General features: G+C 38.7%; 1 protein-coding gene across 1 annotated transcript; it reads left to right on the top strand.

Annotated features, from left to right (window-relative positions):
- The first annotated feature begins 33,649 nt into the window (after positions 1-33,649).
- LOC119532776 (protein CDV3 homolog) lies at positions 33,650-67,725 on the top strand. The gene is given in 3 exon segments (XM_037835088.1): positions 33,650-33,788; positions 67,243-67,340; positions 67,342-67,725. Coding segments are annotated over 3 exon segments (621 nt in total).
- The last annotated feature ends 4,364 nt before the right edge of the window (positions 67,726-72,089 follow it).

The raw sequence follows: 72,089 nt of genomic DNA, 5'->3' as shown, positions 1-72,089 counted from the left end.
CACTTCTCAGGCTCTGTTCAGTTTTCTTCATTATTTTTTCTTTCTGCTCCTCACACTGGGAAATTTCAATAGTTCTTTCCTCACATTTGCTGATGCTTTCTTCTGCCTGTTCAAATTCACTGTTGAATCCAACTACTTTGTTTTTCATTTCAATTACTATACTTAGCAGCTCCCATATTTTTGTTTGGTTCCCTTTTTATAATTTCAAATCTCTTTATTTTGCTCCAACAATATTTTCCTAGTTTCTTTTAGTTCTTTGTGTATGGATTCCTTTAGCTCATTGAACATTTGATTTAAAGTCTTTGACTAACAGTTTCAATGTATGTACTTTCTCAGCAATGGTTTCTGGCCAATTCTTTTTTTCTTATGAATGGGCCATACTTTTTGTTTCTTTTTTGTGTTCTGTAATTTTTTTTTGTTGAACACTGAATATTCTAAGTTTTATGTTGTTGTAACTGTGGAAATCTAGTTCTTCCACTCCCCTGGGATTGTTAGTTTTTGTTGTTGCTATTGTTGTTGTTGAGGGCTGGAGCTTTCACTTTGTGACTTTTCCAAACTAGTTTTGCTCTCAAATTGTTATGGAAAAAGAAAAGAGGAAAAAAAATAGGTAATGCCTCTTAAAATTCTTCTGCCTCTTTTGCTGAGGGAGGTTGGGATAATGGCCACCCTCAGACCTGGCTGTCCAGTGATCTGAAGTAGCTGATCAAAAGCAGTTATCAGTGATCATACCACACACTCCTGAATTTTGGAGGACTAGGTTGACATAGTCCACCCCAGCACCAGCAAGCTGCACTAGCAGTCTGGGCTTTATTACCCACTGATGCTTGCCATGTGCTTGGAGATGGGGGATGGTAAGTGCTCCATGGAGGGTGAAATTCACTGACAGTTACTGCAATTTATCATCCTCTTAATCCAGCTCTTCCCTGGATGCTGCACCGTGTTCCACTAGAGTCCAGAGTTTGAAATAGTTGGTTCAGACAATTCCTGCAGTTCAATAGTTGTTTTGGTGAAAGAACTAATTTCTGGAGCTTCTAGCATGGCTATTTTTCCATAATCCTCTCCCTACATATTGTTTTTATGTTCTGATTTTTATTTTGAAATAATTTCAAATTTACAGAAATTTTGTAAGTACACTACAAAGAACTCTCCCAAACCCTTCAGCCAAGGACTCTATTCAAAGTTTCATCACTTTCCCAATAATGTTCTTTATACAAAAAGATCCAATCCAGAAATACACATTGCTGTTGTCATGTCTCTTTAGTCTCCTGCATACTGGAATGGTTCCTCCCTGACCTTTATGACTTTGACACATTTAAAGATTACAGGCTTGTTGTTTTGTAGACTGTCCCTCAATTTGGTTTTGTCTGATGTTTTATCGTGATTAGATTCAGTTTATGTATCTTTGGTAAGAACGTCACAGAAGGAATGCTGTGCTCTCTTACTGCATCCTATAAAGTGGCACATGATTTTGATATGGGCCCATGATTTGAGTAGAGTGGTGCCTGCAGGATTTCCAATGTAGAGTTCATTACTTTTCCTTTGTAATTAGTGAGTTTTTGGGGGGGAGATCCCCTGAGACCACACAAATCTCCCATTCTTCAACCAACTCTCATTCACTACTTTTGGCATCCCTTGATGCTTCTTACCTAAATTTATTATTACTTTGATAGTTACCAAATGGTGATTTTTCTAAATCCATTGTTTTTTCTACATTTGTTAGTTCACATTCTATGGCAGGAAGAACTTTTTCTTCTCCCATTCATTCATTCATTCACTTATTTATATTAGTGCGGATTCATGGATTCCTATTTTATTCAAAGGGATATAATCCATTAGCATCACTAATTATTCTGATGATCAAGGTGTCCCAAATTTGGCTATGGGGACCCACTACAAGCTAGATTACAAATGCTTTTGACATGTCTTCATTGTTCTTTGAGCACTGTCTTACTTTCTGGAACAATAAGATGTTTCAGATTCATCTTGTGCCTTCGCTGCTCCAACCCTGAAATCAGCTGTATTTCCAAGGAGCCCTTGTTCCCTTTAATGGAAAACGGTATGCAGAATCAAAGATCCAAGTAGTGGTATGCTTGTTACTACTGGAGTGTTGACATAGCCAGGAAATATACGTGTGTGTGTGTGTGTGTGTGTGTGTGTGTGTACACACATATTTACATCTATCTATATTTGCTTTTTTATGTTTATGTATATTGCAAACCCATGAGTTCATACCCATATTTCCAATTCAAAACCAACACTACAGGTTTATGCTAACCTTCCCTCTTTCCATATTTGGAACTCTGACAGCCAGAATCCTGGTTCCCTTAATCCATTGCTCAATCCGCTTCAATGTAAACAATCACTCAACCCTTGCCAGGGCACTGTTAGTCTGAATTTTTAAAGATATATCATGATTATCTTTCCAAGTTACTAAACAGTTATCCACAAGACCACTTTTAGAGGCTGAATATTTTTCTGTCTAATGTTTTTATGGACACGTGGGTTGCTTTCAAGTAATCAGCATTCTTTTGTCTGCACCTTTACACAATCCATTATTATTTACTATTTCAAGAAGAGAAATTACTGGGCAATAGGCATACATATTTTTAAGGCTCTCATTTATAGTGCTATAGTTTAAAGGCAGGTAAAACTGTATCAATTTGGATTCCACTTAATATGGCATTTATAATCTTTCACAATCTGGACTGAAACTGAACTTTATATTGGCTAAAAAAGTGACAATTGTAAAAAGGGAGATATATAGAAGAATATTTTAACTACTCAAGAGAGATTATGGTTTTCAAATTCTTTCCAAACACATTCATCTATTCAGTGCCTCCTGAACATCAACCTTGTTCAAGAAAGTTTGCTGAGCACTATAGGTGATGAAAGCTTGCATTAGATGCCAATTATTCCCTTACAGAGTAGCATGGAAGCCATTAAATAAGCAGATTACAAATCCTTAATTTATTCATCAAAGGAATGCCCTCTAGACCTCTGTTTGGCAGAACTTTATTAAGGATTAATTCACATTATTAAAAAAAAATTAAGGGCATTTGAAATAAAGAATATAGTTGAATCTTTCCACTAATTCAGATCAGCCTCTCCCTTACATCCTGTAATACATTTTCCTTATCAGAACACCATTTCATACAATTTTATTGTTAAAAAAGACTTTTGCCTACAGAATAATTGTGAATCCAGGCTTAAAATTTTGATTTTCCACATCCAGGCCAGTCTAGTCCCTTGGCATTTTTAGGACATATGGATTCAGTATAAATACATACTCTGGTTTAGATACAGAAATTAGTCTACTTACAAGTGGACTAAGCTTAAAAGTGTAGACAGCAGCCTAATTTAGGGCTTCTTTGTGAAGGGAGGTACTGAATGATGTATTTACTGGTTTTTTTGTATTGGGTTCCCACCACCCAGTAAACAACAAGGCAGGCTCTAAAGACACCAAGTTATGTGAACATGATCCTTTAAAAAAAAAAAATGATTTTATTAGAACAGTTGTAGGTTTACAGAAAAATAATGCAAAGAGTACAGAATTCCCATATAACTCTCCCCCAACACACACATAGTTTTCTCTATTATTTACATTTTGTAATAGTGTAGTACCTTTGTTACAATTGCTGAAACATTATTATTATAATTATAATTATATTAGATGTAGGTTTTTTGAAGATGTCCACTATTAGGATGAAGAAGTTCCCTTCTATTCCTAGTTTTCTAAGAGCTTTTTTGGCTTTCTTTCTTTCTTTTTTTTTTTTTTTGGTAATGCAGGCATGCCAGTGATGAATTCATCCAGCTTTTGTATGCATGGAAGTCTTTACTTTGCATTACCTTTTTGTTTCTTAATTTAAATTCAGTTTTACTGAGGTATACTCACATACTATACAGTCATCCACAGCATACCATCAACTGTTCACAGTGCCATCATATAGTTGTGCGTTCATCACCCCAATCAATTTTTGAACATTTTTCCTTACTCCAAAAAGAATAAAAATAAGAATGAAAATAAAAGTAAAAAAGAAAACCCAAATCATTCCATCCCCTCAATCCCACCCTATTTTTCATTTAGTATTTGTTTCCATTTTTCTACTCATCTGTCCATACACTGGATAAAGGGAGTGTGAGCCACAAGGTTTTCACAATCACACTGTCACACCATATAAGCTATATAGTTATACGATTGTCTTTAAGAATCAAGGACACTGGAATGCAGTTTAACAGTTTCAGGTATTTCCTTCTAGCTATTCCAATACACCAAAACCTAAAAAGGGATATCTATATAGTGCATAAGAAAGCCCTCCAGAGTGACCTCTCGACTCCATTTGAAATCTCTCAGCCACTGAAATTTAATTTTGTTTCATTTCTCTTCCTCTTTCATGTCAAGAAGATTTTCTCAATCCCACAATATCAGGTCTAGGCTCATCCCTGGGAGTCATGTCACACATTGCTAGGGAACTGATCCTCCTTTTAAGAAAGTGAAAAACAAGAAGGTGAACAAGGTAATAAAACAAAGTCTTACTCTTTCATTAAATTAAGAAAATGAGAATTTAAAATTATTGTTTTCAGCCCCTAAGCAATCTGTAAATCATAAAGTCCCAGGAATGTAGATTAGGGTTCTCCAGGCTGGTAAAAGAAGCAACAGACCAGAGACATAAGATAAGTGCCATGGCCTAGAGCAGATCCAAAAAGGTCTGAAGCCATTGGCCATAACGTAAGCATGAAGTATATTGGCTATAATGTAAGCATGAAGTCACTTTGAGGGGAATCTTCTTCCAGTACTTCTTATCTCCTCCACATTCAAACATTTTAAGAGTTTGTAATGAAGAGTGGCTCTGATGGACTTTTGTAGACCCACTGATTCAGACCCATGAGTGCCACTGATTCTTGGCTGGGGTAGGACGAACCTGGGCTGTGAATTCAATCCTTTCCAAAGGTCTTTGCATCTCTCCAATGAATAGTAGTGCTCTGTTTTCCTTGGGCCTCATTTATCATTCCCCAGAAAAATCTCTCACAAACAGATGCATTGTCTTTGAGGGGCCATATCATAGTCTCTGTTCTTCATAGGTTTTACTACTAAAGCCACCCTCTAATCACACTTCTGAAAACTTTTACAGGATTCTCTGTATTCCTTTGAATGTTTGGAGGCAGTTTTCCACACTTTAAGGTCATAGTGAGACCGTGGCACACTTGCTTTAATCTGAGTGCCTGAGACACTGGTTTAAGACTATGAGCTTCACCTGGGCTTAATGGGAAAAAGGTGCAGTGGCTGATGGCTGATGGCGGACACAGGCTTGGAAGACATGGCTGCCCTTGTGTCACATATTTTCCATCCATGATTTAGTGGCCCTTACTGCTGCCTCTGATCCTTTTCTTGGACTAATGATAGGGCCTAAGTAATTAAATGGAACAGCCAGTGGTTCCTTAATTCTATTTCTGACTCCTCTATGGCATTCTGACCATAGCAGGGTGGTGGCTCCGGTGTATTTACTTCTCTGGGAAGCTGTGTCAACCAAACTCAGTCTTTAAGGTTCAGTATCAGTGGATCCCTGAGATGGCACGGGTGTGTCTTTTCTGCAAATGGATCTCATGCAGCATGGGATGGGGAGTGGGGAAAAGAGGATAAGGATATCTACTTTCATATGATCTGCACAAGATGTTAACAGAGGAAAAATGTTCCATCACCGTCAATGGAATGGATATTCTATCAAAATGGCTCTCTCATTCTCCAGTATTGAGATTAACTTTACCTGCTGAACATGGTAAAATTTATTTTGGTGGCCTATGACCACCATCTATCAGCATCCAACCCCTGTCTATATAAAACAATAAGCATGATCTTAAGGCACTCTTAGGGGCTGTCCGAGAGATGTATATTTGCTGACATACAACCTGACTGACGCCAAACACCATTACCCCTCTGACTGATTGGAGGATGGCAGTGACTGAACACTTTTATTTCCCTCCAGCAGCTGAGCTTCCTGACCACGCGAGCCGAGCTGACACGGCATTTCAAGTCCTGTTACCAGCTCAATGGTTCTCTTGTAAAAAAAAAAAAAAAAAAAAAAAAAAAAAAGGCACCTCTTCATTTAGCCTCTCCGTCTTGATCATTGCTGATGGGCTATCAATAATTTCAAGTTGGTTGAGCAGTTGGCTGAAGGTTAAATAAATTCTGCCTGTTTGCATGATTGTATCCGAGTGGAAGGATTCCAATTTGAAGCAGTTTTCTTGCAAGTGCTACTTGGAAATGTTTCTAGAGGCAAAAAAAAGTTAAGAAATTCAGTTTTGGAGGTCCATATGTACTTAAAATGGTAACACAGAAGCCACAAGAACATGACACTAAAAAAAAAAATGGATTTTTCTGTATTTCAGGTTTTCTTCAGGGTAATTTAGAATCCAAAGAAACCATGGAATTGATTATTAGCAGGGAAGTTCTCAAAACACAGAAGTGCTATTTTGGAAACTGGCATTTTTTTTTTTTTAATGAACAAAATTATGTTTTTAGGAAATTCTGCCAATAGCTTCCTTACAAGCTACACTTACAAGAGATAACTGTCGGAAGGTATATCATGAGCTGTTGTCATATTGAATAGGGTTTTTTTTTTTTTTCAGTTGCTAAATAGTAAAATTTTTAAGTACTTTTGTCACTTTCAGAAGGTGACTCTCTTTTTTAGGGTTAATTTTGGGTTTTGGTCTTTGTCTTCCTTATTACAAAAATAATGCACATTCTTTACGGATGATGGACAAAAAGAAGATAAAAATCATCCATCAGAGTTAACTGTTCTTGACATTTTGTAGTATCTCTTTCTAGCTTTTCCCATTCATATATTTATAATTTTTCTTTTACCAAGATGTGATTTTACTGACTGTAAAATTTTGTAGCTGTTTTATATACACAATAAAAAAAAAAGCACCTTGATTTCAAATGCTGTTAAGGATATCTTTCTAGCACGTGGAAATTCTTTAAACTGCTTATTTGGTGTGAGTTGGTGCTGTCAGAACCTCACCATAGTTTCCCCATAAAATTCCCAACTTTGGGGTCTTTTCCATGATGCCACATTCTTTGGTCTTTAATCTTCTAATCTCTGAGTCTGACAATAAAAGTGCCTCTGGGTTGCCTGGATTATAGCTAATTGATTTTATACAAGTTTACAAATTCCCAAAGATTTCTTGTTACTCTTTTTTTTTGGCATTGTTTTACAAAGAATAAAGCCCTTAACTTACTTTTCAACAGTTTAGAAAGCCCTTTGACATATGCCTCATGTGAGTCTTACAGCCTTTCTGGTCCCCAGGGCTGATAGCATCCCTGTTTTACAGTTAAATGGGCTTTTCACTGCTCACTTTGCTTTTCACATGAGGCATGGCCTCCCCATTTCTGTATAAATGTAAGCTACACGATTTCCAATTCTCTGGATATTCTGGCCTAGCTAGGAGAATGCAACAACAGTGATAAAACTTGGTCCTTATATACTTGACCCAGCCCCTGTTGAGGCACTGGTCCTTCCTTACGTCTGTGGTTGTTGCCATCACAAAAGATGAAGGCTAAGCTGTCCAGACATTGTGAGGCCTACACAGGGCATTATCTTGGTTCCTAAGGCTTTTCTCTGGCTTATAATTAATTTACCAAGTTCTGCTATGTAAGGGGGGCAGATAATAAAGTGGAAATGAATTTCAATGATTTAGAGTGTTGCTACTCAAAGTGATACCTTGGCCTCACTTGGGAGTTTGTAAGAAATGCAAAATCTCAGGAACCACCCAGACCCACTGAATCAGAATCTGCGTTTTAACAAGAGCTCCTGGTTATTCATATGCACATTAAAGCTTGAGAGGCAAGGTCTGGAAGAACCACAGGAACAGGTAGACTTAAAATGTGAAGCTCATTTATAACTGAGCATTTAACTGATGTTATCTGACACAAAGACATTGAAACTATTTTTATTTATTTTAAAATAATACTCTCAGTGATAGTTTCTAAACTGCAAAAAGTAGTTGCTGTCTATTCCTCTAAATTGGTCATTGATGTTGATCTCTCTTGAGATGGTTTAGGCTGCACCTTGAATGGGGTTAGAAAGATGGATCAGATGACTTCTCAAGCTCTCTTCAGGCTTAATAATATTCAAGGAAAAGAAGTAATACTAACTAAAACCTTCTAGACAACTTACTCTGTGCCAGGCAGGGTTCTAAGTGAGTTAACTCAGTCCTCAAAACAATTATTTGAAATAGATACTATAACTGATCCCATTTTACAAATGAGAAAACTCAGGCAGAAGATTTAAGCAATTGGCAAGGTTTAAGCAAGGTTTTACAGAGGGTAAGTAGCAGCGTGGATATTCGAACCCAACAAGCTGGCTTCAAAGTGCATTCTCTATCACTCTGCATTCTGCTATTTAAAAACACAACATGTAACTTGAAATCACAAAATTCAGAAAAAGTTGTATCTCCCTGTATGCACAAAATTTGAAATAATACAAATGCTCCCAAATTAAAATTTTTTAAAAATGCTTTAAGACTCCTAATTTTGAAGCAGCCTGGTTCAAGTGATTCGTAAACTGTGTTTCTGCTACTGCCATGTGATGGAGCCACTTCAACTGAGAAACAAATACCAACTGTTCTTTGTCTGCTCTATGGGAAGATCATTGTCTTGAATTATGCTAGGCTTTTGGTAATAACCCTCAATACAGTGTAACCCCCACAAATCTGACTTACTGTAGGCCTTACTATCTGGGTTCATTTCAGATGAAAATTTTCAGGCCATATGTTATCCTCATTGTCACTTTGAGTGTCAGATAATCTCAGTTTACATTTCTAAAAGGCATTGGTGCTGGGAAGAAAGGGCAGGAAATATGATAATTCAGTAGTAACTCAGTACTTTTTACTTCTACCATCACATCCCAACCAGACCTTGTCCAGATAAAAATCCTGGCTCATCTGGTGCCCCATTTAGTGGAATGATACAGAGAGTTTCATATTGAACAGTGGATGGTCCAGAGGGACTCAGGTTGTTTGTTTTGTTAATATTCTACCTCACTCTAAAATATTTTAAATGCATTTTTCTAAAATCTGGGTGGAAATTACTAAGACAAAAAACCCATACACCCTTAGTGAATGTTTTCCTGCTTGGAAAGTTTGTGACTATGAAGCCAACAGTCCTACTTGCTAGAGCATGAGATTAGCCAAAGAGTTTTAAATAAAGTGGAGTTTCATCAAAAATATGAAACCCAGACAGTCTTTCTATTGCTAAGGTGATCAAAAGAACATTTGAGTCATAATTTACTGAAATAACAATCATTTTACTGTAAGTTCAAGGCAAAGTGAATTCCCCATAAGAAAACAAGTTATCTTGTATCATTTAAAGCTGTCAGTTTATTCACAGGACATTCATTAATATATGTGCCAATATATTAGAAATATAGACCTAATAAAACTGGAGGTTATAGTAAGTCATTAATTAAGACTGGCGGCTTGGCAAACTATCTGAATCAATTTTACAGACTCACTTCAAAAGTGTTCTATAATAGTTGGAAGGGTTTCTTTCCAAGGGTAGCTTACAAAATTAAAAAAATTCATTGACCAAAAACTATATATAAATATAAAAATAAGTATATTTAAACTCCTTAACTAAAATCTACAGGATCTGCCTTATCAACACCATTTTACACACTGTAAATGGAAAGTGACTGCCCACTAAAGAAAAGTAGGTGCTGCTTGTTCTCCCTGACCTCTAGCATGTACTTCAAGACAGAGAGATTATGGGATGATGCTAAAAAGGCAACTCAGAAGCTGACAGAATAGAAAGCAGTGGGGTTAGGTCATTGTCAGCATTTACTGAGGGCTTACAATGGGCTGCATACCAGTGCCCAGGAGAGGAAACTTAGCCGAATGGTTTTAAGCACAAACACTGGAGTTAGACTGCCTGGGGTTTTATTCTGGCCCTACCACTTATCTGTGGTGTGACCTCAAACAAGTTACTTAACCTCTCTGTACCTCAGTTTCCTCATCTATAAAATGGGGGAGAATATTAGAATCTACCTCAGAGGATTGTTGTGAGGATTAAATGACTCAATGTGTATAAAGCACTTAGATGAGTATTGGTCACAATTTGTTTATAAAAAACAAAAATAAGTTATGCCACAGTCTTCTCCAATTCCCTTAAAGCCTGCGATGAAGTCCACCTTCTAGCGCTGCATGTGTAAAGTTATCTTTTAAAACTACAGAAGCACACTTGTCAACCTTACTGCCTACAGGACTGAGCGGTTTGGCCAAGAACAAAGAGCTTTTTCAACCCCTCTTTTTTCACTCTCCTACTTCCAAAGCCCCTACATTCCGGACAAACAAAACTATTTGCGCTTCCCCAAATCCTGCTAGTTCCATGCCCCCAAAATCTGCTGATGCTGATCCTTCTACTTGAAATATCCTTTCCTCTTTGTCTAGCTGGTCAACTCCATCAAGACCCAGTTCAAATATTGCCTCCTCTGAAAGGTCTTCCCTGATCATTGCTCTTTGCCTCTCCCTCTTCTCCCCAGCATCACCCCCCAAAGAAGAATTAATCACTGTCACATCCATCTACTCCTTGGAACTGTTACAGATCATTTCATTAGATGTGGCCCTAGATTTTACCCTTCTAGAGGTCAAGTGTTTTCCCAAGCACCTGGTGAATAAATATTTGTTGAATGAAATTCCTTAATATATAGTATTGATTTTCAGTGCAGCTACATGTTCCATTTTAACTCTTCCCACTCGGTGTTTTGGTTTCCCGGAAAGACCTTCTAAATCAGTCTCTTCCTTCCTTTCTTTCTTTCTTTCCTTCTTTCGTTCTTTCTTCAGTTTTATTGAGATATATTCACATACCCTAGAATTATCCACAGTACACAATCAGTTGTTCACAGTACCATCATATAGTTGTGTATTCATAATCAAAATCAATTTCTGAACATTTTCATTACTCCAAAAAATAATAATTTAAAAAAATTAGAAAAAGTAAAAACAAATATAAAAATACAAGTAAAAAGAACACCCGGAACATCCCATCCCTCCCATCACCCCTATTATTCATTTAATTTTTGTCCCCATTTTTCTATTCATCTGTCCATACACTGGATAAAAGGAGTGTGAGCCACAAGGTTTTCACAATTGCACAGTTACACTGTATAAGCTACAGTTATATAATCGTCTTTGAAAATCAAGGCTACTAGGTTGCAGTTTAATGGTTTCAGATATTTCCTTCTAGCTATTCCAATACACTAAAAACTAAAAAGGGTTATCTATATAGCGTATAAGAATGCCCTCCAGAGTGACCTCTTGACTCCATTTGAAATCTCGCAGCCACTGAAGCTTTATTTTGTTTCATTTCTCTTCCCCCTTTTGGTCAAGAAGGCTTTCTCAATCCCACGATGCCAAGTCCAGGCTCATCCCCAGGTAGCTAAGTCTCTTTCTATCTGGGAACACGTGAAATTGGCCTGAGCACACACAGCTATAGCCTTCCTGATAACTAGGAGGGGGTGGACCTTGAACTTGGGCTGATTTCCAGTCTTATGCCTCCCGGACGGCGCACCTGTGTGCAGTGCACAGATCATACAACTGTATTCATTGGGCCTGCAATCACTTATCATTTGAAGGGGGCTGTCTGCCTATTATGGAGGTTATTTCCCTGGAAACAAAAGAGAGTAAGCATAAATTACTGTAATTTGGATTTGAGTACTATATTTAAGAAATTCATTTAAATACAGAATATGAGATTTGCCCCAGGCACCTCTATTAGCCATTGCCTATGATTCATTCTCTTTGTCCTGGGGAAAGAGAATGATCTTAGGCAAGTACTGCCAAAGTTCTTTCTTCACCACAGCTCTGTGTTGAGGTTAGTTATTTAACAAACACCCGGATCAGAGCACGCTTCTCTTTCAAATTGCTAACTGGCAACCTTTGTATTAGATTGCAGAGTGATATGTATTTTGGTATCAACATCAGCAGTTTCTCATGTTTTAAATGTTTTTCTGTGAAGAAATTTCCAATCATAATCTAACGGCTATGAGTAGAATACAGGTTCTTAAGAGAGATTTCTTTTCATTTCCTTATTTTTACTTCTCTGGCTTTCATGAAACATATTAGCACAACACATTGGGAACATGGGAATGTAAAGCACCACTCAGGGTGGACGGGTTTGTATTTTCCCCCCCATCTCTGTAACATTTTGAATCTAATCAACAAAGACCCTAAGTAGCAAAATAAGGAAATTATTAGAAGAAAAGTTTCTTAGACATGGAGACAGACAATACCTTAAGTAGTCAATGCATTCTGAACTCAGAAGTTTTAAGTACTGGTTCTTTGAAAGGCAAGCAAATAAGGGACTGATACACCTTGATCACTTGTAAAATGCCCCTCTCACCTGTCTATTATGAGCAATGGGAGGTAGGACAACAGACCAAATAATGAGCATCAGGGAAAGAAGAGAAATCTAAGGCTCCTGGATGATTGCTAACATGAAAACATGATGATACCCCTTAAGTGTTTTCAGTAGAGGGCTCACGTGAGTCAACCCATGTGGCCTATTCCCAGCAAATGGGTCAGTATGCTGTCCTACACATAAATGCCTCCAGTCCTCAATGACTTTGTCATAGGATACATTCAACATGAACTTTATTAGATACATTAAATTTGCTTTAAATTAAAGGTAGAGTGTGTGCTTTTGAAGTGTTCTATAATCATCACCATTCTTGAAGCAGTGAAAAGGAAATGAAAAGCCTCCAAAAGGTCATTTTTGCTTCTCTTCACCCGCCTTCATACCCTGCCTTACATTTTCTGCTTTTAGCTATAAAATGGTTTTGTTGTGGGTAATTTTTGGTGTTAAGATTTAATCTGTTTTTAAGCCTTATTTTATTTAATACACTTAATGAATTTTCCAGTTGTGCTATAAAATGAAAGAAGACAGGAAGCAACCATTTATTGTTTTTTTTTTTTTTTTTTTCCACATATCTTTCTAAGGGAGGTGTTATTTTTTCCATTTAACATATGAGGACACTAAGTCTCAGAGTGATTATTCAGCTCTATGCAGTGGAGCAAGGATTCAAAGCTTCATCTGTCTGCTCCCAGAGCTCAGGTTCCTTCCACCACACCAGGGGTTGGTAAACTACAACCTGCAGGCAAAATCTGGCTCTCTTTCTATTTTTGTAAAGTTTTATTGGCACACAGACATGCACATTTGCTTACACATCTTCTATGGCTGTTTTTGTGCTATAACAGCAGAGTTGAGTAGTTGCCACAGAGATGTATGGCCCACCAAGCCTAAATTATTCACTTTCAGCACCATTACTGAAAAATGTTTGTTGATCCTGATAGACCTCTGTTTTAAGGAGCTGTCATTTGTCCCTTTTCTGAAGAATATATGGGAACAAGAAATTAGTAAAGCTTTCCTTTCTTAAATTTGCTTCCCCTCTCTCCCCAGTTTCAATGTTAATAAAAATGTGACAATACTAGAAGGTAACAAAGAAGAAAATAATAATCACTTATAATTCTGCAATCCAGAGATAACTATGGCAAACATCTTTTTAAATGCAATTTTATTGAGATATATTCAAACACCATACAGTCCATCCAAAGTATACAATCAATGGCTCATAATATCATCACATAGTTGTACATTTATCACCGCAATCGATTTTAGAACATTTTCATTACTCTAGGAGGCAAAAAAGAAAGAAAGAAAAAGAAAAAAAGGTAACACTCAAAACATCCTGTACCCCTTACCTCCCTAGCATTGGTGCAGTACATTTGTTACTGTTTATAAAAGAATACTAAGATATTACTCTTAACTATAGTCCATAGTTGCAGTAACTCCCCTCCACCATATACCACTCTATTATTAACTCTTTATAATAATTTCATACATTAGTTCTAGTCCATGGAGGAAATTTTTTATATTTGTACTGTTAATCACAGTCATTGTCTACCATGAGATTTACTGAGTTATATATTTCCATGTTTTGGCCTCTGGCTTTCCTTCTGTTGACATAAATAACTCTAAACTTCCCCTGTCAACCACACTCACACACAGTTCAGCACTGTTGATTATACTCACAATAATGTGCCACCACTACCTCTATCCATTTCCACTCATTTAAATTCAACCAAGTAAAAAATTCTGCATAACTTAAGCAACTGCTCCCCATTCTCAAGCCTCATTCTATCTCCTGGTAGCCTATATTCTAGATTCTATGTCCATGGGTTTATGTGGTATAATTAGTTCATATTAGTGAGATCATACAATACACATAATGTCCTCAAGGTTCATCCATGTTGTCATGTGCTTCAGGACTTCATTTGTTTTGTTTATCTATCAATTGGTTGATGGACCCTTGGATTATTTCCATCTTTTGGTAATTGTGAATAATACTGCTATGAAGGTTGGTGTGAAAATGTCTTTTAGCATCCCTGCTTTCAGTTCTTCTAGATATATACTGTGTAGAGGGATGGCCAGATCGTAGGGCAACTCTATACTTAGTTTTCTGAGGAACTGCCAAAACGTCTTCCACAGCAGCTGTACCCTTGTACAGTCTCACCAGCAGTGAATAAGTGTTCCTATTTCTCCACATCCTCTACAATACTTGTAGTTTCCTGTTTATTTAATAATGGCCATTCTAGCAGGTGTAAGATGATATCTCATTGTGGTTTTGATTTGCATTTCCTTAATAGCTAGTGAAGATGAGCATCTTCTCATGTGCTTTTTAGTCGTTTGTATATCCTCACTGAAAAATTTTTCATGTCTTTTGCCTATTTTTAAATTGGGTTATTTGTCTTTTTATTGTTGAGTTGTAGAATTTCTTTGAAAAAATATTCTGGATATTAAACCCTTATCAGATATGTGGTTTCCAAATATGTTCTCAATTTAGTAGGTTGTCTTTTCACTTTTTTGATAAAGTTCTTTGATGCACAGAAGTATTCAGTTTTGAGGAAGTCCTGTTTATCTATTTTTTCTTTCATTGCTTGTGCTTTGGGTGTAAGGTGTAGGAAACTACTGCCTATCACTAGATATTAAAGATGTTTCCCTACATTTTTTTCTAGAAGTTTTATGGTACTGGTTTTATATAAAGATCTTTGACCCATTTTGAGTTAATTTTTGTATAGGGAATGAGATAGGGGTCCTCTTTTGTTCTTTTGGATATGGATATCCAGTTTTCCCAGCACCATTTATTGAAAAGACTGTTCTGTCCCAGTTGAGTGGATTTGGGAGCCTTGTCAAAAATCAGTTGACCATAGATCTTGAGGGTCTATTTCTGAACTCTTGATTTGTTTTCATTGATCAATATGTCTATCTTTACACAAGTACCATTCTGTTTTGACCACTATGGCTTTATAACATGCTTTAAAGTCAGGGAGCATGAGTCCTCCCACTTCATTCTTCTTTTTCAAGATGTTTTTGGCTATTTGAGTCCTCTTCCCCTTCCAAATAAATTTGATAATTAAGTTTTCCATTTCAGCAAAGTAGGCTGTTGGAATTTTGATTGGTATTGCATTGAATCTGTAGATCAATGTAGGCAGAATTGACATCTTAATGACATTTAGCCTTCCTATCCATGAACACAGAATGTCTTTCCATTTATTTAGGTCTTCTTTGATTTTTTTTTTTTTAGCAATGTTTTGTAGTTTTCTGTGTACAGGTCCTTTATATCCTTGGTTAAGGTTATTCCTAAATATTTGATTCGTTTAGTTGCTATTGTACAGCAAACATTTTGATGCATATCTTTCAAGACTTTTCTGTATATATGTAGGTAGGTGCATGTGATTTTTTTTCAAAAATGAAATAATATTATATAAGTTGCTTTGTTATCTGTCTTTTCATTTAATATATTTTGAAGATTTTCTCATGCCAACAAATGAACTCTTATATCATGATTTTAGTGGTTGCATAGTATTTAATTTTATGATTCTACCATAATTTATTTAGCTGGTACATTTTTACTTATTTGAAGAGAGGAGGAGAAATTCAACAAATTGCCTACTGTTAAAATAAGTTATGGCTAGAAGAACACTGTATCCAAAGTTATAAAGATTTCAAATTACAGTAAAATTATAAAGAGGTTTATTTATTACAACTTAATCTAGTGTTGGGCTCATTTGAATGTAGCTAAATCTTGAGAAACATACAGTATTTCACCCTACACTCTAGAATCTGTGAAGGCTATTTGAATACTTTCCAGTGATACAAGTTAAATTGAGCATTTTATGTTTGGGACCAGCACTATTGATATATTGCTGGTTCCACACCTGGATGTTCTAATTCCTTTGTTATGTGAAAAGGGAGGTGGGCATGCTGTTTGATAACATAGCATAATTAGATTGTTACACCAAATAGTAGCCACATCTATGTTAGCGTTTTGGCCTGGAATAAAACAGTACAAATTGTGAAATAGGGGACTGCTAATGGCTTTCAAATGTAAAAATCTTCATTTTATAAATGAGGAATGGAGCTACAGAGTTGACTTCTAGAATAGTGCCCTTTGCATTAAATGTCTTGTATAGTTTTAGAAGTAGCCAGTCCTCCTTTTAAAATGAACTTTAACTGGGAGCACCAATATATAGCACGGATAAAAAGAGAGCTGCTGTAGCTGAAGCAAGGTGGAGAGCTGCAGGTACCAGCTTAGTTTTCCTTTTGTCTGTAGATATGGTCCCCGGGGTTCGAGCATTCACGCTATGTGTTGTCGCTTGGCTGGATCTCAGCCCCTAAATTGGATTCATTTCCTGTGTCTCCTTTGTACTCCCCTTTTCTTCCCCTTGCTATTTTTTGTGCAATTTTATTGAGATATACTAACATACCGTAAAATCATCCAAAGTGTACAATCAGTTGTTCACAGAATCATCACATAATTGTGCATTCATCACCACAATTTTTTGAACATTTTCATTACTCCAAAAAATAAGAATAAAAATAAAAATAAAAGTTAAAAAGAACACCCAAAACATCTCAGACTCCCTTACCCTCTATTATTCATTTACTTTTTGAACCTTTTCTCTCCTCATCTTTCCGTACTCCAGATAAAGGGAGTGTGGGCCACAAAGTTTTCACAATCAAACGGTCACACCGTATAAGCGATATAGTTATGCAATCATCTTCATGAATCAAGGATAGTGGGTTGCAGTTCAACAGTTTCAGGTATTTCCTTCTAGCTATTCCAATATACTAAAAACTAAATAGTGATATCTATATAATGCGTAAGAATAACCTCCAGAGTGACCTCTCGACTCCATTTGAAATCTCTTACTCACTGAAGCTTTATTTTGTTTCATTTCTCTTCCCCCTTTTGGTCAAGAAGACTTTCTCAATCCCATGTTGTTGGGTCCAGGCTCATCCAGGGAGTCATGTCCAACGTTGCCAGGGAGATTTACACCCAGGGACTCATGTCCCATGTAGGGAGGGGACAGTAAGTTTAGCTGCTGTGTTGGCTTGGAGAGAAAGGCCACATCTGAGCAATGAAAGAAGTTCTCTGGGGGTGACTCTTAGGCATAATTAGAAGTAGGATTAACATCTGCTTAGCAATAACAAGCTTCATAAGGGTGAACTCCGAGATCCAGCACTCTGCCTACTTAACTGGTAGCACCCCCCACCCCGCCCCCTGCCCTTGCTATTTTAAGAAGAGTTTTCTCTTTGGAAGGCTTCTGAGTGGGAATCATTTTCTCCCTTGTCTATTGGCCATCTCTAGCCAGGAGGAAAGGAATGTCATTTGGGGCTAAATGCTTAAAAGCATTTGTTTCATGCAGCCCTAGTCTTAGAAGTTGGAAAAAGACACTTTCCAATGATATTGTTCCAATTTCAAAGTAGAGCACTGGTAATAAATATTATGTTATTAATGGTCAAACATATTCAATGAAACATTCATTTTTGCTATTCAGTGGCACTTTGCCATAGGAGTGATCACAGAGCCAGAAGATCACAAAAAATTTACGGTAATTTTAAGGACATTTTTATTCCAACATTTTATGAAAGGTGAACCAGTCTATTACCTAATCCAGTGGCATAAATAAGAATTATTAGAACCCATCTAGATTATTACTTTATTGATATTTTTCACCTGCACATTCTATAAATATGCAATGTTGAACTTGGAATGACAATACCTTGAAGCACAAAAAGAAAATTGAAAACCAGATCTTCTAAGAGAAAAGCAAGATCATTATGTAAGCAGTAGCCAGGTCTCATCCAGAATGTGTCACATAAATATCACACCATCAAACAAGAAATGTAAATTATTGTACATACACTGTAATTGAAAATTCTATTATACATTAGTGAAGTCACCCATTTATCTAATCACAATCAGTTCCCATAAAATCTCATTTAGGAGAGTTGAGTGCAATTCAGGGGAGGTGGCTATGAGAATTTCGATCATGGAATCTACGTTTGGACTGAGACCTCAGCAAGGTCTGCAGTTGTCTGTACTGACCAGCCCTGACCCCCACCGAGGAGAAGAGGAGAGACCAGCCACACGCAGAGCACTTGTTTCTGATCCACGATTCAAAGGCTATGGAAGATCTAAGTGTGTCCTGGGCTTTCTCACCTCTGTGTAACCAGAATGTGGTCACTTATGTTCATTCATTTGTTCATTTATTATTTTATTCAACAAATATTTATTTAGCTCCTTATATGTTTAGGCTTATTGATGAGCTGAGCAGATAGAGGGTTGAAACAGCCCCTCTATTCAAGGAGCTTCCAGTCTAATGGCATCACAAAAGTAATCAAACAATCACACCAACCAATGTACATGCCATTGCAAACTTTGTAAAGGGCAAAAAAAAAAAAAAAAAAAAAAAAGAAGCAGGGAGAAAGAGAGTGCTGTAAGAAAATATAATGAATCTAGTCTGTGAGGGGCGTCATCCAGGAGTGGGTACAGATAGGAAAGAATAACTATCAGGCAGAAGAGACAAGGAGGGGAGAAGGACTTAGGAGCATAAGGAATACTGGGACCAGGTTGGTGTAGCTGGAGCCCAGGGAACAAGGGAGATGGGGTGCCAGATGCGGCTGGGAGCTAGTAAGGTGGGGAGGAGCTGTAGCCTGCAAAGGATTCGGAACTGTGTCGTAAATGCACCTAGAAGGCACTGGAAAATACACAATCTGATTTGCATTTGAAAATATCCCTCAAACTGCAGAAGAAGAGAAGATGGAAGTGGGGGCAGGATGGTGAGCAGAGAGGCTAGTCTGGAAGCTGTTTCAATGCCGGTGAGAAATAATGGTAGCTCAGGCAAGGATCAACAGTGAAGGAAATGGAGAGAAGTGAATGGATTTGAAAGGTGTTTAAGAATTAAAATCAACAAGCGCTAGGGATGGATGCGGTGGGGGATGGGGGCAAGCGAGAGGAAGATAATCAGGAATGCCTTCTAGGTTTGTGGCTTGAACATCTGGATTAATGGCTTTGCCCACCCCCAAGACGGTGTACATGAAGGAGGCCCAGCAGGCTTACTGGGTCCATGCTCTGTCTTTGCTACATTTGCTGCTGTAAACAAATGATGAGTTGTGGACCATAGCTCTTTGCCGTAATGATGACAAATGAAGGGGTTGAAGTTACTCCTCAGCAGTCTCCAAAAGAGAGTACCATGAATTCTCTTTCTGAATTTATCAATATAAATTGTGTTAATGGATATTAATATTAGGTCATGGCAAATGTGATTTCAGTTGTATTTGAATCTATCACCAACTGCCAGGAGAACTTCACTATCATCCTCTTAGATTTCCAATGGATAAAACATAAAGTTGTTTTCTTTTCCCCCCATACAATGCATTGATTATGCATTCTGATAAAAGAGAGCATATTTTTGAACCATTATGTATAGTAATCATAATACATTTTAATTTATGAACATCCATGCCTGGAAGCCTCCCAGCATTTTAACGGAAAACAACTAAGACAGTGTATCTTATAATCAGGCAAGGCTATATGCCCAAATAAATAAATCCCAGAGTTGGTACAAAAATAAACTTTTATACCCAGGACTCAACATTAAAGAAATGCTATAAATGAAAATGGAAAAAGTTAAAAATAAATAAAACCTCAAAATTATTTCTCTTTCCTTGATGTACATTGCTAGGTACCAGGATAGGTCCTTGACCTTGACTATTTCACATACATTCTTGTCCCATATTGAAAGCTGCCTATCATCTTGTGAAAGCCTCACCAGAGAAGCATCAGTATCCCAATTTGCAGCAAGGATGGAGGCCTGAGAACTAGGCTCCACTAGCCCTGATTCACCTGAGCTACCTGAGAACTCAGGTTTTGCATACATTTCCTTTTTTGCTGGTGTGGTTGGTGGCCCCGGTGTCCGGCTTTTGGTGCAGCCAAGGCACGGGGCGTGTATCCCAGAGATTTCAAGGTTAAATTCCTGGTGAAGTCGCAGTGGGGACACATCGGCGCTGTCTGGTGGTCAGGGCAGCAGCAGCAGCAGTGGCAGGTCCTTACCTGGCCGGCTCTGCGGTGCGATTTAGACCTGGCTCCTGGAGCCAATCTCTGTGCTGGTCCTCCCGCCCTTTCATTAATTCTCTAAGTTCTTTTCCCACACTTCTCTGATGAACAGCTGTAATATCTCTACTTAGAGTCAACAATTGGTAACATTCTACTATAATTGCTTCATTCTTATCTACGTGTGTGTAGGTGCCTGGTTTTTTGTTTTTTTTTTTCATACCGCTTGAAAGTTATTGACTTCCTGACCTTTTACTCCTAAGAATAAATATAATCTCACAAAAGCACAATACTAGTATGACACATAAGAAAATTAACAAAAATTTCAAAATATTATCTAGAACCCAGACCATATTTCAATTCCCCCAACTGCCACAGAATATCTTTCATAACTATTTTCTTTCCCAGAACAAGACCCAAGATAGACTCAATATTACAATTGGCTGCTATATCTCTTTAGTCTCTGTTAGTCTAGAATACTCCTAACTTTTAAAAATGTATTCATAACATTGACTTTTTGAAGGGTAAATAGTCATCTCATATACTCCTAATTAATCCGATAGTCTCCTGTTGGTGTTCAATTTACTCCCCTCTCCCTTTGTATTCCCTGTAAACCTGAAGTTAGAGCTAGAGACCCAATTAGACTCAAGTTTACATTGTATTCATGCAATTGTGTTTCATAGGTGTTGATACTAAGTTGGATGGCTTAGTTAGGATAATCAGCACTAGATCTCTCCATTGTAAATTATGTTTTTCCCTTTTGCAAGTAATGTTTTGGTAAGTAATCTGTGGGATAATACTTTATGTACATATCCTGTTCTCCAGAAATTTTCTACCTTATGCTTTTAGTATCCACTGGTGATTTTTGCTTGGCAATATCTTTTTTTTAATGCAATTTTATTGAGATATATTCACATACCATAAAATCATCCAAAGTGTACAATCAGTTCACAGTATCATCATATAGTTGTGCATTTGTCACCACAATTTTTGAACATTTTCATTACTCCAAGAAATAAAAATAAGAATAAAAATAAAAGTAAAAAAGAATACCCAAAACATCTCATATTCCTTTTCCCCCCCATTATTCATTTACTTTTTGTCCCCCTTTTTTCTACTCATCTGTCCATACACTGGATAAAGGGACTGTGAGTCACAAGGTTTCCACAATCACACACTCACCCATATAAACTATATATTATATGATTGTCTTCAAGAATCAAGAATACTGGATTGCAGTTCAACAGTTTAAGGTATTTCCTTCTAGCTGTTCCAATACACTAAAAACTAAAAAGGGATGTCTATATAATGCATAAGTATAACCTCCAGAATGATTTCTTGACTCCATTTGAAATCTCTCAGCCACCGAAACTTTATTTTGTTTCATTTCTCTTTCCCCTTTTGGACCAAGAGGCTTTCTCAATCCCACAACACAATGCCAGGGCCAAGCTCATCCCCAAGAGTCATGTCCCATGTTGCCAGGGAGATTTCCACCCCTGGGAGTCATGTCCCACATGGGGGGGGTGGGCAATATCTTTTTAACAAACTCTTTTTCTGCTTCATCAGCCAAAATTAGTCTCTGCTGCTTGCAACTAAGAACTCTGGCTTACTCAGCCACTTCTTATTCATAAAAAAACTGCACGGAATTGGAAAACCAGAGAGCCAGTTTCAACTCCTTAGCTGTCTGTGTTGCTTTGAGCTAAGTATTTGATCCTGAATGTGGATTTGAAAAAATGTCCTGAATTTAGCAACCCTTTTATTTCTCCTTACTGTGTTTATGTCCCTCTTTTCCTCTGCCACATTCTCATATTCATGAGGTAGGGTGCAATGGGAATGGGGGAGAGGGACTAAGATGGGAATAAAGGCTGAGTTCACTATACCCCACATGAGGATGCTCTGGACAAAGACTAATAAATCTGATTTCTCCATTTCTCCAGTGCCAGCTGCTTCAGTGATTCAAAGAGCAGTGCAACATGGGCCTTTTGTGGGGAACTCTCAGCTTGGTGCACTAATAATTTATTTAGCTTTTTTTTGACACTTCTATTGGGAGTTCTCACTTCCATCTCAACTTGTCTAAATTGGAAGTCATGCTTGTCTTTCCACATCTACCCTCTGTCTCAGTACATGGTGCTTTTATTCCCCCTCAGTCATCCAAGCTGGATACCTGGTTGTCATCCTTGAAGACTCCTTTTCTGTAATCCTCACCCACATCCAATCAGTCATAAGGCATGTAGCTTCTACTTAATTAATATCTCTTGAATCTGTTCCCTTTTCATCCCCATTGCCTTTGTTTGGGCCTCTGCAATCTCTTACTTTGATCTCGTCTCCCTGTTCTCCAGGCTAGCTGCTCTTCTATCCTTTTTGCATGTATTAGGTAGCTAATGTGATCTTCTTAAAGTGAAAATCTGACTGTATCCCCTCCCCATGCAAAATATTTTAATGGCTCCCAGGAATTCAGAGTCATGCACAAGATGAGTCCACAGAGCCCTTTGTGATTTGCCCTTCTCACCTAGAGTGTTTCAGCTCCTGACCCTCCCTCATAGACCCATCAGCCCAGCCATACAAAACTGCTTAAGCTTCCATGAAGAGGTCAAACTATTTTGTCTTTGTTCCTTATATAGGCAGTTCCCTTTGCTTGATATATTTCCCCCCTTTTCTGACACTTATAACTCTACCTCCCAAATTCATCCTCAATAACTGCTGTTTATCCTTCAAAACCCAATAGTGCAAGGCTCAGATGCAATTCTTGCATTCCATCAAAAGATGATAGGGAAAAATTTTGAATTCAAAGCATCCTGCATAATACTTACTACAAATTATATGGTGGAAAACTATTTGTAGGATTAACATATGATAGAAGTTTGATATTTTAAATGATGTAAAGCACAAAGTGCTGTGGGGCCAAAAGAAGGGAGCCATTCAAATTTCTTGGGAAGCTCAGGGAAGAGTTTTTGAAGAAGGTAGCATCTAACTTGAGTACGAAGGATCGGTAGGACTTTTTCAGAGGCAGGTGGTAAGGAAGGGCATTTCAAGTTCAGATACAGAGTGAGCCAAAGTACTGAGACAGAAAGCTAGAGAGTGAATCTAGAGAAACATGTTTGGTAAGTTTGGTATAGAAGATAGAATCATAAAAGTTGGGTAGGATCAGATTGTTTGTGGCCTTGAATGGTAGAATGAAGCCATAAGGAGCCATTCAAAGTTTAAGCAGGAAGTGACCTCGTCACATTTTAAAGATAATTCTGATGGCAATGGGAAGAGAGTACATTTAGGGATTGTGAGACCAGTAAGAAAATTATTACAACAATGTGAGCACAAGGCAATGAGAGTCTTAACTAGGTTGATGAGAGAGAAAAGATGGTAGGAGTATATTGGAAGGAATTAAGTTATGTCAGGATATTTGTTTTTCCCATTGCTTTGCTTTGTTTTATTTGGAAATTTTTTTTTTATTTGATAAATAAAGTAAATTAAAAAAAATAAAAGATGGTAGGAAGATCCAAGAGGTATTCCAGGGATAAATCAATAGGATTTGCCAATGGATATGAATGAATATCAGGGGTCAAAAAAGTTGGGGTTAGAAAGACCAGAGTTTGAGTAACTCAGAGCTTGGCAATGTCAATTGTACAAAAGTACTTATATTTTCTTGAATAAATCATCTTATCCAGAATTTCCAGCCCTTGATCTGGTTAAATCTTCCTTGTCCTTCAAAACTCACTTCAGATGTCTCTCCTCCCAGAAAATTTCCCCTGACCTCTCATCTGGGTTAGATGCCTCTCCTTGGTATATCTGTTCCACCCTGTGATTACCTATATCAGACCATTTGCATTTTCCTCTTTGTTTTTCTTTATATGTATCTCTTTATTTAGCCCTTTCCTCTCTTGTCTGCTGTGAGCTCCGTGAGGGAAATGAGGCACTGCCACATAGTGGACACTCTTATAATGTTCATTGAATGGCTCATGAAAAAATACCAGCTGATATATAAATATGATTACCCACATATTTATACCTCTCTTGGCCCCATTTACAAATATTAATGAAATATGTATATCTGTCCTCACAAGACCATGCTTTCCTATGGTGGTAAGGCATGCGTTTTAATGCCTGTGTAACAGATGAAGAAACCGGGACACCAAGCAGTCATCAGTTTCTCGAGTTTCTAGTTAGTCAATCGCAGAGGTAGAAGTAAGTTTCCAATGTATCATTTTTCCTCACCATAACTAAGGTCTGTAAAAAAACATTATTCAGAACTGGCTTGAAGAAGCATACACCAGGCACAGCCCATTTAGACCGTGGAACCTTCTCTCAGACCACTGCCAACGTGAAATTTCTTACACTGCACTACCTGCTCACTCTATATTGGGCCAATAAATAGCCGAGTGTCCAGGCTCCACCAGCCTGGGAGGCATCCCTGCAGGTTCTGGGCCTGACTGCCAATTCCCGTAGATGCCCTCCGTTTTTAGTGTAATTGATGTGTCATGGACTGCATCCTGTGATTTGTTATGGCCTCGTTGCTGATTAACGGGAGTGGGGGTGGGGCTGACAGAGCCCAGTGTTTTCCTGCTGTTCTCTCTGGCAGGAATGTTTGTTCAGCAAACAAGAGGAAAGGGGGTAGGGATGAAATCAAAAGACTCTGCCTCCCCTGGCTCTCTCCTTTCCCTACTGGGCATCACTGAATCATCCAGGGCTAGATAACTTCATTGGGACTTGATTATGGGGGTCCAGTCACAGGTGGGTTCATGTAGGAACCTAGGGAAAGTGCAGAGAGCCCTTTCAGTTTTGTAAACAACTGGGGGCTATGGGAATTTCTTAGAAGTTGCTGGTAGGGAAAGCCTGACTTGCTCCTTGACAAAACAAAACAAAATAAAATATAATGCAGCCTGTTGACAAAATGAATTGACAGTGATCAAAGTCAGAATAGTGGTTATCACTAGGGGTATGTATTGACTGGGAAGGGCAGGAAGAAATCTGGGATGATGGAAATGTTTTATATCTTGATCTGGGTAGTATATACATATACTGTAATCTTATTAAATTTCTTATTCTTAAAATGTAGCACACTGTAAAGGAAAGAATGCCACGTTCAGGGTCACCTTCTTCTCATCATTCACATTTTAGCTCATTTCATTTACTTAGAGGGGCCTTAATTGGCCACTGTAGCTAAAGTAGCTCATACTCTTCTCCATCTACTCTATCCAATTACCTGATTTATTTTCTTCATTGCACTTATCATCATCTGAAAATAACTTATTTATTAATGTACTTATTGGCAGCCTCACTCCACTAGAATATAAGTTCTGTGATAGCAGTGATTTTTTTTTAAATTTTTTAATTCAATTTTATTGAGATATATTCACATACCACACAATCATCCAAAGTGTACAGTCAGTTGTTCACAGTACCTTCATATAGTTGTGCATTCATCATCCCAATCTATTTTTTGAACATTTTCCTTGTACCAGAGAAAGTGAGAATAAGAATAAAAAATAAAGGTAAAAAAGAGCACCCAAATCACCCCCACTCCCACCCTATTTTTCATTTAGTTTTTGTCCCCATTTTTCTACTCATCCATCCATACACTGGATAAAGGGAGTGTGATCCACAAGGCTTTCACAATCACACTGTCACCTCCTGTAAGCTACGTTGGTATGTGAATATATCTCAATAAAATGAAGATAAAAAAAAAATGGGGGAAGGAAACAAACAAACAAACAAACAAAAAAAAGCTACGTTGGATAGCAGCGATTTTAATTGTCTTATTTCCTGCAGAATCTCCTGCAGGAAATATATGTTGATTGTCTAACTGACTGGGCTGGAGATATTTAAGCTGGTATTAGGACTGTGTTATAGACGACTTACCAAAATAAGGTCAGGAGACCAAACGATGCTCATGGTAAACCAGGAGTTAAGAGTTCCACCAGGCCAAGGTCCAACATACGCATCAGAGAACAAAGTAGTGGTTAAAATCAGGCATAAGTGGCCTAAGGCCAGCTAGGAGCAACTCAGATGTGCTGGTCCATGATGCACACTCCAGCCAGTGACTGGCCCTTCAGGCACTTAGGGTTAGGGGTTGCTGTGGGCTCCAGAACGTTCAGAACCTGCTTCCTGAGGTTAGAATAGATGTGTGGTTCTCAGCTGGGGGCAGTTTCTCCCCCAGGGAGATGTTTGACAATGTCTGGAGATGTTTTGGTTGTCACAGCTGGGGAAGAGGGGAGCTACTGGCATCTAGTGAGTAAGGCCCGAAATGCTGCTAAGCATTCTACAGTGCACAGGAGCAGCTCCACACCAAGAATCACCCTGCCCAAAATGCCAATAGTGTTGAGGCTGAGAAACCCCGGAATAGAAGCTAGGGCAGACCCTTCTGAGGTCTGAGAAACTGGGATTCCTGCTTTGAAAATACACAAAATTTACTGTGTTCTTACACTGTAGGAGGCAAAGGCCATGGATTTCCAGAGAAAGAGAATTTCTATTCATAAACCATTTTTAAATTCATTTTTATTGAGGTATAGTCACATACCGTACAGTCATCCAAAGTGTACAATCAATTGTTCATAGTACCATCATATAGTTGTACATTCATCACCCTAATCTATTTTTTGAAGATTTTCCTTGTACCAGAAAAAGTGAAAATAAGAATAAAAAATAAAAGCAAAAAAGAGCACCCAAATCATCCCCCCACTCCCACTCCATTTTTCATTTAGTTTTTGGTCCCCATTTTTCTACTCATCCATCCATACACTTGATAAAGGGAGTGCAATCCACAAGGCTTTCACAATCACACTGTCACCCCTTGTAAGCTGCATTGCTGTATAATCATCTTCAACAGTAAGGCTACTGGGTTTTAGTTTGATAGTTTCAGGTATTTATTTCTAGCTATTTCACTACACTAAAACTTAAAAGAGTTGTCTATTTAGTAAATAAGAGTGCCTACCAGAGTGACCTCTCAACTCCATTTGGAATCTCTTAGCCATTGAAACTTTGTTTCGTTTCATTTCACATTCTCCTTTTGGTCAAGAAGATGTCCTCAATCCCAAGTGTTGGGTCCAGATTCATCACTGGGAGTCATATCCCACATTGCTAGGGAGATTTACACCCCTGGGAGTAGGATCTCACGTAGAGGAGAGGACAGTGAGTTCACCTGCTGAGTTGGCTTAGCCAGAGAGAGAAGGCCACATCTGAGCAACAAAGAGGTACTCAGGGGGAGACTTTTAGGCACAACTATAAGGAGGTTTAGCCTCTCCTTTGTAGTGATGAGCCTCATAAGGGCTCGTCCCATGATACAGGACTCAGCAAATCAAACCGCCATTCCTCAATGTTTGTGAGACCATCAGCAACAATCCAGGTGAGGAAGTCCAAACCTCTGCATTTTCCCCCAGCTCCTCAGGGGGCCCTGCTTATATATTTTTATTCTCTGCCCCAAATACTTTGGGATGTGTTCCTATTCCATATTAACCTATGCAAACCTACCAGGTCTCACTTCCTATTAAAACTTACATGTAATTATGGTATTGGAACAAACTGTATGGGTTAAATTGTTTAGGAAATATAGTTCTTGCACCAACTAACCATCTCTTCCCTTGGTCTCACATGGTATTTGAGTTTTTAAAATGCAGTCAGGGAAGATGGAGACATAGAGGAATAGAACCAGTCAGTCCCCTGGAACAACCAATAAACAACCAGGAACAATTAGTAAATAATCTGGAATAACTGCAGGGGGCAAATGTGATCATCCACTCACCATACACCAACTGGAATTGGGAGGAATGCCCAAGATCACAGCAGAAAATCTGTAAGTAAAAACTGTGGATCCAAGCCAGGAGACCCCTCCCCCCATGGCCCAAATTGCAAAGCCTCACAGTGCTAGAGAGCAGCACTTTCCTAGCAAGCAAATATAGCTCAGATGAGCTCCAACTGGGGTTTTAACTAACAAACGTGGACTGCTCACTAAGAGGTATGAATCTCCAATAAGCAGACAGAGGCTTTTGGTGACAACTGACCTTGGAGAGCTGGAGGACCTCTCTGGAAAGGAGGGGGAGCCCGGGTGCTGTCTCTGGCCTACAGGTGAAAGTGAGGGGGTCCTTAGACTGACACTGAAGGGGGGCTTTCTGTCCCTTTTTCATCTCAGTGGAGAAAGCCTCAGCCATTTTCAGTTCCCAGTGCTCTGACCCAGACAAGGGAGGAGACAGCAGAGTCAGAGAGACTATTCAAATGCAAATGACCTCTCCCTAGGGGGTATATCTTCTCTAAGAGGAAAGAGGCAGTGCCAAGCTCTACCACCCACCTTCCATTCAGAACCAGACCCCAGAACCTGGGGGAAAATAGCCACATGCCACACCCCCTTACACCAGTCTGGAGCTACAGGCTGATAGGCACCACCTGCTGGGTGGAAAAGCACAGTGATTTGAGGCCTCACAGGGTGTATCAATCTAAGACACCTTCAGGGAGATGTGATACTACTGCCTCCTTCTATACCCAAGCCTGTTCTGGTCTGGGAAAACCTGATTGGGGTAGCCAAAGAAACCAGATGCCTAGACAACAGAAAATGACAACCTAACTAAAAAACAAAATTATGGCCCAAAGGAACAAACTTACACTTCAGCTGAGATACAGGCATTTAAACAACTAATACTAAATCAATTCTAAAAGTTTGGGAATATAAGGCAAAAGAGATGAAGCGTATAATGAAAACACTGGGCATACATAAGGTAGAAATTGAAAGTTTGATAAAACAACTGGCAGAATCTATGGAAATGAAAGGCACAACACAAGAGATGAAAGACGCAATGGAGACATACAACAGCAGATCTCAAGAGGCAGAAGAAAACACTCAGGAACTAGAGAATAAGGCACCTGAAAGCCTATACACAAAAGAACAAATAGAGAAAAGAATGGAAAAATATGAGCAATGTCTGTGGGGAACTTAAAGACAAAATGAAATGCAGGAATGTACATGTCATGGGTGTCCCAGAAGAAGAAAAGAGAAAAGGGGAAGAAGCAATAATAGAGGAAATAATCAATGAAAATTTCCCATCTCTTATGAAAGAGATAAAATTACAGATCCAAGAAGCACAGCGTACCCCAAACAGAATAGATCGGAATAGGCCTACACCAAGACATTTAATAATCAGATTATCAAATGTCAAAGACAGAGGGAATCCTGAAAGCAGCAAGAGAAAAGCGATTCATCACATACAAAGGAAGCCTGATAAGACTATGTGTGGATTTCTCAATAGAAACCATGGATGCAAGAAGGAAGTGGGGTGATATATTTAAGATACTGAAAGAGAAAAACCACCAACCAAGAATTGTATGTCCAGCAAAACTGTCCTTTAAACATGAGGGAGAGCTTAAAATATTCTGACAAACAGACAATGACAGAGTTTGTGAACAAGATACCTGCTATATAGGAAACACTAAAGGGAGCATGTTCTAGTTTGCTAATGCTGCTGGAATGCAAAACACTAGAGGTGGATTGGCTTTTACAAAAGGGGGTTTATTTGGTTACACCATTACAGTCTTAAAGCCATGAAGTGTCCAAGGTAACACATCAGCAATCGGGTACCTTCACTGGAGGATGGCCAGTGGTGTCCGGAAAACCTCTGTTAGCTGGGAAGGCACATGGCTGGCATCTGCTCTGGAGTTCTGGTTTCAAAATGGCTTTCTGCCAGGACATTCCTCTCTAGGCTTCAGTTCCTCAAAAATGTCACTCTTAGTTGCACTTGGGGTATTTGTCCTCTCCTAGCTTCTCTGGAGCAAGAGTCTGCTTTCAATGGCCTTCTCCAAAATGTCCCTCATCTGCAGCTCCTGTGCTTTCTTCAAAGTGTCCCTCTTGGCTGTAGCAGCTTGCTCCTTCTGTCTGAATTTATATAGTGCCCCAGTAATTTAATTCAGACCCACTCTGAAAGGGTGGGCCAACGCCTCCATGGAAGTTATCCAATCAGAGTCATCACCCACAGTTGGGTGGGACACATCTCCATGGAAACACTCAGAGAATTACAATCTAATTAACACTGATAGGTCTGCCCACACAAGATTACATCAAAGAATATGGCTTTTTCTGGGGGACGTAATACATTCAAACCAGCACAGAGGACTAGAGACAGAAAGGAAAAGACAGGAGTGAGAGGTTTGGAACACAATTTTGGGAGACAGTAGCACAGTAATGTAAGTACACTGAACAAAGATGACTGTGAGTATGGTTGAAAGAGGAAGGTTAGGAGCATGTGGGACACCAGAAGGAAAGAGGAAAGTTAATGACTGGGACTATATAACTCAGTGAAACCTAGGGTCTCAACGATTGTGATAAAAGGTACAAATATATTTTTACATGAGGGAGAACAAATGAATGTCAACATTGTAAGGTGTTAAAAATGGGGTGGGATTGGGGGGAAATACAATCAATGCAAACTAGAGACTATAGTTAACAGAAACACTGTATTATGCTTCCTTTAATATAACATGGGCAATATACCAAAGCTAAATGCATATGGGGGACAGGGGGGCATAGGGGAAGGGTATGGAGCTCTTGGCATTGGTGATGGTGTCTGACTCTTTATTCTACTTTAGTTTAATGCTATCTTTCCTTTTGTTGCTTCCTAGCTGTCATGTTTTGTTTTGTTTTGTTTTGTTTCTCTCTTTTTTTTCTTTTTCTCTTGTCTCTCTACCTTCTTTGACTTTTCCTCCTGCTTTATGGAAGAAATGGAGATGTCCTTATATAGATGGTTGTGAATACATAAACACGTGACTATACAGGGAACCATTGATTGTTTACTTAGGATAGAATTATGGTGTGTGAAAAAAAACTCTTAAAATAAATGGGTTGATGAAGAAACCTTGAGGGCACTATATTGAGTGAAATAAGACAGACACATAAGGACAAATATTGCAGGGTCTCACTGATATGAACTAATTATAATATGTAAACTCATAGACATGAATTGTAAGCTATCAGGATATAGAACAAGGCTAAAGAATGGGGAGCAGTTGCTTATGATGAGCAGAATATTCAACTAGGGCGAACGTAAATGTTTGGAAATGGACAGAGGTGATGGTAGCATGTTGTGAGAATAACTAACAGTGCTGAATGCTGTGTGAGTGTGGTGGAAAAGGGACACTCAGAGTTACATATGTCACCAGAAGGAAAGTTGGAGGTTAAAAGATGGGACTGTATAAAACAGCGAATCTTGTGGTGAACAATGTCCATGATTAACTGTACAAATATTGGAAATCTCTCTCATGAACTAGAACAAATGTATGACACTATAACTAGAAGTTAATAATAGAGGGGCATATAGGAAAAAATATATACCTATTGCAAAGTATATACTACAGTTAGTAGTATTTTAACATTCTTTCATCAACAGTAACAAATGTACTATACCAATACTATGAATCAATAATGGAAGGGAGGTGGTTAGGGGTATGGGAGGATTTGAGTTTCCTTTTTTTGTGTGTCTGTTTCTTTCTGGAGTAATGAAAATGTTCTAAAAATTGAAAAAATTTTAATTGTGGTGATGGATGCACAGCTGTATGATGGTACTATGGGCAATTTATTGTACACTTTGGATCTTTGGATAATTTTATGGAATGCGAACAATCTCAATAAAAAAAAAGGGCAGCAAAAAAAGACCAAAAGCAAAAAACCACAGTCAGTATTGTCCTTTACCCTTTGGCCCAATTTGCCCTAGTCCTAACTACATCTGCTTCACTCATATCTCTAGTTGAAGTCTGGACTTTTTTTCAGCTTTTTTTAATAGTTGCTATATGTTCTAATACTGACATTCATATCTGCCGAGTTCTAGCTCTGAGTTTCAGGTGTCACTCAGATACCTAATGTTCTAGAGACCAACCAGGTTATACACAAAAGGGTCAGCATCTTGGAATCTGGAGATAGGCATTACAATTCAGGAATAGATGTGACTACTGTAAGAGCTTACAATCTAGGGACCATTACAGTATTTGTTGCCCTTTTAGGCTGTGCTCTAAGATACAATGTGTAATGAGTTTACACATTGTAGTTAGTCTATATCGGTGAGGCATTATAGTGCTTGCCTTTGTTTCTGGCATAGTTCTCTCAAAATGCTGTCTACAGGTTCCATTCACCTCGTTGTGTGTCTCACAGCTTCACTCCTCGCAGTTGCTCAATATTCCATTGTATGCACACACCACAGTTCACCATTCTATTTCTCAGTCCCTGTACTCTTAAGCCACCTCCACCCATTGCAAATGATGCATACTCTCTCCATAAACACCAGTGTGCAAATGTCCATTCATGCACCTACTCTCAGATCATAAACCATTTTTTATGGATATCCCTTTCCTCACAAGCAAACATTTTTTAATGTGGCATTCGAGGATTTAAAACCTAAAACTAGTTTGAGTTTTTCCTTACTGGATGAGCTCTGAGCAATCAGCAGCTCTGTCTGACAACCAGTCATTTTTGGGCACTGGGCCAATTTCTTTAATGAATCTCTCTAATTTAATTCATATTTTCCCACCTCTCTGTTAAATACCACCCAGGCTCATCGAGCCTAATATTTGAACCAAACACATTTAATGACTGTCTCTTCATTAAACATTACAAGCTCTTTAAGGCCTTGGCAGACAGGCACCCAGTTTAATAACCTAGAGGGCCGGCAAAGTCAATAGTCAATGCCAAGTTCATCCCTCGGCTTGCTGTCTGACGGCTGGGGCTGGAGCCTCGTGGGTGAGACAGGTTTTATCACTGGGGAAGCACAAGTTTTCCAGGCCAATGGATTTGGCGCTCCAGCTATATCTCATGCATTGACACTAGATGTCAGTGAAGGGTAATTGTTGTCTCAATTTAGAGGCCAGCTCAGGTAGCTGCTGGCACCCTCAGCTCATGTTTTATAGCAAAGGTGAAGTATGGTTCCATTCCCACTGCACACATATATAACAATAAAAGGGGATATCAGCTCCTAGTGTTTTTAAAGGCTAGTCATAAAAGATGAATAACGAGGCAGTTTAAAGCTAAAAGACAGCTGCCAAGCTCAATGGCCATGATGGATGTCGAACACCCAGTGTGGAGGAAACCCATTCCTCCGAGACCACCATCCAAAAAATTAATTACTACAATTCAGCATCTTTAAATGTGCCACTTAATATACTGCTACCATAATTAAATTTCCAGCCCTGTGACCTTGAGACCATTTCCTGAGATAATAAATGAGATCAAGGTTTAATCGATGCCGATGCAAGTTGAAACTGTCCAAGGGTGCAAAGAGCCATCAGGCTCTGAGTCAAGGTTGGAGGGTGGGGCCAGCGTGGCGAAGGTGGGGATGGAGCTCTGCTACCGTGTTGAGTTCGTCCTTCTGCTGGAGGGGTGTATTTGAAAGTTTCTGTTTTTGCCAAGCAGGACAGCACGATGAGATGGAAGCAGCACTGAACTGGGAGCTGGGAGGCTAGAGTTCTTATCAGAGCTGTGTTGCCAAAATTTTGTTTGACCTCAGATAAGTCACTTCTCCCTGGGCATGATGAGGCTGTTCTCATCTGTAAAAGAATGGCTAACCCTAATATTCTGAAATTGTTTTATTAAGCCATCTGACAGCGATGTTAGCTGTGCCTCCTTTTCTCTTTTCCTTTTCCCCAGCTTCTTTCCCCACCCCCTCCCAGGTATCTTTTAGATGGAGTGGTAAGCGGTGAAGTTTTTCTGTCACCTGTGGGTGGGGGGTGAGTGAATAATGTTCACTAGTATCTCCCCCTGTAGAATGTCACTGTCTTAACAGCCAAGTTCCTGGAGGGCTATGGACGTCCCCTTGTTTCCTCTAACTTCAGAGCATACTTAGTTCCATGTCAAGTGAAGGGCTAATTCTTAAATGGAAGAGACAGAAAGTGGAAGGTCTTTGTAAAGAATCTGATTAAAATGAAAGCCAAAGGCAATTTTAAAGAGCAGGGCCACATACAGTCAGAGAGCTGTGTGTGGAAGGAAGGGTGGGTGTGACCCTATACTTTGCCTTGGGCATGGGGAAGAGAGTTGTGACCACATTTGGTTTCAATGAAAAACTATTGCGCAACAAAGTGATCATAAAACAGGCACTAGGAGCTGTACTAGAGGTTGGTCTTTGCCCTCAGTTTGCTCAGTGTTTTGGGGAAATGGGAAGAAATCATTTCTCAAAAGAGTCATAGTATAATAATACAGGTGTGTATAAGGTACTTGCTGATCTGGTAGAGCCTTGTTAGCATTGCCTTCTATTAGACCCCCATTTCCACCTGCCTTTTTGAATTTTTGCCAGTTAATAGGTCTTTGCAGTCACCTCTCCCACCCCCACCCAAACATCAACACAGAAACTATATCTTAATTTACCATAGCCTAAGGGTTTATTTAGTGTTAGCCTTTCTCCCTAAATCAATATTGAATAAACATCTCTACTTGTATTCCTATTCCCACACACACACACACACACACACACACACACACACAGCATATGTCTAAGGCAGTGGGTCTCATTTGGGGGTGATTTTTCACTCCAGAGGACATTTGGCAATTTTCTGGGGACATTTTGATTATCACAACCTTGAGGGGGGGGGGTGATTAATTACTGGCATTTAGAGGGGAGAGGCCAGTGATGCTTCTCAGCATCCCACAATGTACAGGACAGCCCCTACCGAAATCCTAGTCTAAAGTATTCTACCCAACATCAACTCCCCGAGGTGAAAAGTAATAAAAACAATCACAAATCTGTTGTGGATTTGGTTTCATTTAGCAAATAACCAGTTTCACTGACTTGTTTAGATAAGTGAATTAATTTGATGTAGATTGGCTCAGAATCCTGAGCCACATAACTAACCAGGAGTCACAGGCAACATAGAGCCACACAGTTGTCAGAGCAGGGGGGATAATAAAGATAGGTTTCTTGGGGGAGAAAATGGACCCAAGGACTGACCCCCAGAGCATTCTGAGAGCCCAAGATCTGGAAGATGAGGAGGAACAAGCCGAAGAACCTGAGAAGTAGTGAACAGAAGATTGCAAAGGAAGCAAGAGAGGAAGATGCCCCGGAAACAAAGTGAAGCACGTGATTCATGAGAAAGGAGTGATCGAAGTGTCCCGAGGGGTCAAGCAAAACAGGAACATTGGATTTTATGCTGAGATCATTGATGACCTGACAGAAGCATTTTCAGCAGAGTGGCAGGGGTAAAAGTATGATTTGAGGGCAGTCAACAGAGAATGAAAGGAGGGAAAACAGAGACAGAGCGTTAGACTCTCTTGAGGAATTTCACTGTGATGGAAAATAGAGAAATAGGACTGTAGCTAGGAAGGGGTGGGAAATATTACAGCATATTGGCATGCTAATGGAAATGACCCACTAAAAAGCAAAATATTGGTGATGCAGGAGAGAAAGGGGACAATTGCTTGAGCAATGCTTTTGAGCTGGTGAGAGGGGTGGGAACTAGTGCACGAGGAGGTGTGGCCTAAGTTGGAAACATGGACAGTTCATCCATAGAGCATTAGCTATCTACTGCTGTATACAAATTACCCTAAAATTTTGCAACTTAAAACAACAACAAATAAAACCCCGCCCATTTATCATCTCACGCATTTCTGTCCTTCAGGAATATAGCAGCTTCTAAGCTGGGTGTTCTGGCCAAGGTCTCTCATGAGACTGTTGTCAAGGTGTTGGCCAAGGCTGCAGACATCTGAGGGCTTGACTGGGGGCTGAGGATCCACTTCCAAGTCCTGGTTCACTCAAATGACTGGGAGTTCCTGTTGGCTGTAAGCAGGAGGCCTCGGTTCCTCACCAGCTGGACCTCCCCCTAGGGCTGCTGGAGTTTACTCACAACAAGGCAGTTTCCCCTAGAGAGAGTGATCCAAGAGAGAACAAGTCAGAAGCTTCCATACTCAGAAATCATACACCTTGAGGTCAGTAAGTTCACATTCAAAGGGAGGGGAATTAGGCTCCACTTTTTGAAGGAAGGAATGTCAGAGAATTTGTGGACAAATATTTAAACCATTGCGTAAGTAACCAGGAAGAGATTAGTGGATGTGGGCATTCTTTTCTGTTCACATGTGAACATTCTTTTCTGAGTGTTTCTATTTTTTTATTGACATAAGAAGCACGGTCATCAGCTGAGAGTGGGCTTGGAAAGAAGGTCTTGGAAGTTGAGGAGAGCTGGAATATAGGAAACAGTTGATGAGAATGGGAGAGTGAATGGACCAGTAGGACTTCCAGGTGAGCTGAGGGCTCCCTCAAGGTAAGTAGTTGTGAACTTAAGGTGAGGTCAGCCTGCATGTTTGGTGCTCTCTCCACCCATGTTCAGCTGAGAAGTGAGACTATAACCTAACCTTTACAAAGTAAGACCATGAGTTTTTCTTTTCTTTATTATTCAACTATTAACAAAAACTTTTCCTTTTCCTTTTTCTTTCTTTCTTTCTGTCTTTATTCCTAACTTTCTTTCTTTTTCTTCTTTCTTTCTTTTTCTTTTCTTTCTTCTAAAGAACATATTTGTTTGTCTTGAAATGGGAAAGGTACTTCACATCTCTTTAAAATATATTTTATTCTGTCAAGTTTTCCAAAATTGGATGTGGAATTTCTCCTCCCAGCTCATTTAACATGAGCAAGTGTGTTTAGGTGTGAGTCAGAGTTTTGCTGCACCGGAGCTGGTCAGGCCTTGTGTGGAGAACTGTTTTCTGGATGGACTCATCATTTAAAGGACACCTTGATAAACTGGGAAATAGCAAGAGGAAAGTGGCCACATGGTAAGGCGTCATCTTGTTATGGAGAAATGGTAGAGACTTGGTCACTGTCTTCAAGCATCTGAGAGACTGTGCATGGCTGGCTGTCTCTGACTGTGGTTTATTTTCTCAGTGATGGAACCACTGTGGCGGAGGAGTGTCCTCAGTGGTGACCGGCCTGAGACAGGGGAGCTCACCGTGGAATGGTGGACACAAGGTGTCAGTTTTGACATACAAAGAATTGCTTTTCTGTGGGTGAGAGGCCACTCTGCCCAGTTGGCTATAAACCAACCCTATCCTTGACAGGATAGCTGCAGTTCAGGTTGTGGGGCTTTGCGCATGGGGTGAAGTGAGGGTGGGATTAAGCCCAGTTTTAGAACATGCTGCCTAAACCAGACTTATATTAGAAGACACAAAAATAAAGCCTCTCAGTTTCTTATTTAAATGATGCCTTTTCTTGCAAACCTCATTTACAGAAGCTGTTTGGTAAAGGAAGTGGCTGTGTAATGCTATGTGGAACTGAGGGCAGAAGTTATAGTGGGACAGATTTATGTTCATGTAAGGAATAGTGTCCTAGTAGACAGAGCTACTTAAACATGAAAAGGGTTTCCTCACAATGAGTGAGACACCTGTGTTGGGAAGTGTTGAAGCATCTGTCAGGTGCCTCTGGAAGGAAGCCTACACTGGGAGAGGTTGGATGAGCTGACTGCTAAGGCCTCTTCCTGCTCTCAGGGTCTGTGATTTGGACACCTGGGATCTTTTCATTTAACAAATATTTATTGAGCACGCACTGTGTGACATGTACCGTGTATTGGATACCTCTTAGGTACCACTTCAGATCTTCTCAGACCTCCCTCTTGTTCCAGTCACAGCTGCAGCACCCAGTTCCCTGCAGACTTCAAGTGGCTTCACACAGATGCAGCCTAAACTACATCACCTCAGGCTTGCATCCCAACCCTGGCTTCTCCAAAGCCACGTTGTGGACTCCCGGGGGAACTCTCTTGGCACTCATGTCTGTAACGGAGATAAAGCTCCATGAGACGACCCTGGACCAATGGGGGATGGGGGTTATGGATAAATGCTTCCCCCTTTCTTCCTCTGAGCAGATGTCCTAAGATGCATTTCATACAGCTCCTCAGAAGTCCTGTGGGAACCACCTGTAACTTGCACCAGAGGTCAGTTTGGTAATGAAAACTTGTACTGGCTCTCCTGCCTTCTTCACTCTCTCTGTCCTTACTCTTGCCCATTGCCAACATGTTCTCAAATAACTACTTGAACACAAGCTTTATCATGGGCTTTGCTTTTGGGAAACCAAGGCTAAGATCCATTTTTGTAGGTGTTAGGAATCCAGTATTGAACAAAACAAATGTGACCCTTGCCTTCATGGAGTGTACAGTCCTACAATTCATGTTGTTATGAAAGTCTATGTTTCTATCACATCAATGAGGAAAAAAAGAAAGATGAATTCATGGTCATTGTATATTCATGGGGCATTTGATATTTATAAAGTCCTTTAGTGCACCTTTATCAGAATATGTTGGCTTAAATTTTACATTATAAACCAGCATTGTTATTTACAGTTCATCACCCTGAGTCACAGAGACCCCCAATCACAGAGAATTGACTGAATTTGTTGAAGTCTATTTTCATTTAACATGTAATACTGTTTAAGAAATTGGAAAATGTGTTTTCTGGAGTCCTTTTTGGTTCAAAGTGTATGTGAGCTTTGTGAATTGTTTCAAATTATTTCTTTATAAATTGGAGGGAGAGGGTATCTTCCTACACACTCTTTTAACCTGCATTCCTCCTTACTTCAAATAATTCTGTCTTTAGTTTTTATGTCTGGTCCCTGCTTAGCTCATTCATCTGGTGCTGATTTTTGCAGGTCAACTTAGTAGTCCTCGCCTAATACAGAACTTACATCTCAACAAACCACATTTATGTGGGGTCATTCTTTCTCCAACTGGAGAGTAATGCACGTACATGTTGAGAAGGGGGATCACCCACCAAAGCAGTATGAGCTGTTGAGTGGTTGGTGCCCAAGGAAAGCAGCCGTGCAGAGCTAACAGGGGTGGTTGGCCTTTTGGACTTTGAGATTTCTTAGCAGTGATTGCTACTTGTATAGAGCAGTTGCCATTTGCCAGGCACTTCACATTCATTAGCTCCTTTAACCCTGACAAGAAACCCAGGAGTTAGGTACTGCTATTCATCGAATTTTACAGATGAGGAATCTGAGGCATAGAGAGATGAAGTTATGTGCCCAAGATCATGCTCTTTACACAGAGCCCAAACTCAAAACCCAGTCTCAACCTTCCTCTGGGAATTTAAAGGGAGAATTTGAACATCCATTAAGATAGACATAGCCAATACTCCACATTCCTCTCATTTCTTGATGTACTTTCTTCTTTCCACATGAAGAAAATCTAACAACAAACACATCATTTCTCTCCCCTTTCTTTTACTTTTAAACAACTTTTGCACCACTCTCTTGTAGCAGAGAAGGCAGAGGAACCAGTAGCAGCTCCTTGATTTGGTGCTCAGCTTTCTCTTATTCCTTCACCCTCATCTCCATGTCTCACAGGCACAGTAACAAAACTATTTCCAGGCTTGTGAGAGATAATATGAAAGTGCTCTGAAACTTGAAAGGGAAAGGAAGAGTGAAGTGTAAATCTTATCTTTTTGATGCACATTGTTGGAGAATACAAATATTTACTGACCTCTAGCCTCATGTCAGACAGATAAGAGTGCATCCTTACCTTTAAGGAATTTTTAAAAAACTAATTGGGGTTGGGTGGAGACAATGATATAAGTAACTATAATGGAAGGCAGAATGAGAACAAATATTTGTGTCCTGAAAACCTCTCTCTGTCATTCTGTATCCCATCTCCCAGGCATAGAAATAAATAGGCAAACTTATTCAAAGCAAGATTTTTCCTTAAACAGGAAGAACTTGCTGAAGAAAGGAAGAATGCAAAATTGAGGTTCCCAATGATTTTGCTACCTGATCCTTTGCAAATCTGACTGAATTTACTTCTCTTTAGTAAATAGGGATGAGACACTGAAAGATTGGTGAAAGACACCAACCGTGATATATTGCCTTCTCCACTACCTTTTTAGAAATAAAACTATGACTGAAAAATTAAGCAAGTAGGAAGATTATAAAGGTGTCCTATCAAGGAATCATGCTGTGATTTTATAGTCACACCTCTGGAACTGGTTCTATTAAGCCAAAAACCCTGTTCTCCCCAAAACAAAATAAACAAAACCCAAACCAATTCTGTTACCACTTCTTTTAATCTGTACGGATATAAGCAGAAAAGATGGGTGCAGTAAAGAAGTTACCCAAAGGTCCTCAAACTCTGAGTCAGAATCTTGTGAAACAGATTATGATCAGATAAGACCATCTATGGATAGGCAAAAGCTGGGAGTGACTTAGCTAGAAGTTCAATATAGTGAAAAGGACAAAACCTAAACCATGTGCATCAGCCTGACTTTTAAATTTTAAATTGTTTAATTGTAGAATTCCAATACTTAAATTTAGCCAACTGGTAAAGGCACTTAAAGGACTAAGTGCACTGCCGTGGTGACAATGAACAACTGCCAGGGACACAATCCTTTTCCATCTGCTGCTCAGTTAGACTGTGCCGTCAGCAGAAACCCCAAGATGGCATTCTTGTCTTATTTTTCCAAATGACTCCTTTGGTTCAAAACCAGAATAAAACCCCCTGAAATTCTTGCAAGTTTCAATGATTGGATTCCGGAGGAAGAGAGAGAAAGTGACATTCTTTTTATTACCAAGCAATCAGTACTTTCTGAGTGGGTGAAGAAAGTAGTTGCCTGCTGGATATGATTTAAGGTATGCTATAAAAAAAAAAATCCTTGCTCAAAATCATCTCATCTCTGCTGGTTAGCCATGCTGCACGCAATGGGATTTTGAGACCCTCTCTCTATGCTTTCTCATTGAGCCTGTAGGAGGTCCCCACTGACTTCTAGGAGTAGCAGCATAGTAAGTTCAGCCACAAATAGGATAACTGGGCTTGTTATCTATCCGGCAGAGACCTGAAGGAGGAAGACAAAGGAAAGGTAAGCTTTAGCTTGCCAGAGGATGTGGGAAATAAGAATGGCTAACCTTTTAATCCCATTTTATAGTTTAGTGTCTGATCACCAGTTGTCTTATTTTAATCTTCCTAACAATCCAATGTGATGTAGCAGTATTACTATTCTCATTTTATATACCATAAAATGCAGTTGAGAGAGATCCCCTGAATTGTCTAAAATTGCGTAGAATAGCTCAACACATTTAGGTGATTGGGATAAGGCTGGAGTGAGTCACGGAATAAAACTCATCTCTCTCTTCTGCGAATATGTGGCTCCTCCCTCCCAAGCAGATGCTTCTTGCTGATATTTAAACATGCTGAAATCTCTCCCATCACTTGCCAGGTTGCTGAATCCAATGTTCAGGTTTTCAGTCTCAATTTCCTTGATCTCTCAGCCGATATTGACACTGTTGATCATTCTATCCATCTTAAAACATGTTTGTCTATAGATTCTGAGACTCTACATTTTCCTGGCCATTCCATTTCCTTCTCCTATGCAGACATCATGGTGAAGTTCCTCCTGGTTCTCTCCTAGTCCCTCTTCTCTTTATCCCTTAACTTACTTCATCCATCCTCACTGTTTTTAATACCACTGACTTCCAAATTTAAACCTCCAGCCCAGACCTCACTTCTGAGCTCCAGACCTATACAGGCATCTATTGAACCTCTGCACTTGAGTATCTCAGGGCACCTCAAATTCAACGTGTCCAAGACCCAGACTCAACCCTGGTCCTCCATGCAAATGAGAGGTGAATGGCAGCACCATCCAAAGTGTTGTTTAAACCTGACTGCAGACTCAGCTTCTACCCCTTTCTCTTCCTCACCTTTACCAAATCCTCGCAATTTTATCTAAATATCTCTCAAATCTGTTCGCTTTCTTCCATTGTTGCTACTTCTGCGCTACACTGAAGCCCTCCCACCACCTCTTTCCTGGACTTCGCATCATGCTCCCTACATCCATTCTGGTTTCTCTCCAATGCATTCTCCACAATGAGGTTGTGGAGTAATTGTTTTTGAGAACATGAATCTAGCCATATTCACCCCTTGTTTAAAATGTGTCAGTGACTCTCCATTGCCCTTGGGATAAGGACCAAATTCTTTAGCACATTCTACAATGTCCTGCATGGTTTGGGCCCTGCCAGTCTTTCCCTTTCAGCCCCGTCCCCCACCCCAACTTGTTCTATGTTATTTCAACTCTCGGTTCCTTCTCTCTTGCTTTAGGGCTCTTGCCCCTACTTTGTCTGTCAGATTTCAGATCAAGGTCATCTTCTCAGGCAAGACTTCCCTGACTCCTTCCCCTCTCCCAGTCTAAGTCAAGTTCTTTTGTCACTGTCCACTCTCAATGAATGGATGCCATCCTTCAAAGTGCTTAACTCAGTTTGTCATCATGCATTACTTAACACGATTATGTGATTAATGAATGTCTTCCCCACCATATTCGAGGCTTGGTTTTTGCTCACCATTTTATATCAACTACTTAACACAGGTCCTGGCATATAGGAGGTGCTCAGGAAATATTTGTTGAGAAACTGAATGGTGAGAAAGGAGTAGCAAGATCAACTTGGTCTATTTCACTATTTTGCCTAGTTTGTGTTATTAATTTGCAGGAAAAGCTAATATGATCTATTTCATAATTCAGGGGACTTCAGGAACATTTCCACTTTTGGTAACTTCTTTATGTCATCGACCAAGCTTATTTGTTTAAAAATGGGCAGCCAAGCTTTATAATTCTAAAAACAAGCATATAATCATTGGAATTCTTTTATTTCTCTAAGCACAGACCCAGATATATTCCTTAAATTATCAAGCTGGGTTTTTGTCTTGTCGGGAAAAGAAGAAAATCCTATAAGTAGAAGCCCTTGTTGGAGAAGACGAATTTTCAGTTGCCCAAATTTTAATCAGAGAAGAGCTGAGCCAAGGTCAGTTTCAGAGAGCATTCATGAAAATTTCTCTATTAAAACATAACTATTGGAGAGTGGATTGAGAAGAAGGAAACTGAATTGCAATAAGAAAATAGCCAAGTTAGTTGGGTGCTAAAAGTATCTGACTCATCTACCTCAGAGAATTATCACCATGATCAAAATAAAAATGTTATAATTATATGAAACTATCATACAAATATAAAACATCCTATAGATTTTCTTTAGGGTAAATTTGACTTTTAAAAAAAGCCTTAAAACCAAAGAAGCTAAAATTGGTAAGCATATTCTTTATCCTAAATGTAATAATTGCTAAATCCGATACTTGTATTTAAAAAATGTCCTTCAACAGATGAGTGGATAAATAAAATGTGGTATATACACACGATGGAATACTACACGGCAGTAAGAAGGAACGATCTCGTGAAACATATGACAACATGGATGAACCTTGAAGACATAATGCTGAGCGAAATAAGCCAGGCACAAAAAGAGAAATATTATATGCTACCACTAATGTGAACTTTGAAAAATGTAAAACGAATGGTTTATAATGTAGAATGTAGAGGAACTAGCAATAGAGAGCAATTAAGGAAGGGGGAACAGTAATCCAAGAAGAACAGATATGCTATTTAACATTCTGGGGATGCCCAGGAATGACTATGGTCTGTTAATTTCTGATGGATATAGTAGGAGCAAGTTCACAGAAATGTTGCTATATTATGTAACTTTCTTGGGGTAGAGTAGGAACATGTTGGAAGTAAAGCAGTTATCTTAGGTTAGTTGTCTTTTTCTTACTCCCTTGTTATGGTCTCTTTGAAATGTTCTTTTAATGTATGTTTTTCCTTTTTGTTTTTGTTTTTTTTTTAATTTTTTTTTCCATACAGTTGATTGAAAAAGGAAAAAAAGGTTAAAAAAAAAAAAAAAAAAACCAGGAAAAATATATGTAGTGCCCTCTTAAGGAGCCTGTGGAGAATGCAGGGGTATCGGCCTACCCCACCTCAATGGTTGCTAACATGACCACAGACATAGGGAACTGGTGGTTTGATGGGTTGAACCCTCTACCATAGGTTTTACCCTTGGGAAGACGGTTGCTGCAAAGGAGAGGCTAGGCCTCCCTATAATTGTGCCTAAGAGCCTCCTCGCGAATGCCTCTTTGTTGCTCAGATGTGGCCCTCTCTCTCTAGCTAAGCCAACTTGAAAGGTGAAATCACTGCCCTCCCCCCTACGTGGGATCAGACACCCAGGGGAGTGAATCTCCCTGGCAACGTGGAATATGACTCCTGGGGAGGAATGTAGACCTGGCATTGTGGGACGGAGAACATCTTCTTGACCAAAAGGGGGATGTGAAAGGAAATGAAATAAGCTTCAGTAGCAGAGAGATTCCAAAAGGAGACGAGAGGTCACTCTGGTGGGCACTCTTACGCACAATTTAGACAACCCTTTTTAGGTTCCAAAGAATTGGGGTAGCTGGTGGTGGATACCTGAAACTATCAAACTACAACCCAGAACCCATGAATCTCGAAGACAATTGTATAAAAATGTAGCTTATGAGGGGTGACAATGGGATTGGGAAAGCCATAAGGACCACACTCCACTTTGTCTAGTTTATGGATGGATGAGTAGAAAAATAGGGGAAGGAAACAAACAAACAAACAGACAAAGGTACCCAGTGTTCTGTTTTACTTCAATTGCTCTTTTTCACTTTAATTATTATTCTTATTATTTTTGTGTGTGTGCTGATGAAGGTGTCAGGGATTGATTTAGGTGATGAATGTACAACTATGTAATGGTACTGTGAACAATCAAATGTACGATTTGTTTTGTATGACTGCGTGGTATGTGAATATATCTCAATAAAATGAAGATTAAAAAAAATGTCATGGTCTTCTGAGAACAAATTTGTAGCTAAGGAAAACTGACATTTCAGTTGTCTATAATTTTGACTACAAAATTATAAATCGTGTTTTTTTTTCAAAAGTACCTTATGGTTATGTTTATATACACCAGCATATATATATAATGCCATTTAACTTAGTCAAACTATTTGTTAGCTGTATGCTTTTAATGAATTTACTATTTTGGCTGAAAGCAACAACAAGTTGGTAGGTTATTTCCTAAACTAATTTGACAATATAGAAATTCATTTAATCTTTTTAAAAACTTAAAATATACAGGAAAATTAATAGCTAATTATAAACAAAGAAGCCTATGATATATAATATTCATTTTTTGCATTTACCTGTCATGATGAGACATCAAAGTCCGCTCAATACTAAGAAAACTAAATAAATATTACTTTTATTTCTTAAATATGAGTTTTTGATTCATTTGCAAGATGAGCACAAATGCAAAATCTCAGAGATCTATTTATTTTTTCTTTATTAGAGAAGTTGCGGATTTACAGAACAGTCATGCATAGAATAACAGGATTCCCATATACCACCCTATTATTAACACCTTTCATTGGTGTGGAATATTTGTTTCAACTGATGATAGCACATTTTTATAATTGTACTATTAACTGTAGTCCATGGTTTAACACAAACTACTGTTTGTGTAGTGCAGTTCCATGGATTTTTTCAAAAAAATTTTATCGTTATCATATATATAATCTAACATTTTCCCTTTTAAACACATTCTATATATATATCAGTGCTGTTAATTACATTTACAATGTTGTGCTACCGTCACCACCATCCATTACCAAAACGTTTTCGTCATTCTAAATAGGGACGCTGCACATTTTAGGTTTTAACTTCCCATTCCCCATCCCCATCCCAGCCCCGGTAACCTATATTCTACATTCTGATTCTATGAATTCAGAGACGTATTTTTATAGGTAAAGTTTTTTCTTCAGTCTAATTTAGGAACTCTGGGATAAACAAGATATTTTACATATGCTGTTAGGAATAATTGATAGTTCAAGCTTCTGTGTGTTATACTTGTTAAAATATTTGCATTCAGAAGCAGAGTAGGCGTTGTAGCTCAAGGCTATATGTATATCTTTCCGGAGGAACAGAAGACATAAATAGCATTTTTAACTGTAATTGTTTTGAAATCATAAATTTAAAGATACAGACCTGCATTTTTAAAAAAGGATACCGTCGTCTTCATTTAGCTCATTCAACATATGCTCACTGAGTGTGTGTATGTGCCACAAACTGTGGCAGGCATTGGCTATAACGGGAAAGTTGGATGCTTGTCTTTGAGAAGCTTGGACTCTAGCCATGGATTCTGGCTAATTATAAGGCAATTGCAGTGCAGTGTAGTAGGTACAACAATTACAGCAAGTACTGGGATCCTGGGAGCACAGAACAGCTGTGCTGCTTATTAGTGATATTCACTGATATTCTGAATCTTCTCCTTGGCATGTGATAGGATTTCACTTCTCTGCCTCTCTATAGCTAGGTGTGACTTATTTTGGCTAATGAAATATGAGAGGAAGAAACAGTCCCATTTAGGCAGACAGCAGTTCTCCATCATGGTACCTGGCTATACTCCAGGAGGCTGGGACCCTGAGGGAGGGTTATCTGAAGCAGAGACCCCAGCTAACCTGCAATGAATATGTGGTGCACATGAGACATAAACTTTTGTTTTTTCTTTTTAAGCCACTAAGATTTGGATGAGGTTTGTCATTGTAGCATAGCCTGACCTATATGGATCACTACAGGTTTAACCCAGACTTGGGGGATCAGAAAAACTTTCCAGTGGGCATGAGGCTAAACTGAGACCTCAAGAATGAATGACAGTTGCCCAGGTAACGAATTGAAGGGAACAGTGTTCCAGAGTTAAAAGTGTATGCAAAGGCTTGGAGCAGGATGTGAATTCAGCATGTTTTAGGAAGAGAGTTTGGGTTTTTTTGTTTTGTTTTGTTTTGTTTATTTAAAACTCAAGTGTAGCCATGTGACACAGCCATTGGAGAACTATTCAGTGGAAGGCTCCTAGCCATTGCTCACCAAGGATAAGAGTCCAAAAGATTTCTGACAAGTTTTTGTGGGCTCTTATTTTTTTTTTTTCAGATCCTTCAAATTATTTATTTTTATCATGTATCATTTTTCTTTCGATGTTTTTTGTCTTTTATATTGTTCTCAGATTAATCTTCCTAAAACATAGCTGATTATACCATCCCTTTATTTTTTCATTTTTTTTTTGCATTTTTTTATTGTGATGTTCACATACCATACAATTATCCATAGATCCAAAGTATACAATCATTTGCCCTTGGTACCATCATACAGCTGTGCATCCATCACCATAATTAATTTTTTTTTCCATTTTTAGAACATTTCATTACTCCAGAAAAGAAATAAAGACAAAAAAAGGAAATGCAAATCCTCCCTTATCCCCAACCACCCCCCTCCATTATTGATTCATAGTACTGGTATAATACATTTGTTACTGTTGATGAAAGAACGTTAAAATACTACAAACTGTAGCATATAGTTTGCAATAGGTATATTTTTCCCTATATGCCCCTTTATTATTAACTTCTAGTTATAGTGTCATACATTTGTTCTGGTTCATGAAAGAGATTTCTAATACTTGTACAGTTAATCACAGACATTGCCCACCACAAGATTCACTGTTTTATACATTCCCATCTTTTAACCTCCGACTTTCCTTCTGGTAACATACGTGACTCTGAGCTTCTCCTTTCCACCCCATTCATGCACCATTCAGCATTTAGTTATTCTCACAACCTGCTACCATCACCTTTGTTGATTTCCAAACATTTAAGTTCAACCTAGTTGAGCATTCTGCTCATAATAAGCAACTGCTCCCCATTCTTTAGCCTCGTTCTATATCCTGGTAACTTATATTTCATGTCTATGAGCTTTCACATTATAATTAGTTCATATCAGTGAGACCCTGCAATATTTGTCCTTATGTGTCTGTCTTATTTCACTCAGTATAGTGCCCTCAGATTTCTTCATCAACACATTTTTTTAACACGGTTTTGTTCACACACCATATATTCCGTCCTAAGTAAACAATCAATGGTTCCCTGTATAATCACATATTTATGTATTGACCACCCTGATCACTATCTATATATGGACATCTCCATTTCTTTCACAAAGCAGGAGAAAGAGCCAAAGAAGGTAGAGAGACAAAAGAAAAAGAAAAAAGAAAGAGAAAAGAAAACACGCAAAAAAACATGACAGCTAGGAAGCAGCAAAAGGAAAGATAATATTAAACTCAAGTAGAATAGTCAGGCAACATTACCAATGCCAAGAGTCCCATACCCCTCCCTTATGCCCTCCTCTTATATGCATTTAGCCTTGGTATATTGCCTTCATTACATTAAAGGAAGCATAATACAATGTTTCTGTTAATTGTAGTCTCTAGTTTACATTGATTGTATTTTTCCCCTAATACCTCCCTATATTTAACACCTTGAAAGGTTGACATTCATTTGTTCTCCCTCATGAAAAACATGTTTGTACATTTTTTCACAATCGTTGAACACTCTAGGTTTCACTGAGTTATACAGTCCCAGTCTTTATCTTTCCTCTTTCCTTCTGGTGTCCCACATGCTCCTAACCTTCCTCTTTCAACCATATTCATAGTTATCTTTGTTCAGTGTATTTACATTGCTGTGCTACCATTACCCAAAATTGTGTTCCAAACCTCTCACTCCTGTCTTTTCCTATCTGTCTGTAGTGCTCCCTTTAGTATTTCCTGTAGAGCAGGTATCTTGTTCACAAACTCTGTCATTGTCTGTTTATCAGAGAATATTTTGAACTCTTCGTCATATTTGAAAGACAGTTTTGCTGGATATAGGATTCTTGGTTGGTGGTTTTTCTCTTTCAGTATCTTCAATATATTACACCACTTCTTTCTTGCCTCCATGGGTTCTATTGAGAAATCCGCACATAGTCTTATCAAGCTTCCTTTGTATGTGATGGATCGCTTTTCTCCTGCTGCTTTCAGGATTCCCTCTTTATCTTTGATGTTTGATATTCTGATTATTAAGTGTCTTGGCATAGGTCTATTCAGATCTATTCTGTTTGGGGTATGCTGCACTTCTTGGATCTGTAATTTTATCTCTTTCATAAGAGATGGGAAATTTTCATTGATTATTTCCTCTATGATTGCTTCTGCCCCTTTTCCCTTCTCTTCTCCTTCTGGGACACCCATGACTTGTACATTCATGCATTTCATGTTGTCATTTAATTCCCTGAGACGTTGCTCATATTTTTCCATTGTTTTCTCTATCTATTCTTTTGTTTGTAAGACTTCAAGTGTCTTGTTCTCCAGTTCCTGAGTGTTTTCTTCTGCCTCTTGAGATCTGCTGTTGTACTCTCTGTTGCGTCTTTCATCTCTTGTGTTGTGCCTTTCATTTCCATAGATTCTGCCGGTTGTTTTTTCGAACTTTCAATTTCTACCTTATGTATGCCTAGTGTTTTCTTTATAGACTTCATGTCTTTTGCTATATCTTCCCTAAACTTTTGAATTGATTAGCATTAGTTGTTTCAATTCCTGTATCCCAGTTGTAGTGTAAGATTTGTTCCTTTGACTGGGCCATAACTTTGTTTTTCTTAGTGTAGGTTGTAGTTTTCTGTTGTCTAGGCATCTGGTTTCCTTGGTTACCCCAATCAGGTTTTCCAAGACCAGAATAGACTCAGGTCTCAGAAGGAAGAAATATTCAGAATCTGGTTTCCCTGAGGGTATGTCTTAGAGGACTAACACACCCTGTGAAACGTCAGGTCACTGTGCGTTTCTGCCCAGCAGGTGGTGCCTGTCAGCCTGTCACTCCTGACTGGTGTAAGGAGGTGTGGCCCATGGCTCTGGGGTCTTGTTCTGAATTGAAGGCAGGTAGTAGATCTGGGCATCACCTCTCTCCTTTAAGGGAAGATATGGCCCCTAGGGAGTTTTCATTTACATATAAATAGGTTCTTTGTCTCTCTGACTTTGCTATCTCCACCCTTGTCTGGGTCAGAGCACTGGGAGCTGAAAATGGCTGAGGCTTTCTCTACTGCAGAGCACTGGGAGCTGAAAATGGCTGAAGCTTTCTCCACTGAGCTGCTTGGGTTGAAAAAGAAAAAAAGAGAAACAGAAAGCTCCCTTTCAGGGTCAGTCCATGGCCCCCAGTTACACCTGTTGGCCAGAGATAGCACCTGGTCCTCTGGGTTCCCCCTCCTGAGACAGAGAAGTCCCCTGGCTCTTCAAGGTGAGTCATCATTAAAAGCCTCTGTCTGGGGATTGCAGCTTGCATTGATCAGTTCATGTATGCCAATTAAAACCCCAGTTGGAGCTGGACTGAGGTATATTTACTTGTTCAGAGAGTGCTGCTCTTGATCACAGCGAGACTTTGCAGTTTGGGGAGGGGGCTCCCAGTTTGGGTCTGCAGTTTCTACTCACAGATTCCATGCTGCAATCTCAGGCATTCCTCCCAATCCAGGTTGGTGAATGGTGTGTAGACAGTCAAGTTTGTCCCCCAGCAGTTATTCCAGATCATTTACTAGTTGTTCCTGGTTGTTTATTAGTTGCTCCAGGGGGACTGACTAACTTCTACTCCACTCCTGTCATCTTCTCCTGTCCTTCTTTTGTGGGCTCTTGGACACAAGAAAGAGAAATGATAATTCAAGCTACTGTGGATGAAGATAATGGTATTTGTCCTTTATGGAAAATTCGACTCCAAATTTATCTCTCCTCTTTTTACAAGGGATTTTTTTTTCCTTTTTCATTTATGTCATTGCCTCAGTTGATACTTAATTCTATACATACAGACTTACTTGAATTTTTCATCCTGTACAAGTCAGTTATGTGCATGTCTTTGCATGTCTACTGGTCTGTAGCTCCTTGAGGGCAGGGCCCATTTCATTTGCATCTTTATACGTAGCAGTCACTCAACAAATTCTTATTCAGACTGCTGCATTGTTTTTGGAATCTAAAAGCAGATCAAGACCTTGGCTAGCTTCTAGATGACTGCTTTAAAGTGGAGATAAACATTTCTAAGCACAGCTGGGAATATGTCCATTTAAAAATGCTCCAGAATCATGATAGGTTTTTTTGATGACAGTGAAGGCTGTGGACTCATGGAATTGATGACCACAGACCTAGATTTTAGGGCCACCATTTCCTGATTATGAGCCCCTATGCTTAACTTTTCACTGTGTTGATTTCCTGACTTGTGAACTGCATGTGAAGCCTGTCCTACCCATTTCAGAGGGATATTGTGGGGCTAAAATAACAACTCTGAAAACTTTAAAGTGCTGTAAAAATATGATGTGATATTCATGTTACTGCTGTTAACAGCATGATTCTTGGATCATTAGAGAAGGTGAGTATAATACAAAGCCTTTGTGGTCAGATAGACCTGGGCTTGAATTCTTTCTCCATCAAGTAATAGTCACACAATGTTGGTCAAGCAACAGAATCCCAGCATATTCCAAATCTCCCAACAAGTTAAATTATTGTTTCTAAGACTTTTCCTTTACAAATGTGCTTGGAGATGAAGCCTGACACACTCTAAGATCACTGGGTTTTGAAATCATATAGGAAGAGTTCAAATCCCACCTCTACCACTTATCAGATATGTGACCTTGGGTAAGTTAACTAACCTCCTAGAGCCTCAGTGTCCAGATCAATAAAATGGGGACAACATTACCCAGTTTTTCCAAAGGTAAAAGACCACTTGAAGTAAAAAGTGCTGACTTACTATGCCTTTGAATTGTAAATATATTTATTTATCAAAAAGCAAACTTCATCCCTGAAAAGTCTAAATCCAAGCTCTTCATGGAAAAGACTGAGTAGCATTCAACCACTTACAGAGGGACCCCTTCCCTTATTGCAGTTTAGAGAAAATGACTCAATAGATTTATACCTAAACCTTGGGTCAATTTGTCACTCAACAATCCAGACCAGATTCTTCTTTACCTGGAGGAATCCAATGCAGCTCATAAGATCCCAAGTTCTCCTCAGCTTCCCTTTCTCCTTCCTTTCCATAAATGAACAATGATTCATCTCTACCAGGATTGTACAGGTAATTTTAGGAAAAAATAAAGGAGACATAAACCACAATCCACTAAAGAACATAGTGCTACAAGGCAGTATACTCAAATCTTTGCTTTCTTAAACATATAATCCTGACCCAATAAAATTTCTCACTGTCATCATTGTCATGGTCTACTCAGATGGCCAATGGATTAACTCTTCTCTAAACTGGTGCATGTTCTGAGCCAGGCGTCCAGAAAGAAGCAGATCCACCAAATCTTGCAGATTTGGTGTGTGGATTCAGCAGATCCACATGCACAAGAGGAAGCCTCTCCTCACATATAACCTCTATGGTCTCCTTTTGAAGAAACAAAAAAAGTGAGCTAGCGCTTCCTTTGCCCCTTGCTTTTGCTTTGAGTGTGGTTTGTGGACCAGAAGCAATGGCGTTGCCTGGGATGTTAGAAATGCTGGCTCTCAGGTTCTACCCTGACCTACTGAGTCAGATCTGCATTTTAACAAGATGCCCTGTGGTTTGTGCTCACTTTTAAAGTTTGGAAAGCACTTGGCTAGGAAATCTAAATAATGCCTGACACCTGGTGCCAAGGAGAACCATTTGTTAGGAAAATGTTAGGAAAAATAAAACCCTAAACCTCTTTACCAAAATACTTAAACTACACAAGATATTCAGTTAAAGAGGCTCTAGTCTCTGCCCTACCACACATGTGGCTGCTACTGCAAGTGTGATAACAGTATTATTCACTTTCTTACAAATGATTTTTAAATTTGGAGTTACATAAAATCACATAGGGAGTTGCTAAAATGTAAAATAACCTTCTGTTTTTGTAACTATTGGTTTTGGCTGATAGAAGTCATGCATACAGTCGTATTTCAGAGAAATTACCATGCCTTAATGGGAACTTTAGGTTGAAGGAAGACATTTCAGTCAAATGATAGTGAAATTGATATGATCAAAATGAAATATGTGGCATATTTATCTAATCAGTTAGAGCTTCAGTCTCTAACCGTAGTCATTTACAGCTCAATCAGCTCATCTAGTCATTATCAGCTAATGATACAATGAGTGATTACCCCCACATTGAAATAATAAGTGAGTTCATGAAAATCAGCACTTCTATTATAAAAAGTGACAGGTAGGACTGGAAATAAGGTCTTTGAATGCATTTAGTGCCTGACTTACATGACAAAAGTTTAATAGGAAAAAATAGAATGCATTTAGTGCCTGACTTACATGACAAAAGTTTAATAGAAAAAATAGTTAAGAAACAGAACTGCAGAGCTATGAGATGAGGTACAACCCTTTAGGAAAGTATCCAAATCATTAAATTGTAACAAATATCATTAAATGTTCATATCTCCATACCTTTTAATTTTTTTAGTTTGAAACAATGTCAAACAAAAAAAAATCGCAAGTGGAGTACAAAGAACTTTCTTTTTCCTGTAACAGAAAGTAAGTTGCTTACATGATGCCCTATCATCCCCCATACTTTAGGGTATATTTACTACAAATGAGGACATTCTGCATAACCACAATACAACCATCAAAATTAGGAAGTTAAAATTGATATATTACTACCATCTTGTCCTTAATATCCATTCAAGTTTTGCTAATTGTCTCAATAATGTCTCTCATAGTAAGAGGATCCAGTTTAGAATTACATGCTGTATTTAGTTGTTGTCTCTTTAGTCTCCTGCAACCTGAAACAGTTTCTCTGTCTTTCCTTGTCCTTTCATGGTCTTGACACTTTTGAAGATTACAGGCCAGTTACTTTGTAGATGGTCCCTCAATTTGGGTTTGTCTAATGTTCCTTTAGAATCTGATTCAGGTAATGCATCTTCAGTAAGAATATCACAGAAATGATGTTGTCTTCTTATTGCATCCTTTTTTGTGCACAACTTTGATTTGTGTCATTACTGGTGATATTAGCTCTAATTACTTCTTTGAGGTTTCTCCACCATAAAGTTACTCTTTTTTCCTTTTATAATTAATAACTATTATGTAAGCAGTTACTTTGAGATGATATAAATATCCTGTACCTCAACAAACGTTCAATTTATTCATTCATTTGTTGATATCATTTATTTATTTAGATGGGCATGAACTCATGCATTCTATGTTATTCAATGGGTATAGTCTGTTACCTCATTAGTTATTCTGCTGCTAAAATTATCCCAGATTTGGCCAGTGGGAACTTCTTCAAGTTGGTTTATGTATCCTTTTGACATGCCCCATCATTTTTGAGACATTCTTTCTTTCTGGCACAAGTATCCCAGGCTCATCTTGCACCATCCCTGCACGAGAATAGGAATCAACCATTTCTCCAATGAGCCTTGTTTCCTTTTAGTAGAAAATTATATTTAGAAGCAAAATTCTGGGAGCTAGGTAAACTCTTTGCACATTGACAATGAGTGTCGCTGCTCCCAGGTCTTCTCAGCAGACTGAGCTAGGGAGTGAATCAATCTCTCTATCTGTATTTGTATTTGTATCCATAGCTATAGCTATAACTATACCTGTACCTGTATCTATATATATAGAGAGAGAGATTTACATGTCATCTACCTATCTCATCTATTTCATCAATTGATCTTTCAATCTTTTATCTATCTAATCTTAGATATCTATATATTAAAACCATGAGTATGAACTGATGCTTCCAGTTTAAATCCAATACCACAGGGTTTATTCTAGTTTATTCCTTTATATAACACCCTTCTTTGACAGTGACAAACCTGGTTCCCAATATCATGCACATATTTACTTATTTGATCAACCCATATGTGTTTAGCAAATTTCTAATCACTGCCACCAGGCTTCTCCCCATGGGGATGCTCTTATCACCTTCTCTGGCCTCTATGGCTCCCTGACTCCATTGCTTTGCTTGGCCCCATATAAATCCTTTTATACTAGCACATTTAACATATTTGAAGTTCAATTTCCTCATTTTCTGGGAATTTTTTATTTATAGAGTCTGATTTACCTCTATAAGCCAATCAGAACAGAGTTCTTTCAATTTAAAAGATGTAATAATCTAATTTATTAATGCCATCTGGAAGTAGGAAAACATTTTACATTCACATAATGAGAGGTAAAGGGCCTTCTGAATTACAGACACATTGACACACAGATCATAGAGAATTTATAGCTTCAGTTCTAAAACTTCATTATCAGGTTAAGAGTAAACATAGGGACACAAAACTCACAGGCCCAGATATCATAGAGCTGTTCATTTTTCTGCATGAAATTCTTAATTGAGTTTTACTCAAAATAGACCGAGAGACAACAAACAAGAAAGGCTAACAATTTGGATTCCCTGTTGTCTTTCACTTAAAATAAAATAGATCTCTGCAATTCATTAATCCATTGCCAATGTCAAATGGTCAGACCATAAAAGCAAATTCTCCTGTATTGCTGCCATCAAATGGAGAATAACTTATCCCTCCTGTGCAAACCAGAAATAAAAACAAACCACAAAATGAGTAGAAAGAGAGAAAAAAATAACCCAGAGAAATATAGACACAGAAAAATTAAAATTCTATTACTACTGGGATTCATTTCTGGAAGCCAGGAAAAGATGTACCTGGGCTTAACACCCTGCCCCCACCTCCCCCCATAAAATGCATTTCTCTGGCAAGGCAGTTTACCTGGCTCATTCTACCAGGTGAACACATTGGGCATCTTGGTGGATGACCTCCAAAATAATTAAAATCATGACTCTTGTACAAATATAAAATGAACATATATCTAAGATTTTATTTAATTTTATTTTAATTAATAAGGGAACCAGTAAGATATTATAATAGTTTTTAGAAAAAGGAAAGGAAAGGAAAAGGAAGAGAAAGACATAGAGGAAGAGAAAGAGGAGCTTACCACATAATTTTAATTCTGGGACCTAGTCCAAAGGAAAAATCTAAACTAGGGGTGTATTTATATGCATAAAAATGTTCATCTCAGCAATATTTAATAGAGGTAAACTGGAAGCAGCCTGGTTGCCCATCAGTAAGGAACTGATTAAACAATGGTAAACATATAGATTATTACTCAGTCACTAAAAACATTAGTTGAGGTCCTCTTAGTTAAAAGGGCAGTTTGAGCTCACACATTGAATCTAACTCAGAGCAGTAACCACTGGAGGTGAGGGTGTGCTACGATTTAGAGTGATTCTGGTTTACCTGAGATGGTCTCAGTTTACCCTTATCTCCCTTTTCACTTTCAATGTTTCCCCATTTGAGTGATAAATAATATGGTCACTCAAGCTATCATTGGTTGGCCAACTGGAGTATTGGTGGTGGTATTTAAATCTCAATCTCAGTAATTTCATTGAGAAATCTTCAAAAAGGGAGGATTTTTGATATTTTCATATTTGATATGAGCAAATGTAGGGCACTGTGATGGCTGACTGCTTATGAGGCAACCTTAGACTTGGGGTACTGGCTGGAGTACTGTGAGCTGCACAGCTAAGATGTAGATGAAATTCATAGGCACAGGGGGCAAGCTCCCTGCTGCAACTACTCTTACAGCTCATTTATTTCCAATTGGCTCCCAGACCTTAATATGCCTAAATAAAGCTACAGCAGATTTAAACATTTTCCTTCACCACTTATCTGGGTTAGAATGCTTGAATGGGGACTCAAACAATTTGACAGACTCATATAAACTCCCCAAAGCAGATAAGCACACATCTTATGAAAAATCATTGAGAAGATACAGCAGTTTAAGAGAAGGGACCACATCTTAGTAATCACATTGTCTCTTCTTACTGAAAAGCAACAGGATAAAGCTATAGAACGTTTCAAATAAATTTTCTTATCAAGATTCACTGAGTAGCTGACAAATTACTGAGGAACTCACACCTAAACATATTTTGATGTGTTTGGGAAAAAAAGAAAATCCTGTAAGTATCTACAAAGTAAAACAAAAGTCACATTTCCCTGCTGCAATGATAAATTTGAAAAGACAATGGAGCAATGTGTAGAGGATTGTGACATAAGCCTCTTATATCATCAGGATATTTTTAATAGGTAAAGGCCTCAGAAAGAAATACTGAGAAATGCAAGTTTTTAAACCCACCAATACCCTATCTCTTTTTTAAAAATAAAAATATTTTTATAAGAAGAAGAAACAAAATAAAGAACTTAGGAATAAAGAAAATGCTGCATAAAAGAAATAGAAAGATCAACAGAAACAACACAAATGCTATAAAAAGTTCTCTAAAGTCAACACAACCTAAAAGTACTAAAAATAAGAATCTAAATCTAAAATCTCTGACCATTCCAAGAAAAGAAGCAAGATGAAGTGATAGGAAGGAGGTAAAATTATGATACATTTCTCAAGTTTTATAGGAAGAAATTGATACTTCAAAAAAAATAGACTCAAATAAGTTTTAGAAAATTTAAAGATGTAGTTACAGAAAAAAACAAAAAGTCAGCATTATAAAAGAAAACATCTGTGAAAAAAAGAAAAGAATAAGACAAGATGGTAGAAAAAAGTCCAACCATATCAGTTTTAGCAACTTTTCTTTAAAAATATAAAGTCCCTTAAAGTGAGTCAAAACCAGACATGAAAGTTGGAGAGAAACACTACTTCGCTGAATGGAAAGATTTCAATTGTACAAAGGTAACTACTATTTACACTTGTTTAATATTTTTCTTGAATATCCTTTTTAAACATAAATTTTAGTAGACAATATCACTAGGATCAAATATTTCTTTTTCAATTTTAGCAGAATATTTATTATCATTTCATGGAACATTAATGCTTTGCGGAACATAGTTTTTAAAAAGCTGCTTTAATATATAGAAAGATTTTACAAAGCAACTAGAGAAAGATGAACACTTTCAGCAGAAAAAACGGTCAAAGAACACTAACATAATTTGTGAAAAAAATTAAGCTGACTAATAAACATGAAAAAAATCCACCCTTAATATTAAATAAAGATGGACATCAAATTGAAATATGATTTTTCACTTATTAAATGTAAAATGCTTTTGTGTTACTATTTATATCAGCAAAGGTACATATTCTTACATTCTTGATGAGAGTAAATCAGCACAAACTTTTAGAGTACAACTCAGTAATACATGTTATAAGCATTAAATATCACCTATCTCTATCTATCTATCTATCTAATCTATCTATCTAATCTGTCTTATTTTGGCATAACAATTCTGCATCTGATATGTACTTAAGGATTTGTCTATAACAATGTTTACCTCTGTCTTATTTATAATAGAGAAATAAAAAGTTAAAAAATAAGGAGTTCGTTAATTAAATTCTGATGCATCCATATAATAGAACAATGCAGCCAATAGAATATTATAAAAGAATACATAATCTGATGAAAAAATAGTCACAATTTTTTCATGAAAAAACAAGCTTTAAAATTTTAGGGTCTTTTAAAATTTTTTTAACAATGGCTATTTTTAGGTGATTGGATAAAATTATTTCTTTGTGCTGTGCTTATTTTTATTTTTCAAATATCTTTTACAACCATGAAAAATGAGTGTTGAGATTCTGGGAAACAATTTAGTGATATGTAAGAAAATCATTCAAATTTTTCTTTATTATTTGATCTAGCAATTGTCTTCCAGGAATCGTGCCTAAAATAAATATGAAATGTAGACAAATGTTTACAAGACAGTATTCTTTTAAAGGTTACTTATTATAGTGAAAAAGTGGGAACAACTCAAAAGTTCAACAATATAAATGTGGTTAAATAAAGCTGTCATATAAAACATTAGGCCATTGTTAAAATGTGTTGTCAGTTTTTAACAACATTGGGGTAAATACTTATGAAACAATGCTAAGAGACAAATGGGTATGAAATTTATATAATCATATTGTGTGAATGTATATTGCATACATACTCTAAAGGAATGTATTGAAAAATACTGAAAGGGAATGCACTAGAATTTAATAGTAATTATTGCTAGGTGGTTTTAAGTTTTCTTCTCTATGTCTTCTTGAATGTTTCTAAACTTTTTAATAATGAGAGGATAGGAAAATAATATAGTTGGAAAAAATAAAAAATGGATATGAAGATTGTGCAGCAACATGAAAATTATTCATGATGAATGGAAAAAAAGTAGGAAACAAAATTATAGGTACCCTAGGTAAAATTCTGTCTTTTTAAAATGGAAGGAAACACTCCAAAGAGTAATATCTGCTAAGTAAATTTCTCCCCATCCTGTTTTGTAAACAGGTGTAAATAGGTGAAAAGTGTGAATTGTCAGTTACGGGAACAAGCCCTAATGCTTCTGGAAGGCCACAAGCTCAAGATGGGCCTCCAGTGTGTGGTGTCCAGGATTCCTTGAGAATTATGTTCCGAGTTAGTGCGTGAATTAAAAGGTGATCATTGGCCCAGACATATACTCGGAGGATGTTGAGTAGGTGTTTGAAGGTTCTTCCAGAAACAATGTCTGACTGCTTGTCTTCCAGTAATAACACCTAACACTCCCTTTCACCTCTAAGATTCTGTGACTCTTTAAATAACAGATAGGTATTTTAGTGACTATATATCAGACTTCAGTTTTGTTTATACTGCTCCATTCTAAGTTACTGAAAGAATAAAGAGTTTCACTTTTCATTTTTGTAAAAGGGGTTAGTAAAGGAGCACGAGTGTCATACTAATCTTACCACCTGGCAGAACACATAAGCCATTGCAGATTCAGAGGCTCCACTGAGTGAGCAAGTAAGAGGGAGTGTCGGGGAGAAAGATGGCAGATGTTTGCAACCCAAGAGTGGGCTGCATATCATGGTATCAATATTAATTTGTCCTTCCTAAAAATATCAACACTTTTTCATTAAGTGGATAAAATCCAAATAACAATATAATCTGTTTTTGCAAATTAGTCACAAACTATTTGCCATTTAGTTTTTCACCAATTATGTGATATTTTTAGCTACTTCTAAATGTTACTGACCTAAAAAAATTTTTTTTGATCAAAGGCTGTGAAAATTCTAGTCCCTGCAGCAAGTATTAAATTGGTCCACTCTTGTGTCCTGTGCTGACAAATCACTATACTCTAGAGCTTGATGACCCGTGGGTTTCTCAATTACAGGCAGGGAGGTAGCAGCAATATTTCAAAGTTGTCTACACTTTAAAATAACAACCAAAACCCCATCCCCCTAAAAGCTCCCTAAACCTAATAAATAGCAACATCTTTCCTTTTATACTCCAGAGTTGATGTGAGGGCAGCCATACTTCTTGGGTAGATACATAAAATGATAAGCACCTGTGTGGAATAAATCTCTTTCTTATAACTGGCTTCTCATATCAGACATTCCCTTACATTGTCAAGATTCTTACATTTACGTGAAATTTTCCTTCCCACCAAGCCCTACCCTTTCCTCCACTTCAGCACATAACAAGCCCTATGGTACTATGGAGCTTATCAATTGAGTTAAGGAAGGCTTGAGATCAAGAGACTTGACACTGGATGCCAAATCCTGTCAAGAGAGAAGCGATTGGATCCTTAGGCTATAGAACTGACAGCCTGAGGGAAGAATGGAAATGAAATGTTCTGGCAAAGTAATTGGAAATTCAGGAAAATTTACTCTTGTCTTGAGAAGTTACCTGTCATATATAAATATAAATATATACATATACATATGTTACTTCTCAAAAAAAGATGGTGTTCCAGTTTGCTAATGCTGCCATTATGCAAAATACCAGAAAAGGATTCACTTTTATAAAGGGGGTTTATTTGGTTACAAAGTTACAGTCTGAAGGTCATAAAGTGTCCAAGGTAAGGCTTCAACAATAGGGTACCTTCGCTGGAGAAGGGACATTGGTGTCCAGAAAACCTCTGTTAGCTGAGAAGTCAATGGCTGGCATCTGCTTGCTTCCAGGTTGTGTTTTAAAATGGCATTTTCCAAAGTGTCAGCTTTCAACAGCTGTCTTCAAATTGTCTCTCTAAGCTGCAGTTCTGAGGGCCTTCTGTTTGTGAGCCCCTTTATGAGACTCCAGTGAACTAATCAAGGCCCACACTGAATGGGTGAGGCCACATCTCCATGGAAGCATTCAATCAGAGGCCACACCCTAACCAAAGGTGTCACTCACAGTTGGGTGGGACACATCTCCATGGAAACAACCTAATCACAATATCCCATGAGATTGGATTAAAAGATCATGGCTTTTTCTTGGGGGATATAAAATATCCAAACTGGCACAGATGCTGAATTTCTCAAGATTTTGGACTATTTCATGCATTCCTTTTGTACATGACACAGAACCAGGCACTAAGCTGGAAACAATACAAACACCCATATAACTGGGCATCCGTTAAACTGAAAACAAGTTATCACTCAGTAGAATACATTGTATTACTATTTTTATCCAATGAATTCACTGAAAGAACAGAGGAACTGGCTGTTTTGGGATAAAGCAGATTCTTTCCTTCTTAGTCTACTGTGTCTGTTATTAGAACAATGTCTGCACACACACATGCATGCACACATATGCATTAGGTAAACTTAAAAGGCAATTGAACAGGGAGGATCTAAGATGGTGGCATAGAGAGGAGTAGAAGCTAAGTAGTCCCCCTGGAACAACTTAAAAAAACCAGAAACAACTAGTAAATAATCCAGAATAACTGCAGGGGGGCAAACGAGACCGTCCACTCATCATACACCAACCTGAATTGGGAGGAATGCCTGAGATCACAGCATGAAATCTGTAAGTAAAAACTGCAGATCCAAATCAGGAGACCCCTCCCCCACAGCCCAAGCTAGAAAGCCTTGTGGTGCCAGAGAGAAGTTTTCTCCCAACAAGCAAATGATAGCTCAGCTGAGCTCCAACTGGGGTTTTAATTAGCAAGTGTGAATTGCTCACTATGAGGTACGAATCCCCAACAAGTAGAAAGAGGCTTTGGGTGACGACTGACCTTGGAGAGCTGGAGGGTCACCTCAGACTAGCTCTGTTCCTTTTTTGACTCAGTGGAGAAAGCCTCAGCCATTTTCAGTTCCCAGTTCTGTGACCCAGACAAGGGTATAGCACAGGCAGGGAGAGACCATTGAAATGCTAATGACCACCCCCTAGGGCGTCTATCTTCTCTAAGAGGAAAGGGGTGGGGCCCAGCTCTACTACCTGCCTTTCATTCAGAACTTACACCAGTCAAGAATTATAGGCTAACAGGTGCCACCTGCTAGGCAGAAAAGCACAGTGACTGGTGGCATCATAGGGTGTACCAATTTTCTAAGACACACCCTCAGGGAAACTGGATACTGAATATTTCTTCCTTCTGGGACCTTAGCCCATTCTGGTCTGGGGAGGCCTGATTGGGGTAACCAAGGAAACCATGCCTAGACATCAGAAAGCTACAACCTACACCAAGAAAAATGAGGTTATGGCCCAGTCAGAGGAACAAACTTCCACTTCAACTGTGATGCAGGAATTGAAACAACTAATAATAACTGAATTCAAAAAGTTTAGGGAAGATATGGCAAAAGAGATGAACCGTATAATGAAAACACAGGACATAAATAAGGTAGAAATTGAAAGTTCAAAAAACCAACAGGCAGAATCTATGGAAATGAAAGGTACAACACAAGAGATGAAAGACACACTGGAAACATACAACAGCAGATCTCAAGAGGCAGAAGAAAACACTCAGGAACTGGAGAATAAGGCACCTGAAAGCCTATGCACAAAAGAACAGATAGAGAAAAGAATGGAAAAAAACGAGCAACGTCTCCAGGAACTTAAGGACAAAATGAAAAGTAAGAATGCACATGTCATTGGTGTCCCAGAAGGAGAAGAGATGGGAAAAGGGGCAGAAGCAATAATAGAGGAAATAATCAATGAAAATTTCCCATCTCTTATGAAAGACATAAAATTATGGATCCAAGAAGTGAAGCATACCCCAAACAGAATAGATCTGAATAGGCCTACTCCAAGACACTTAATAATCAGATTATCAAACATCAAAGACAGAGAATCCTGAAAGCAGCAAGAGAGAAATGCTCTATCACATACAAAGGAAGCTTGATAAGACTATGTGTGGATTTCTCGATAGAAACCATGGAGGCAAGAAGGAAGTGGGGTGATATATTTAAGATACTGAAAGAGAAAAACCACCAACCAAGAATTCTATATCTGGCAAAATTATCCTTCAGATATGAGGGAAAGCTTAAAATATTCTCTGACAAACAGACAATGACAGAGTTTATGAACAAGAAACCTGTTCTACAGGAAACACTAAAGGAAGCACTACAGACAGAAAAGAAAGGAGTGAGAGGTTTGGAAAACAATTTTAGGAGATAGTAGCACAGCAATGTAAGTACACTGAACAAAGATGACTGTGAATATGGTTGAAAGAGAAAGGCTGGGATCATGTGGGACACCAGAACAAAAGACGAATGATAAAAATTGGGACTGTATAACTCAGGGAAACCTAGGATGCTCAACAACTGTAATAAAAGGTACAAATATGTTTTTATATGAGGTAGAACAAATGACTGTCAACATTGCAAGGTGTTAAAAATAGGGTGGGATTGGGGGAAAATATAATCAATGCAAACTAGAGGCTAGAATTAACAGAAACATTGTATTATGCTTCCTTTAATGTAACAAAAGCAATATACCAAAGCTAAATGCATATGGGAGGGGGTGGGGAATAGGGGAAGGATATGGGACTCCAGGCATTGATGATGTTGTCTGACTCTTTATTCTACTTTAGGTTAATGCTATCTTTCCTTTTGTCACCTTCTAGCTATCAAGTTTTTTTGTTTATTTGTTTGCTTTTCTCTCTTTCTCTTGTCTTTTTGTTTGGCCTCTCTGCCTTCTTTGACTCTTCCTCCGTCTTTGTGGAAGAAATGTCCTTATATAGAGAGTGGCGATGGTGCTCAATGCATAAATACGTGACTATATGGGGAACCAACAATTGTTTACTTAGGACAGAATGTATAGTGTTTGAACAAAAGCATCTTAAAAGAAATGGGTTGATGAAGAAATCTTGAGGGCACTATATTGAGTGAAATAAGACACATAAAGGCAAATATTGCAGGGTCTCACTGATATGAACTAATTATAATATGTAAACTCATAGACATGAAATATAAGTTACCAGGATATAGAATGAGGCTAAAGAATGGGGAGCAGTTGCTTATTATGAGCAGAATGTTCAACTAGGGTGAACTTAAAATATTTGGAAATGGACAGGGGTGATGGTAGCATGTAATGAGAATAACTAACAGTGCCAAAAGGTGTGTGAAGGTGGTGGAAAGGGTAAGCTCAGAGTCATGCATGTCACCAGAAGGAAAATTGGAGGTTAAAAGATGGGAATGTATAAAACAGTGAATCTTGTGGTGGACAATGTCCGTGATTAACTATACAAATATTAGAAATCTCTCTCATGAACTAGAACAAATGTATGTCACTGTAACTAGAGGTTAATAATAGAGACGCATATAGGGAAAAAATGTATGCCTATTGCGAACTATATACTACAGTTAGTAGTATTTTAACATTCTTTCATCAATAGTAACAAATGTACTATACCAAAACTATGAATCAATAATGGAGGTGGGGGTGTGGTTAGGGGTATGGGAAGATGTGAGTTTCCTTTTTTTTTTGTCTTCGTTTCTTTTCTGGAGTAGTGAAAATGTTCTAAAAATTGAAAAAAAAAAACAATTGTGTTGATGGATGCACAGCTGTATGGTGGTGCCATGGGCAATTGATTGTACGCTTTGGATCTTTGGATAGTTGTATGGTATCTGAACAATCTCAATAAAAAAAAAAATTAAAAAAAAAGACAATTGAACAATTCTGACATCTAGTTTCTCTGACAGATTTTCTTTGAAACAGTCAGTTGCAATTTACCTAAATAACAGAGTTCTGACTGCTCATTGTTTTGATGACCATTAAGAAAGACTGTTTTGGTTAAAGCGTTTACTTACTATTTATGGAGTTCCTACCTTGTGCATAGTAAGACCTGGTTCCTTGTTCCTGAAATAATCATTAATGCCTTTAACAGCTTCCACTTCACCCAAAAGACTATAAAAAGCCCTCAGTGCCCATATTCCAGCTCCAGGGAGAATCTCTCCAAAGGGAATCAGAACCATTCTTATTTTCTTTGCACTGGTTCCTGAGTTGCTCTTTTTGCCACATTTCCACTCAGCTCCTTTGGATGGACACTGTATTTGTGCTGTCTCTTTGGTGCATGACTCATACGTGGCTCTGGATGCTGTTTCTCAGAAGGGCCACCCTCTTACCCTTGCCCATTCCCAGCTCAGAGTCCCAGAATCTCTGACCAAATGGGAGCCCCGAGCTTCCCACCTGAGATGAGGGAAAGACCAGCCATCTGGAATGTATTCTAGACTTGAGTGTGCCACTCAGCCCACAACAATGACGAAGGATTTCCTACTTCAGTGATACCTAATCATGCAAACAAAAGATATATTACATCCTAAAAGTACAGTTTGCTCTATTCTTCAAGGATTATAGGGAACTGTGGTAAACACAATGCCCAGGTAACAAACAAACCGGCTGGGCGTCTCCATGTAGGCATACACTGGAACACGAGGACTTGGGGCTGAAAGTGAAAAGGGAAGGGAAAGTTTTGCTCCCTGAATGGCCTCTTTGACCACTGATCTCTTCAGTGACATCCTCTATTTAGAGTATATGCAGAAAAGGTCACCAGAAAGGAGACAGAAACAAAGCCATTTTGTTGGCACTTCTGGCGATCAAGAAAGTCAAGCCTTGGAGTGATGTCACCAACATAGCTATGTAAGACACCCCTGGAAAAGTTTCCCTCCGAATCAACTAATAAAAGGATCAATCCCACTTGCTTGGAACTCTGGAGGACGATAGAGACTAAAGAAGGACTCCACAAGTGCTGAATGGAAGAAAAAGAAAAAGAATCTCCAAAATTAGGTAGGATAATTTTTGTCCTGAACCCGCCCATCTGGCCCCTCCTCCTCTCTCCATCCGGTGCGACTTAGGAGACGCACAGGGGCAGCCCGGCCGGATCCTTCCTGCTGCAGATGCAGATCACAGAGCCACTCACAGCAGTGGTTAGAACCCCACACATATCCAGGCACAGGGAACTAAGTCCACAGGGACCCAGGGTGGAACGCGAGCAGCTGAGGAGTGCTGCATACAAGTGCCTCCTGGGGGTGTGGGAGACCAGGGTAGAACTATTGGCAAGAGGTGCACACGGTCCATCCAGTCTCTGGCTGCTGGAACACCCAGAGGCAAAATGGACTTTTCTGGATTGACCCCATCTGGCTCCCAAGGATGGGATACCAAAACGGGGAAGAAACCAGAGGCAGAAAAGTCTCCCTAAGAAAGAAAAAGGGGAGAACTTAATTGCTGTAAGACAGGATGGGTCTCAGAAGTAAAAGTGTAAGCAAAAGGGGGCACTACAAAGATGACCCTGGATGGGATCCGAGGATGGAGGAGAGGAGGCTCAAAGGGACACAGATGGGACATAAGAAAAAAAAAAAAAGGAAATATAGAATGTAAGCTTTGTATCAATGTTGAATTTCTTGAACTTCTTAGGTGCACTTAATGGGATTGCATAAAAGAATGTTCTTGTTCATGGGAAATGTATATGTGAATTATATTGTTTGTTCAAGGATATGTGCAACTAGCTCTCATATGTTCAGAAGACGAGCAATAGATGATAGATGACTGATAGGGAGGGAGGAAGGGAGGGAGGGAGGGAAAGAAAGAAATGGTGGTGTGACAGGATTTAAAGTTGGTGGATTGGGGTATCGGGGGAGGGGGGTCAGTGTATGCTGGAGTTCTGTGTATGGGGTTTGTATTTTTGTTGCAACTGTTCCTGTAAGTTTGAATTTATTTCAAAATAAAATTTGAAAAAAAAGGGGGGGCACTGACTGAGGGAGAGACTTTAACCAAATCATTGGAGCTGAGGAGAAAATTCTGCACAGAAACAAACAGAACAGATCAAGAGTCCCAGAGAAGGAACAGAGGAAAGGAAGCTATCCCCTGGAGGTGAAACAATTGCACAAAAATTGCAATCTTAAAAATTGTACCACATATCCAGAGCAAGAATCACGTGAAGAAGAACTGAGAAAATCTGAACAGTAAAACATGGGCTAGTCCATAGGTCCAGAATAAGTTGGACCAAGCATCAAAGAAAAGCCTTAACAAAGCCAATCAACAATAAAGCCCTAGCCACCAAGGCTGTGATGAAGGACGAAGATGAGTGGAAAGAATTTGAGCAAAAAGAGGTTGATTACAGGGGACTTCAAGTTCAGACAATTCAAAATAAGTGAAAAGGAAGAAGATGATAATAAAAAGAGAGAAGATTCAGGTGATAACTGGGAAGAAGGTGGAGGTGGTGGTGGCAGTGGTGTAGAAAAATCTTCAGGTCCCTGGAATAAGACAGCTCTGGTACAAGCACCTTCTGCTCCAGTAACCGTTACAGAAACCCCAGAACTGGTGATGACTAGCAGTGTGTATCGGCCTCCTGGGGCCAGGTTAACTACAACAAGGAAAACACCAGAAATGTACAGCAATACACAGTTCCCATCCCTGCAGTCCACTGCCAAGCATGTAGGAACCTGGAAATACCGAGCCCTCGTAAGGGTTGACTACCTCAGATTTGCTGCACTCATTGTGGACTTCATGTGGATTCCATCTTCTGGATAAGAAGGTTATAGTTATTAAGTGTTGATACGAAACTTGAAACCAGCTCTACTGGATTCCTATCAGAAATTCTGCAGGAAGTCAGCCATCTGGATTCTGATCTCCTGTAAAAGATGAAGATTTAAGTGACCTTAATTAACCTGTCCTGTGCCCCACCCTTAAGGAATAATCTGTAGTAGGCTGTGGCTGTGTTAGACTTCCTGGAACATGTCTCTCTAAAGAACTGATGTGTTCAGATTATCTGTGTAAGGCTGTGATTTATAATTTAAGCCTTCCGTTGTGTTCTAGGTAAACACAACTTAAATTATACCTAGCATGGGTCCACCAAGTGGGAAAAACAGGGTAGGGGAGGGAATAATCTTATTTCTCTTAGTAATTTTTTGTTTGGGTAGTGCTTTTTCTATGTTGCATAATAAGGCCTTTTTTGCTTTGACTTGGAATTAGTTCCCTGACAGAGCATACTGCTTGGTTTAGTAACCTTAAATATGCATTAGAATTGTGAAATGTCTCGTGAATTTGCCAACCCCTAGAGTGGAACCAAATAGCCTTTGGTGTAAAGGACAGCAGCTGCCAGGGGCTCTACTTCAAGTGCATAGCAAACGGCAGTGGAAACAGTATCTAGCAGGTTTCTGCTCAGACTAAAGGATTCATTGACCTGTTATAAATTCGAAGCAGCATGAGCAGAACCTTGCCTAAACACCTTTTTAAGTTTCATGGATCTTGTGTGATCTTTGACAAGAATTTGAGACACATTTTAAAAGTATTGAAAGTTCTATAGATGTGGTGACTGTCCCAGCCAGCTCTATTATTGACCTTTTGGTGTGTCTTTATGCTGTTCATTTGGAGAGTCAGGGACAAAAGACAGGTGACGTAGCACTTCTGTTTTTAATAATTACAGCTTAAACTATCCAGTAATTTTTAATCCTTAAAAGGGACTTGAAGAAACTACCCAGAGTTACTAAAAAGTTTCTTTCCATCTAATGAGATATTTTGGTAATTTCCTAGTTTTGTCTCTTTGATTCAATAGAAATATTTCAAAGTGGTATGTGACCACTTGATGCAGAGTCTGGGTTTCTCTATAATAAATCCCTTTGCCAAATGCAGGAGTTGCAGACTTGCTGCTGGTAAGAGTAAATGAAGCAAATGGGTGAATGACACTAGTCTGATATGGGAGCAATCTCCTGTAGGAGTTCAGTCTTAATGAAGGTGTCAGTGCAAGAACTGGATTCTTAGGAAGGTTATGGTGTCCCCTGACAGGGCCTACGACCACTTCTGTCCAGTAATGTTGGCATTATTTGAGGTGGCAGGAAGGACACTTGCCTTCTGATCTATTTGGGCAAGTAGCTGAGCCAAGGAGATGTTGGATGACTAAAAGAGATACAAAGGATTCTTGGTTAAACTGAAGAGTTCATTTGGGAACCAAAAACTTAACAAATAATCTCTTGTACATTGAGCCACATATTTTCCCTGAAAAGTATGCATCTTTTCCAGCAAAATCTTGTTGGGTGTTATGTTTTTGAGGAATGAACTTAGATGAATATGTGGAAATGTTATTCAATAGCATGCTGTACTAAAAATCTGAAGACCTGCAGCAGATTTAAAATTCCAACTCTTGTTACAACTTTTTAAAAGATTGTGAAATTATCAAAATGCACATGAATCAAGTTTTAATATAATGTATGACGGGTAGATGAGGCTGCCTATTGTACCATTTCTTTGAATTCTCAGGCATGGTAGTGCAGGAACTCTGTAATATTAACAAATTCCATGAAAAGTAAATACATGGAAAAAAACAATAAAGCCCTGGGCAAGAGGGAGAAACTGACTTTCAAAATTAAGATATCAAAATAATCAGATGCCCATACATCAGCAAAAAAATTATAAGCCATACAAAGAAACAGGAAGATATGGCTCAGTCAAGGGAACAAATTAAAATTTCAAAGGAGACACAATTTGGAACAACTAATCAAAGAAGTACAAACAAATCTCCTAAATCAATTCAAGGAGATTAAGGAAAATATTGATATAGAGCTAGAGGATATTAAGAAGACACTGTGTAAGCATAAAGAAGAACTTGAAAATTTAAAAAAATAACATACCAGAAATTATAGGGATGAAAGGCACAATAATGGGGATTAAAAATACACTACAGGGGAGAACCTAAGGTGGTGGCTAGGTGAGACAGGGCAAAAAAACACCTCCATGAAAAATACTAGATAAAAACCAGAAAGTGACCCAGAACACCACTTCCAGCAATGCACCAGCTGGACAAGGTCTGCTAAATCCCCAGGGAACTTGCACTTGGTGAAACCGGGAGTCTGCATTCTGAAATGAGTGAGTAAGCTGGCTGAAAGTCCCATGGCCATGCTGCCATGTGGGGAAACTGCTGGTTGGTATTTGGAGATGGACTAGTTCTTTTTTTTAAAAAAAACAAACAAACCCAGGAGCGACTGCAGATACGGCAGTGAGAACCGCACAGTGAAGCACTGCAGGAGCAGGCTGTAGCCAACGCCTCGGTGTCTGGCGTGGAGGATAGCCCTCCCCACACCTGCTGCTGATTGTCCCGGGGCCAGAGGGACAGAGGGGAGAGCCAAAAGGAGAAAGAAACCACACCCCTTGCAGCCGGCTTCCCGGTGTGCTGGCAACGCTCCTGCCCAGGGCTGAGCTGTGCAAAAGGTGGGGGGTGGGGGTGTTGAGATGCCCCATTCAGCCATTTTTGCATCAGGCTGGGAGCACCCCTGCATGGCCCAGTGGCCTGGGGCTTTCCTTGAGGGAAGGCGCGCACTTGTGACGTAGCACAGCCTTCCCTCAGCAGAGGTCCTGGAAGATCACAGCTATCAAGCAAAGCAAATGCCAGAAGGCCAAAAGCAGCAGAAAATCTTAAAGCATTTGCTAAAACCAGATGATATGGAGAACCCAATCCCAAACACCCAGATCAAACGATCAGAGGAGACGCAGTATTTGGCGCAGTTAATCAAAGGACTACAGTCAAAGAATGAGAGCACGGCACAGGATATAAAGGACATGAAGAAGAACATGGCACAAGATATAAAGGACATAAAGAAGACCCTAGAAGAGCTTAAAGAAGAAATTGCAAGAGTAAATAAAAAAATAGAAGATCTTATGGAAATGACAATAGTACAGACAGCCCAATTATAAAATGGACAAAAAATATGAAAAGACAGTTCTCTGAAGAGGAAATACAGATGGCCAAGAAACACATGCAAAAATGTTCAGCTTCACTGGCTATTAGAGAGATGCAAATTAAGACCACAATGAGATACCATCTCACAACAATTAGAATGGCTGCCATTAAACAAACAGGAAACTACAAATGCTGGAGGGGATGTGGAGAAATTGGAACTCTTATTCATTGTTGGTGGGACTGTATAATGGTTCAGCCACTCTGGAAGTCAGTCTGGCAGTTCCTTAGAAAACTAGATATAGAGTTACCGTTAGATCCAGCGATTGCGCTTCTCAGTATATACCCGGAAGATCGGAAAGCAGTGACACGAACAGATATCTGCACGCCAATGTTCATAGCAGCATTATTCACAATTGCCAAGAGATGGAAACAACCCAAATGTCCTTCAACAGATGAGTGGTTAAATAAAATGTGGTATATACACACGATGGAATACTACACGGCAGTAAGAAGGAACGATGTCGTGAAACGTATGACAGCATGGATGAACCTTGAAGACATAATGCTGAGCAAAATAAGCCAGGCACAAAAAGAGAAATATTATATGCTACCACTAATGTGAACTTTGAAAAATGTAAAACAAATGGTTTATAATGTAGAATGTAGGGGAACTAGCAATAGAGAGCAATTAAGGAAGGGGGAACAATAATCCAAGAAGAACAGATAAGCTATTGTGGGTAAATTTAATGTTCTGGGAATGCCCAAGAATGACTATGGTCTGTTAATTTCTGATGGGTATAGTAGGAACAAGTTCACAGAAATGTTACTATATTAGGTAACTTTCTTGGGGTAGAGTAGGAACATGTTGGAAGTAAAGTAGTTATCTTAGGTTAGTTGGCTTTTTCTTACTCCCTTGTTATGGTCTCTTTGAAATGTTCTTTTATTGTATGTTTTTTTTTAATTATTTTTTTTATTTTTTTATTTTTCATACAGTTGATTTAAAAAAAAAAAAGGTAGAAAATATGTAGAGCCCCCTTGAGGAGCCTGTGGAAAATGCAGAGGTATTGCCCTACCCCACCTCAATGGTTGCTAACATGACTACAGACATAGGGGACTGGTGGTTTGATGGGTTGAGCCCCCTACCACAGGATTTACCCTTGGGAAGACTTTTGCTGCAAAGGAGAGGCTAGGCCTCCCTATAATTGTGCCTAAGAGCCTCCTC

Source organism: Choloepus didactylus, chromosome 4 (assembly GCF_015220235.1).
Source record: "Choloepus didactylus isolate mChoDid1 chromosome 4, mChoDid1.pri, whole genome shotgun sequence".
In the NCBI taxonomy this organism is placed as follows: domain Eukaryota; kingdom Metazoa; phylum Chordata; class Mammalia; order Pilosa; family Megalonychidae; genus Choloepus; species Choloepus didactylus.
The sequence above is the reverse complement of the archived record's forward strand: the minus strand, read 5'-3'. Positions and strand labels throughout refer to the sequence as shown.